Below are 72089 nucleotides of genomic sequence, written 5' to 3' on the forward strand. Positions count from 1 at the left end.
AACTATCCCATTCATTTACACGTATGATATTGACTTAGGTGCCAATGGTGCTATTTTAATAATGTTGATGGCTAGTTGTTTCACTGTTCATCAAAGCCTATGAGCAAGTAGAAAGTATATTATGAAGATCTGCAGCATTTTTCTGCAGTGGAAGAGGATGTGAAGGACTGGGGTAGAGAGGAGTGAAGTGGGGCAGCAGGCCTTTAATATCTCATGATGAGACTAAAGGAGGCAGCACCTGATTGGTTTAATTTTCCTTAAAGGGGACTTATCTTTCAAAAGTATAGGAAAAACTGGCATAGGGAAAAGGCAGAAAGCTGACATAGATAGCTCTAAACCTTGTCTCCTGTTATCCTACCAGCAGCCTCCCAACGTAGAGGACATTCTGGAGATATATTAATGCACAAATGGAAGTTGCTGGAGCAACTTGTGCTCCAGAAATCCTGGGCTGACAGAATGACCTCTAGGGAGCCATTGCAGATGGCATAGGTTAGAGCAACCCCAAGACTGTTCTAATTTATGTCAGGCCTTGAACAAGAAATCAGCTGCCTCCAACGTTAAAAAAATCACAAAAGTAGCATAAATCACCTTTGTCTCCATCCATCAAGGTCTGCACTGAGAAGTATTTGGCCAGACCTAAAGATCTGGTCCTATAGTTTTCTTAGACTCCAGATAGTGAGGAAAACATTTGTGGGCCAGATAGCAGTTGTGGAACTAAACTGTTTGTGTTCTGAGACTTGTGTGCAGTTACTTTAAAGGGGCGTCACCAATTTAGGTTTAAAACTTTGGCTACGTAAATATAAATTGTTAACCAAAGCAAACATCAGTAGACAAGCTTCCTTTTAAAAATGTCAGTAGACTCAATTTATTTTTTAAACAGCACTTCCATGTAGAAAGCAAATACTGAAACTGAAACATTCTCCTCGGCAAGCGACTGAGAAAGTGACACTGATGAGCCTATTTTCATTGTCCTTTTTGAATGAAGCACAAAAAGGGAAACCAACAGTGTAAAATGGAAAATTAAATTTACTTGGCAAATTAAAAAATGATAGTTGGGAGTGGGTAAAAGGAGGCAGATCTAAACAAAAATAGGAAATTAACCTGACGTGCTTAACTCTACCATTCAGGCACACTGATTACTGTTGCCTTCCATCCCCTTACATGTACTGTATTCTCTTTGGGGCAGGCACCTTGTATTCTTTTCTGTATATAATGCACCTAACACAATGTTGACACTAGGCAAATAATAATGATACTATGTTGCCTAGGAATGAGAGACAGCAAACAGCAAAGAGAGAGAGAGAGAGAGTGACAGGGACAGATTAGTCCCTAAAAAGTGACTGAAGATCACTTTATTATGCATTGTTATGGCCTGTGCCTATATCATTGTTCTTGAAAAGCTGAGGTGGCTAGTCCAATGATTCAGCCTCTTGAAGGATTTGTTGGGAATGAGGAAGCTGTCATGCAGTAGCAATCCAACAGCAAATGTAAGAAAACAGACCTCACAATTCCTATAATAATTATATTAGTAGGCAGGAGGCTAAACAGGCTAATCAATAGGGTTTCTGTGAAACGGCTGCTTAGATTACTTGCCTGGGGGAACATGAAATGCAGAACAGATTGCATTAGCTGGAGACAGCAATTCTTTTGCCAAGGTATGTAGGGACGTGAGTACAGCTTTATGAAATGTTTGTAAAAATCACCTGAGTCTGGGCCTCCTTACAGACTCAAAACCCAGCCTAGGTTTAGTAAAAAGTTCATAAACCTTTCAGATGAACCTGGACTAATTTATAGATAGGCCTGAGTGTGATGCTGTATGACTGAATATGAGCATTTACCACTGTTACACAATTGCAACAATTCTTATATGAAGTATATCATGTACGGTCTCAATAGAAAAGTTATGAATTGCTAAGTATGATTATTCTGTTTATATGCATGTATCAATCATCTTTGTAGCTGAAGTTATGAATATTAGCTGTGTACTGGTTTCTTACATACATGTTGTAGTCCTGAATAACACCCTCCCCCTCAATAGAATTTACATTAGAGCCAGAGAGCTGTATATTGATGGCCTATTATGGACATTCAGATAACAATGGGCCATTGAAGAAATTCATCCTGGCCAGTAAGCCTTTCCTGTGGACACCTCTGAAAGAATATAGGCATAGACTGCCTCTGTGAGTCACCAAACCATGTAAGGATATGTGATATGCTCATGGGACCCCGGACTCCATCTTGAGCCACTAATTTTCCATACACCTGGCCTGTGGGCTTTGTCTGAGACAGTAACATTCCATGCAAATGACAGAGGCTATAAAAAGGCACCTGAGACATCTGTTTTTTCTTCATTTCCTGCTTCATTTCTCTGAACTAGATTGCTAACAAGGAAACTTTGAACAAGGACTGATGGACCCCAATCTCTTTGGGTAATTTCAGAGAGACTTTTGCAGTCTAGCAATTTATTCCATCACCGCTTCAAACCTAATATTTGTATGTCCATGATCTATTAACTATTAATAAATCTCTTATTCTTTTCTTTTATTATTAAACCTTTAGTTTTTAGTTACTAAAGGACTGGTATCAGCATGATTATTGGGTAAGATCTGACTTATATATTGCTCTGGTTAAGTGGCAGGTCCCTTGGGATTAGGTGGACCCTATAACTGATTAAACTGTTTTTCAGTAACCGCTCGTCATAAAGTCCAGTGTCTGAGTGGAGAACCAAGGGCTGGAATGCCTTTTTGACTTCTTAACCAGTGTGGTGAGACAGTTCACTTTTGTTAGTGGGTTGATATAATCTAATGATAGAATAATCATCAGTTTGAGGTGAGGCTTCCCTATTTGTCAGCAGTCTGTCTTGAATCCTCAGCTGTCACCTGCTGAGGGCTGGCGGCACCGAGTTGTAAAGCTAGTACCTATATCTGTTTCCAATGTTCCCTATGGTTTATGGTTCAGATCAGGCATTGTAGTCTGAATGAAAATGACATGATAAGTGTGGATGGTTTCCAATGGGTTTGATGCAAAGCCAAATGAAACTTGGCCATTTGGACTGAATTTTGCCTAGAGACTTTCAACTCAGAACTCAGAGTGAAACTTAGGTGGAAACAAATAGTGACTTAAAGATTTATAGCCTCATGATATGACACTATCAAGGTTTGCACACTCAGTCATTAGTGTGCCTTAGGAGTGAAATTCACGCCCTCCACTGCATGAGGTTTTATACATGGAACATCACAGGAGTGGTTGGGAATAGAAATCAACTCCTAACCTATGAGCAAGTCCTGGAGCTGCAATGGCACCATGGCACTATGTCAGCCTGTGCTCATTGCAAGCCTCTCTGAACCTGGAGGCTGTGCTCTGCTTTCTAGAACTCATGCTTCTGGTCTTGACCTAGCCCAAAGCCTCATCTATGCCAGTCTATTCAAAGCTATTACAGACTCAGGCTACATGATGGCAAATAAGGGGCGTAAGATCCCCCGCATGCACCCTCTCCATCTGCACTCCCTCCCCTTGCAGCCTCACCTCTTGGATTAAATCTCTCATATACTGTTGGCCATATATATTGAATTTCACTCGCAATGCCTATATTTTAAACATTCAGGAAATAAAGCAGAGTTTACCACTATTCTTCTTCTTAGCAATGTCTGATCATATTGAATTTTGTAATTCATGGACATGTGCCTCATGGTGCATTTTATAAACTGGAAGAATAAACAACCTTACTGCTTTGATACTTCCAATCTGTTTAGCAAAATTCAATCTTTAGTTAGCTAGTGGCAGAACAAGTTTGACTATTGTTAGTTGTAAATGGTGCTAAGGAAAAGAATAAATGTTGTTTTACTGCAGTGCAGGTGATGTAGTTAATTTACTCCAAGCACAGCAGATGGCATGAATAAACTGTTCTTTGAACTCGATGGGGATATTCACCTGCAGACATTTACTTAAGTGGAAGAAATATTTGCTTGATTAGGGTTAACCAGGCCCTGCTCCTGACCCCAGCGCACCAAGCGCGTGCTTGGGGCGGCATGCCGCGGGGGGCCCTCTGCCTGTTGCCGGGAGGGTGGCAGGCGGCTCCGGTGGATCTGTGCCCTGGGGTTAATAATAAGGAATATGCTCTCACTTGTCAAGCTGTCTTTTCTAGACTTTCATTCTGCTGTTCTATACCATAGCATTCAGATTAACTCTCCCCGTTTTCCCCATTTTTTTTATTTTGAACACTTTTTAAAAATGTATAGGTCTCTTTTTTGGCTATTGTGTTTCTTGCATGATGTTAGTTGCATTAATTGATTCTACCATGTTATTTTTTTAAGGATAAGATTCAAATCTTTTTTGGATTTTTGTGCAGATATGTCTTGCAGTCATTTTTACCTGTGCTGTTATCATTTCAGAGCTCTTAAATTAAGCAGGATGGGTGGGGTCCATAGCTGGATTGCAAACTGCTTGAAATGTTATTGGTTGGTGAAGACAGTGGTGCTCTATCCTCTGGACCAGTGCTGAACCAATGTCTTAGGAAGGGACAGTTTTCAGCTAGTATGTAACTCCTAGGTCCAGATATTTATGGCATTAAAGATCTTATGATGTTTCTCATAAGAGTATGAGCATTAACCCCATTTTCCTAATCAAATTTCAGCTCAGATAATTATATTCTACCTACCTAAAGTTCCCCTGCAATTTTAGCTAGGAAAAGACACAGTGTTGTTATTATTGGTTGCATTCAGTACATAATGTCCAGGTGATGTTGTTAATTTAATTTTAATGTAAGGGATGACTTAAATAATACTTAGCTTCATTTTTGTCCTAAAAATATCCCAGAGTCAGCCAAAACACAGCCAGGATGAAGATGATCCTTACTTATTCCTTTCCCTCCTCACTTAGTTTGTTAATGCTTGTAAGTACTCTAGCACTGCACATTATTAGTAATACTAAAAGGTTTTGTTGTTGTTCTTTTTACAGTCCAGGTCTCCAGCCTGCTCCCACTGAAACCAATGGCAAAAATTCACCTGACTTTGATAGGAGTAGGAGCAAACACTAAATGCAGAGGGGAAAACACTGGATGTTACCAGATTGGCTTGGTGGATATACACTCAGAACCAGCCTGACCCAGATGCTGTCATTATGAATACACCCGCTAAATGAAAGTGTATCTAACTGAACTCCCCAAGTTCCTTCAAAGTTTTATTTTTAAACTTCTGGATCCTTCTGTCACATCTGGGCATGAAGCATGAGGAAATACTTTGGAGTTAGAGACAGACAGTAAGCAAATAGCTAGACTTTTTAAAAAGCCTGTCCAGTGGAGAATTTCCCTCTACACCCCAGAATAAAGGAGCAGCTTGGGGCATGGCTAATGGCAGGAGTGAGTATAGCCAGAATGGATCAATCCTGCTGGTATAATTTAGAGCAGCCATTAGGCTCTAACTTGCTCCAGGGTTGGTCCCAGGATCAGAGGAGCAGTAAGGTGACACAGAGCACAGCTCACCTGGATTATATTGCAAATCAGGTTTCTGCATGCTGCGTCAGAGCCAAAAGTCTGCCTGGGGATCTGGTCCACAATTCAGAAGCTTGATTTGCACCATTATATGAGTTATAGTGTCTTCATTTATTGCTACCTTTGTTCACTGGTGTTCGTGTTTGTCTCATCTAAGGCACTGTTTATACTCCCAGTGAAGTCAGTGGGAATTTTGAAATTGACTACAGTGGGAGTTGGATGGGGTCCTAGACTGAAAGTACTTCTGTAAACCGCCATGCACAATTATGATACTACTGGAGTAGTCAATATTTATAATAAAGCTAAAACAACTGGACACTTGTGAAACTACAGACATGCAAAGTAAAATTCATCCTCGTGTAGAGGACCAGCAACAAAGCCTGTGCTGCCTGTAACTCTTCAAAATAGGGCTTACATGAGAAGTGAGGGCTGCAGAAGTCTTGTACTGGCTCTTGGCACAGGAGTGAATTTCATCTGCTGTGGGAGAACAGTTTACTCCTACTGTAACCATGTGAGGTTGATGAGGCTTGTATCTATATTTGTATTGATGCAATCAAACTCAGCAACACTTACTGGCAAATCCTTAGGCCCAATATAATCCCAAAAAATGAAGAGGAAAAACATGCATAGACAAACACATCTAGTTACATAACTTATCTACAACTTTCATTACAATAGCTGGGAGCTGCCCTACTGAAAAGAACAAATGTATGTTATAATTCTTGTACACTCTTGCCAGCAATGACAAAAATGGAGAAATCTGCTCACACTGATGCTATTTTAATTCCGAAGTTTATTGCACTTTCTATTGGAACTATTAAGATAGGAGCTGTGAGTAATCACATGGATACATTCCTTTACTATCTAATCTACTGACTTATATTGCCTCCATCCCCACAGTATTTGAGAACCTACTGCACATTCTACAGATGTAAGTAGGCCTTGTGCATGGGCATCTCTCTGCTGACTTCACTACAATTACTGATGAGTGAAATTTCCTGAACCCACATAGAGCCTAAGAATTCAAGCTTTATGCAGCTGGAGTACAGGTCAATTGGGGCTATAGACTCCACACCCGTGCCTCTCAAAGGCAGAGCCAGTGGGCTATTCATGATCTGGAGCAGCCATTGCACGAGGGGGTCACAATCATGCAAGATGATGTAGAGCACTCTGATGCTTTACTCTGCAAGGAATGTGGATCCTGTGTGTGTGTGCACATACATGATGTAAGGTAGCAATAACCATCTGATAAATTGCAGAACCAGATGACAAAGGAAATAATAAATCCTAGTCCCCTAGTACTGCTACTGACTCATTTAATTTGCCCTGGTAGGACTGTCAAGAAGATCCTTGAGGAAGCCTGCCTGCCATGCCCAACATTATAGTGCCTGAAGTGGTACTTGTTCTGGATGTGGAACTTCCTTTGAAATCAATGGAAGTTTTCATGTGAAAAGATGGCAGGATCAGGCTCCAGTTTCTTTTTCAACTCTGAGTAACAAAAGAAGTCATATGAAATACCTAGACATCCTAGTCCTGCCTTGTGCAGGAAGCCCACAACATAAAGTGAATGCTTGTTATTTTTTGAATGGTTGGTGCATGCGTGCACATGGCTCTGTGTGTCTGTATATGTGGTGTCTGTGTCTTACTATGTAAGTTTGTGTGAGAGAGAGTCAATATTCATGGAGGGCAAAAATACTAAAAAAAAAAGGTGGGGGGTGTAATGAACAAGTGTGGATTTCCCAGTGGATTTCTGCCCTTCACATTTCCAATTGTATTGCACATAATGTTCATTACAGCCACTTCCAAATTACCACTGTGTGTATTGCTTTGATTTCCCAGTTCTGCTTTGGGGGGTCTCTACTTCTACTTAAATGGAATCAGACAAGTGTGAAAGAACATGCATATTTTTTTAATCAGTAAAAATCTTTCAAGTATTTTCTGATAATCCTCCAAGAAGCCTAAGAAATGTCTTTATTTCTTCCAAGCAATTTCCTAGCTGGTTCATTTTGCTGTTAGTAACAGTAAATACAGTAAAACAGTAAATATATGCAGATACTCTTCCCCTTTTACACAGAAAGACTTCATGGGACAAATTTTATTAGGTTCAATAAATCATATCCTTCCTGTGTTGTTGTTATTCCACAGTGGACTAATGTAAAGTTGTTACAACTGAGTAACTCAGGGCAAGGTTCTCAAACAAACCCTGCTTGAGCTCCAGCATTTATAATAGTGCTAAATATAAAAAAGTTTTTTTTAATGGGGGGGGGGTCGCACTCAGAGGCTTGCTGTGTGAAAGGGGTCACCAATACAAAAGTTTGAGAACCACTGGAGTAACTAATGAATTTGGCCTCCTACTGCTAAATCAGATTAAGAACAAAACGAATACGCTTCATTGCATGTTGTTTTATAACTTGTTTGATGATGACAATGGGACAGCAGTGCCCTTCTGATGCAAAACTTACCAAACTAACAGGGCATTAAAAAAGTTTCTATCGGGTCCTTTCTTGCAAACCCATATGCAAACAGTTACTTTACACACACAAGTAGTATCACAGCCTTCGGGTACAATGGGGCCACTCCCATGAAGTTAACTCTTCATTTCTGAAAGGGTTTGCAGGACTGGGTCCCTCAAGCCCAGCAATTAACTACTGTGGGGCTGGGCAATGTAAAAACACCCAAGCCATGTATTATTTTCTACTACTTTAGGTTTATTTTCACATGCTCATTGGATTGGTTCACCAGTCCTGCGCTGTTAGTTTCGGCTGGTAATTTATTCACCCCGAGTATATACCAAATGTTAATTGTCAAATGTGAACATGGAGATGTTGTAAATGTAAACAGTGCAGCCCCACTTCAGGGGAAGTCACGCAGTCCACCATTCTCTGGATGTGATCACAGAAACACACCATGAAATACTAGTGACTAATGTCCCTACTCAGGCGGGCCCATCCCCCTCCCTTCTTCAGTGTTACAATTGTTTCCCTCTAATAAATTGGTTGAGACTATTATAAATCCCCCCTCCAAATCCCCAGTAATTGCTTTCAAATGTTGGCACCTCTGGAAAACTCTGACAGGATTAAACGTCTCTTGCCAGAAATAAACGCCCGGATTGCAGCACCTTATCCCTCGGCTCCCGACAGGGAGCAGCAGCAACTTAACTATCTCCCCCACAGCAGCTTTCCCCAGGCAGCGGCTGCCGCTCCAGCTCCACACACCCGCCCTGCTGCAGCAGAGCTCGCCCCGCGCGCACGTCCCAAGGTCACCGCAGGGCCCGCGCCGAGGCGAGGGAAGCAGGCAGGGCCGCGTGCGCACCCGCGCTGCAGGTGAGGGGCCGGCCCGGTGCTCTCGGGGAGGGCGGGCGCGGCGGGAGTCGCTCCCGTTCGCATCCCCAGGGCAGGTGAGGACAGCGCTGGCTCGCGCATCCCGGCCGCCCCGCGGGGGTCCCGGCCAGCAGGGGGATCGGCTGCGGCTCTGCCGGTCCCGGGCTGCGCTGCGGCAGCGGCACGGGGGATGGCTGCAGCCGGTTATAAAGGGCTTGCTGCCTCTCCCCGCCCCCTGCGCGGGCTGAGCTGGAGCAGGAGTCGCCCTCCTCCCCCCGCCGGCCTCAGACGGGGGCATGGAGTTGGCAGGAGCCTATAAAAGCCCCTGACGGCGAGCCGGGGCCACCGTCCTGCAGGAGCCGGCGGGGGCAGGAGAGCGAGACCATGTCCCATCACTGGGGTTACGCCAGCCACAACGGTGAGCGAGCGGCGCCGGAGGCTGCAGCGCGCCGGACTCCATCCCCCTAGGGTCCCCGGCCGGCTCCTGGCTGCTCCGCAGGCACCTGCCGCAGCCACCCGCTGCTCTTTGCCCCGCTGTCCGGGGTATGCCCTGCCTGGAGCCGGGCGGTGCTGCGGCTGGCACAGGGATCGCATTGCCTCTGGCACCGGGGGGAGCCGGCTAGGGGCGCTGCGGAGGTGGGACCGGCCCCAGCGCAATCTACCCCGCTGAAGCCCATGGGAGCGCCTCCGGATTTACCCCGGGGGCGAGTGGGGAGAGCGAGATAGGAAGCCGGCTCCTAGGAGCCCCGATTGCTCTAGCTGGAGGGGGGAGGGGTCTGATGACGTGCAATCACTGTCCCCCTGGAAATGCAGTTCCCGGCAGAGGCTTTGCCACGCAGGTGCGCGGTCCCGGGGCGATCTTCATTTTTCCAGCCCCACGAGCTATTTCCTCAAACCGCTGGACAGTTCAGCCGGCTGACTCTCATTTGTGATGAAGTTTCTCTAACAGATCTGGGCTAGTGGGGGAGGCTGGAGCATCTTCTGGTTTCTACGTTCTTATAAAACTCGTGATAGCAATATAATGTAGCTCTTCAAACCAGATGTTGGCGGGGGGAGAGTTCCGACCTCTGTCCCCTGCACATCCCAAACCCTGCTAAATGCCGTGAGGGGCTGGGCGGGCAGTCAGTGCAGGATCGGGCCCGCCTGCATCCGAGTCTCCTGAGTTCTCTCATTTAATGCGCTTGAGACCAGCGCCTCCCTAACGCGAATGGCCAGTTCTCGGGATCTATGGGTTTATGTGGCAAGGACCGGAGCTGGCGAAGACAAGTGCGTCCTTAAATATTAACGCAAGAGTTAAACCCTCAAATGAACTCCTCTATTGCATTTGTTATAAATTATCTCCACCCTCTGTGCCTTGCCTGCATCTTTTTCACACTGGATCTGTGTGTGCTTTCTCCTGCAGGACCTGCTCATTGGCATGAGAATTTCCCCATTGCCAACGGAAAGCGTCAGTCCCCTATTGATATTAACACCGAGTCCGCTCAGTACGACTCTTCTCTGAAGCCTCTGCATTTCAGTTATGACCCCTCCACTGCCAGAAACATCGTCAACAATGGGCATTCTTTCAATGTGGAGTTTGACGACTCTGCTGACAAATCAGGTGAGTCCTCCCTTCCAGGGGCTCCAGTAAGGGATTGAAATTGGACAGATTGGGAAGAGAAGAGAGGATTTTAACACTTTTCTCTTACTAAAACTATGTGGTGAAATCCTTCTCCCACTGAAGTCAATGGGAGTTTTTATCTCATGGGGTCAGGATTCAACCCATGAAGATTAATTCAGTTCATTTAGGCATCCTTTGCTCTAAGTAAAAGAAAGTTGATGTTTTCTGACTTGTCTTGACCTACCCTGATCCAAAACCCACTGAAGTCAAAGGGAATCTTTTCAGTGAATTCAGTGGGATTTGGATCATGCCTCAAATGCACAATAGACAGAAGTAAGGTAATTAATCAGGGATGACAAAGTGTATTTCTCCACCTAAAAAATACTAGCTTTGAGTGATACCGGCCAAATGGTTACAGTAAACTGCAGGATGCACTGCAGGAATAAAGGGACAACAGAATAGCAAAACAACTAAAATTAGCAGCTTGAAATGATTTGGAAATAGCTTCTTCAGTTTTATATTTTTGCTGCCAACAATTGTAAAGCAGAAAAATAGGGCATCTCTCCAGATCAGTACTGGAACAGTCAAGAAATGAGTTTGATATTCTCTAATTTAAATCAGCATCAGCCCTGGCATTCCCTGACTCTGGGCTTTCTAGATAAAGATGGCAATACATGTAGCATGTTCCCAGACAGTTCACTGAGAGCTAGCTATTCTGTGGTATTTCAGGAGCCTGTTCATTGTATTGTACTGACAAGGGCCTGATCCTGCAAATCTCTATCCACATGATCAGTCCTTACTCACAGAAGTAGTCCCATTGAAGTGGATGAGAGTATTTGCATGAATCTGGGCTACTTATATGAGCAAGGGTTTTGCAGGCTTGCTCCCTAACTATAATTTCTCAGCTGGCGGGCTTTGCAGAAATCACCACCCTTGTACAATGAATGTACCTCTATTTTTAATTTAGAAAGAGGAAAACAATCCCTCTGTAGAGACAGTAGCTGCCTTCTCTAGATATTGCCTGATTTGACTTGCTTGAGCAAGTGCCCTATTTTTCCTAAGCAGTTTCTTGGCAATGTCATTTAGGGGATGGTGCTGAAAACAAATTATCAGTGCCTGCATCTTTTTTGTGCGTGTGTGAGAGAGAAGCTAGGCAGTATTGTAGCTGTTCAAAACTGTAATGAAAACTCAACAACATATGTTCCTACCTGCCTTTACAGTAAATGGGACTAAATGGATAGCTAAATGTTTCACAAATGTATAGGCAAGGATATACAATGCAGTCAGAGCATCCACTGTAGCATGAATATCTGTTTTGTTTCAAAAGGTAATTCTGACTCACAGTTTTCTAGTGCCCAATTTTGTGCCGAGAACTCTTTAAGTCCTGTTAAAGTTAATTGGAATTGACATTGCTCAGCACCATGCAGGTTCAAATCTTTAGTGAATTTTAACTATGTCATGAGAAGTGGGAAAGATGACGATAAATTGCAAAAAGCAGATTTGCTTTCTGATGGTTTACTAAGGCCCCATCCTTCTCCCTTTGCACGTGTGTGTGTGTGTATGTGTGTGAAGATGTTGTGAAACTTCACTTAATTCAGTAACTCAGAAACAGAAAACTGCCAGGATACATAAAAGTTTTCATAAATATACTTTGGAAGAACTGTTCCTAATGAAAAAAAAAAGCACAGAAATTGAACATCTCTATTCTGTGAGAATGATTCACGCACAGCTACAGCGTGCAGGGAGTGGGAGGAGGAGGGGATGAAAGTGAAAAATACAGTAGCTCTACAACTCATCAAGCACTGGACTGGAAAAAAAAAGAAGAAAACATTATACAGATATCTATATAAATTCACCTGACGGTTGATTCTGCAATCTCTGATAGTCTTTTGAAAATCACCGTACATAAAATCTAGCTGGGTGCACACTTAGTTGATTTATTTGCATGCATTTAACTAGTTAGCCTAGTTTTACTAGCCTAGTTTTACAATACAACAAAAGCTGCTTATGACTTGGTTACATTTCATGCACTTCCTATATACGACATTCTGATGCTGAGCAGGATTATTTCTTTACCAAGTTGCTGCTTAAACATAATGTAGCAAGCACAAGGAGAAATTTTAAGAATTTATTTTATCTGCTATCCCTTTTTACATTAAAAATTATGGACCTGATCCTGCAAATACTTACTGAAGGACGTAGTGCTCACTCCCATGAGAAGTCCCATTTATGCTTGTGGGACTATTTAATGTCGTAAGCACACCATGTAGTAATAAGTAAAGCCCTGATTTGTGACTAATTTTACACACAAGTAATTTTATGCAAAGAAGTAGTCCCATTGGTCCAGATCCTACAAGCACTTAAGCATGTGCATAGCTTTACTCGTGTGACTAATCCCATTAAAGTCAACAGCACTACTCTTGTGACTAAGGTTATGCATGTACTTATGAGTTTGCAGGATCAGGGCCTTATCGTTTACAGAACCAGGCCGTGTCCCAGAAATTACAGGCACAGGGTCTAATGTCTCAGTAAAAATAGGTGCAAGAGCAAAAAGCATGTTTTTGGATAAAATCTTTTGGAATTGCATCATTGTGACCATGATACAGTTCTCTGATTCAGACAATATTTAATGTGGTCATTATTAATAAAATCATTAAAATAAATAGAAATTAGAGATCAGAATATCTAGATACTTGACATAAAGCATAGCCCCTAGAAAAGAAAAGGTTCCATATATATTTGTTATATAATGCATTGCATGCGTCTTCTGCATGACTAGTTGAGTTCTTAAACACTAATACCAAAAAAATTACTTAAAAATCATCCCTCTCCCTTGCTGAGGCACCCAGTTATTGGTCAGTGTAATAAAAGTGCAAAATAAATGTTTAAATCTCTTTAAAATAAAACCAATTCCGTGTGTCTTACAAATACTCTACTGTCATAGGGAAAAAAAGTCTTTAGTCTGCTCTTTTAGAAAATTTGCTCTTTACTAATAACAGGAGCTTATATGTGCATAATTCTTGATTCAGTTTCTATTTTCATTATTCCAATATCCCAAGCATGTTCAATATTCTAAAAAACTCCTTTGTATAGTAATGTTTTAAGATGGCTAAACTAATCATGATAGAAAAGATTTGTGATAGCTTTAGAAATTTCAATTTTTAGAAACCACTAAGTTGAGAGTAACCTTTTTTGAAAAATGTTTTATAAAAGCTTTCAGCCCAATCCTGCAGCTCTTTCTCACAAGTGTAGTTCTTCTGAAGTTCTTGGGACTACCGGTATGAATTAGATGGGCAGGATTAGACCCTGGGCTTTTTAAAGTGTGTCCTTAATATTTTACGGTTACTAGTTCAGCCTTAGAAATGCCGTAAGTAATGAAATGCCCACAAATCAATAGTGACATTTATTTGACTTAAGTGTTTTTCTATTTTGAAAGGCCATGATTTTCCCTTAGTATGGACATTTTATGTATTTTGTTTTGTTTGCAATTTTACGGAAAGCTTTCTGAGACTGTTTGTACCAAGCAGGATACAAACTCCTCCTTCAGTTATTTTTATCTTCTCATCATCCACTTTAATTCTTGTGGTTGAACTTTTCATTTGGCTTCTCCAAGTCTGCACATCATTTTGGAGGAAGCAGGAGTGAACTTCCCAGCCTGGGTCAACAGACTTCTGTCCACGGGGCTCACGCTAGCACTCTAAAAATAGCTGTGTAGACCCTGTTTGAAGTTAAGGCTTGGACTAGGAGCTCAGGCTCAGAAGCTCACTCCACCCTTCCCTAGGCATCAAACCTCGGGCTGCAACTTCAGAGCGCTGTCCATACAGCTATATAGAGAGTGCTAATGTGAGCTCTGCTAACCCGAGTACATCGTCCCGGGCTGGGAGGCTTGCTCTCAGGGCCGGCTCCAGGCACCAGCTTATCAAGCAGGTGCTTGAGGCAGCAACTCCAGAGAGGGGCAGCACTTTCACGTATTCAGCAGCAATTCGGCGGAGGGTCCCTCACTCGCCCTTGGAGTGAAGGACCTCCTGCTGAATTGCCGCAGATCGCGATCGTGGCTTTTGAGGGAAGTGGGGGGTTGCTTGGGGCGGCCAAACCCCTGGAGCCGGCCCTGCTTGCTCTCACTTGCTCCAAAGACCTGTGTAGACATTCTCTGTGGTCTTTTAGTAATAGTGAAAGTGTGAGTATTTCCTCGCAATGGCATTTAAAATGTCTGATACTTTAAATAAGGGCAAATAGTCTCTTTGCTACAAATACCGTAGGGACTGAATCAAAGACTACAGTGTATCCATTCTGATATCTCAGAAATGCAACTACATCAATGGAACTGCTCATGGTAGTAAGCATTACAATCAGTATTTAGTGTTTGCAGGATCAGACCCAAAAATATCATAATAAGTGCACCTTATTCTTGGGATTTGTCTCTACTGCATTTGTAGCAAAGAAGATATTTGCACCTATTTAAAGTTACAGGCACTTTGAATCCTGTTGTGAGGAAGTAGTTACACTTTCACTATTGCTAAATGATAGCAAGAAACAGCGACTAACCAAAGTTGACAACTGACTTGCGTCAGGACAGCTAAAAGTATCAAGAAAACCTTAACCTGCTTATAACCTGATTTATATACAATTTCTCAGAAATGTTTTCACAATACACACAAGGCCTTAATTTCAGTGACACTGCTCACAGTAGTGAGCACTATGCCTTATAGCAGATCTCATGCTTACAGAAGCAAAGAATCCTGTCACTAATGAATTTGTTTATAATCATAATATAAACTGATCTATATTTTAGCTATAAAGATGATACAGTATAATTGGAAAGTCTGATTTAAAGCTCTACAGCTAATACTAAAAAGCCTGGTAATTTCTCCTTATGGCCAACTCTTTATTAGTCGTTTCTTTTCTTCTTTTTTTATAATTGCTTTTAAGATAGAGAAACTATTCTAAGTCAAGCTACAAACTCATGTAAATTAGACATTTTTATGGAAATACAATCACAATAAAACCTTAAAGTTACTCTGCCATTCCTAGGAGGTCAAAATATAGGGCCAACTTTGACACTAATACTGCGTGGAAGACTCTCCTCAATAATTTTAAGCAAGTATATATTTTTTCAAGTGATTCTTTCTATAATGGAAAAGAATGGAGGTGTCTTGGGGGCCATTCACACACATTTCTTTAATTATGACTCAGTGTAAACAGACCAAGGAATGTTTGTTATCCTAGGAGAGAGCGTGTGGGCACTGCTTGGTTTGCAGTGTTACACTGAAAGTTGTGTTGCTGTTGGATTTTTCCATTTCCTACTACTGATCAATTTATGGAGGAAACATATAGGTCTGCAGTCTTCAAGATAAGACATTCTGAACACAGCCTTTGACACGGGAGGTCTATTTTTAGGCCCACAAACACTGATGGTATAACATTAGCTATTTGCCCAATGTTACATGTATATGTCCAGAATTCTAAATCGTTACATTACTGTATGTCTAAACCAATATTTTGAATCATGAGGGGAACTGACTGTATAGAACTCCTGTGGCTAAAGAAATGGAGAAGCTAACCTCTGTGCTTCAGGACATACCTGTGCGAGTCAGAACTTTCTCACTGTTATCATAGTCCAAGGCAGCCGTTGTATTATGCCTTTCAGTTATGTTTAAAACTATAAATCTTCTGGCCATAAATCAATTTTGGAATTGGCACACAGAATGCAAGGAAATTCTCCTCACTTCATTCCACTCCCTCCTTAAGAGTCGCTTCTACTGTGACAATGGAAGAAATTAATCAACTAATCACAGCTAAGTTGACCAGCACTTATTTTTAAAATATACAGCTAACGAGATGTGTGCCAATCATCCCCATATTCTGTTGGTGAGAGAGACAAGCTTTTGAACTTAAGCAGAGCTCTTCTTCTTCTTCTTCTTTGTGTAAGCTTGAAAGTTTGTCTCTCTCACCAGCAGAAGTTGGTCTTGTAAAAGATATTACGTCACCCACCTTGTCTATCTAATATCCTGGGACCAACGCAGCTACAACACTGCATACAGTCATCTCTGTCTTTTCTGTTTGTCTGATGTATCACTTTCCTCAGCCTCTTTCATTTGTTCATTTATTGGCAGGTGTAAAAGACTTGTAAGCTCTTTGGGGCAAGGGACCCTTCCTTCCTATGTCTCAGTTCATCATTCATCAGATGGCAAGGAAAATGAGCACCTGTTGGTACTATTGTAATATTTTGCAATACACAATACACTTTTTTAGTAACAGTTTCTAGGATTGTTCCATAGATACAGCTGTCAGGATAGAAAGTGACATATTGTTACCGCAATATAATTTAAAATCATTTTCATTCTTACAATATGTCAATTATCAATCTAAGGACAGCTCATACAGGATGAAATTCACCCAGTGCAAAGGGTGCACACAGGATCTGACCATTTAAAACCCATAGAAATTTCTTGCTAAGGAATAATGTAGGACTTAAGTGTTGCAGTGGGCCTTGTGCCCTGGTGAATTTCAGCCATAGAGGTTTGGTGTTCCTGATCTGTTCCCCTCCTATGTTAACAGCAATGCACTTTACTCACATTTTTATTCATGATTAATAGGGATTTCTAACATACATTATGTTTAATATGCATAAGTTGTATCTGCAAATGGTTTCACTATAGGGAAATTTGTTTAACTGTACCCATTGAAAACAACCTTTTCTGACTCTGTTAGAAGTAGGATTGCCAATTTTGGTTGGATGTATTCCTGGAGGTTTCATCACATGATATAATCTTTAATTAAATTTTAATTTTTAATTCCTGGAGACTCCAGGGCAATCCTGGAGGCTTGGCAACCCTAGTTAGAAGCCATTTGGGGAGCCTGATAGAGTAGAAAGTGTGTTTTTGGGAGATAAGATAAACGAAATGAAACACTTCTCGTTATGTGCCATATTTGCACATACTATATATATATATTGGCAGCTTGACAATGCCTGTGACTCACCCGGACTGAATTTTTCAGTATGGCCTGTGTGTTAACTAGGGACAGCCCACCCCTACTTAAGGACTCAAGACTATTGGGTGAAAATGTTCTTCAGATTTTTCCTTATGCCATGAGTCCACTGTGCATCTGTAGGGAGGTATCTGTGTACCTGTATAAGCATGGGTGTATGTATGTACTTACGTATGCGCACACGCACACACACACATATATATAATACCATTACGTAGTTAACACAATTATAGTTTTATATATGTTTTATATATAAATATAAAAATATAATTGCATTAACTACTAATGGCAGGAAGAGTACTCTGGTCAGCATGCGCGGGGAATAACCTTATATCCTGAAACAGGGCAAGCTATCCTTAGCTGACACTCTGGCCGTATCAGGGTGAGTCACGGTCACTGTCACACTGCCAACGTACAGTTTGTGCAAATATGGCACATATTGGGAGTGTTTAATTCCTTTATGTTATCTCCTCAAAACACCTTTTACCCTCTCAGTCTTCCCAAATGGCTTCTGTTAGAGTCAGATGAGGTTGTTTATCAGCAGTAACTGTCACATAGTTTTCTTTTGGTGAAACTTACTGCAGAGGTTTCCCACAACTTACTGCATCACAAGGTGAACTCATCCATTCAGAACCATTGGTCCTGCCTTACTCTCTTACTCTCTGCTTATTTTGATATATTCTCCTAGTAGGGATGCTTGGGAGAGATAAAATAAAAGGGGAACATCTCCCCAAAAGTGACATTCTGTCCTGTGTATTGGCAGCCTTACAGAAAGTATGACTTACCCTGGCTGAACTCTTCAGTATATCAGCTGGAGAAGCCCACCCCTTACATAAGTACTCAGAATCCCTGAGCATGTTCTTTAGTGTACTCCCCATCCATTAACAGTACAGTGTGTTCAAGTATGGCATGTTTTGAGTAATTTTATTTATTTTATCTCAGCCTTTTTTCTATCATATACATTTGTCTATATGGCAGTGCTTATCATATATATATACTGTACATATATTTACATATTATACACACAATGTATATCTCTTCTATATCCACATTCTATAAAATCATTGTTTTCAAAAGGGAAAGGCAGGTTGTATGGGGGAAGGTTATCATGAAAGGCTAAAAATTGGTGTTCTGTGAATGCTGGGGTTTTTATTTGAGAGGACTCTGAATTAGTACTAAATTCCATAGATTTTGAGCAGTGAACTTCCATCTTGCTTGGATGACTCTATTTTTTCAGCTATAGGAAAATGTCCCATTTTTACTCATTTCCATTTGAGGAGTATTTCCTTAGTCTGCATTTATTCAGATTAACAAGCTTTAGAATAGTTTATTTCCTACCAATTTGATTTGTGTAAGTGGAAGATTTCATTCAATGTCTGAATTATTTCATGAAGGAATCTTGCAGTTTAGCCATTTGGATTCTTTCCAAGAAAAGCCCTTCCCTGAATAAGATAAATTAGGGCTTGCTCTTTATAGTGAGTACATCCCATCAGTGTTTGGAATCCCAGCAGTAATGCCACAGTATTCCTGCAAAGTTTAACATAAAGGACCCGACTCATCTCTAAATAACATCCATGCTACCCACACAGTTTAGGTCTAAATTACTAATGCTCTGAAATAAATGGGAGAGGTAACTGCTCAGTAAAACTTCTTTTACGGTGGAATGGCCTGGCCCATGTAACCAGATACCTTTGACTGTGTAGATATCTCTTAATCAACAAAATATCCTTTTAGTTCTACACACTCTACAATCTCACCAGGAAATGTTAGGGCCAAATCCAGTTTAATCTATTCATGCAAGGAATCCCAGTGACATCAATGGGATTTTTCACATGGGTAAGGTGAGTAGGATTTGATCATTAAACTTTCCCACAGGTCAAAGCACATTTAGCGCCTTTGTAAAGTGTTTTGAGATCTTCTGATGCTAACTTCTATGTAACTGCTTGGGGTATTCATCATCATCAGAAAAAAAATCACATTTGTAGCCCATCATCTGTCACATGAGCCTTAGCCACAGAATAAGAGTTACTGCTGTATAGAACATACTGCTTTGAGAAAGGAACATATGACAGAGATTGGCTGGTTCCTTTTTCATCCCACACTCAGCTAGCAATTTTTTTCTGCTCACATTTACTTGTGCTTGTGTTGTGCACCCATGGAAGGGCTGCAGGTTGGTATGCAATGGGGAGGTAATATTCCTGCACAGTCACTCTTCCCTTCTGTGTGCCACAGCTACTTCTTGTAATTTTGGAAACATATATGCCTGGATATTTTGCAGATAGATTTAAAATAAATCAGTTTCAAGAAGAAATGGGTTAAAGCCAGGAAATTCAGAACTAGATTTAAACTTCCCTAGCATTCAGGAAATGAGTCAAGAAGGTTGGACTTAAGTGTTTTTAGTTGCAAGTGAAATAGATGAAGCAAGTAAGAGAGATAGTTCACAGTATAAATGCTCTTGCAGTTCTTCAGGCAGCTATTAAATTGTGGGAATGGTGACAGCTGATAACATTAAGGAATAAAAAAGGTCTTGCTGGATAAAAATGAATTTCTAACATGTATGTTTTGCATGTCAGATTTATTTTAAACTTCAGTTCTTTGGCATCACTGATAAGTGGTAACAAAAATTAATAACTGCTTAATATGCACAAGAGGGCTGTTTTTTAATTAAGCCTGCTGAACTGATGTTTGTTCACACTAATCGAATTATTATTTTTGTTGAATGATCTGCTCCTGTCTTTTGAATCCTGTGACTCAGAATAAGCTAGCACTGGATTTGAGGACCACAGAACAAGAAAAAGTAAATAAAAACTTTCAGCAGATTTTTGTCCACCTTGTGAGTTTTATAAAATCCTAACAAGATTCCTAAAGAAACCACACAGCAGGCAGATTTAAGAATAATGTATGGTTCTGCTTCTCAGCACACCTTCCATTGATTAATAGCAGCAGGTCAGCCTGCCACAACTATGTTAAGTGTTATATGAGATTCAAGAATGGAGGAAATATTAGTCCTTTTATATCTGTAATGAGCTGCTACTCTGTTAGCCAAAGAAAAAGCAAGTATGGTATTGAGATGTGTTTCTATAACTTAGAGCAGTTCCCTCTTCCTTAAAATGAATCTTGGCAATAATATGGACTAATTGGTTTTAGCAATATTTTTAAAAAGCAAACAGTTATTTCATTTAGAAAAGAAACACATTCAGAACAACTATTTTTACTTGAAATGTCCTAACTTATAGTGCTCTGCTTGAAACAACCATCCTTCATAATTTGATGGCTTTTAAAAATATCTATTTAGTATAAAATCTATATATGGCTAGCTACCATAGGCAGAGATCCACTTTTCTTCACACATTATATACACTCACCTTGTAGTTTGGTAATAGGTAGAAAGATGCATGATCTGTTCAGCATTGACTAATATGTTTGAAAATACAATGACCAAAATAGACTATTGAATCACAAAGAGAAATGTATGGCGGGAGTTCTGTGGTTTGAATTTAGTTCCCAAAGGAGGAATATCAGGCTAGATTCCTAAAGCAACTTAGTTGTGGTGATGCTCAGTGTGTCCTTGTCTAATTTCAGGTGCCTAGAAAATCACTGGAAATCACAAAGCCTGAGTTAGAGCTTACTATACAATGAATGAAGGGAGACAGATGCCTAAAAATGGGATTCACAAAAGCCAGCTCCCTGCCTAAGCTAGCCAATGGGAAATGGCCAAGCAAGGATAGTAATCATACGCCCAGTTTCTCTCAGGGAATTTGGCACATAAGACCAGGCTACAGGATAGCACCACCCTTGGCTTGGGGTTCTCAGCTGTAAACCCTTTCCCAGAGTTAGACAGCTATGCTGTTTGGCAAGGATCTCGGAGGGGGACAGGAGAGGGAGAGGATGAGGACGGAAGGGAAAGATGAAAAGGACTCCCTCATAACTCACATAGGATGTAGAAGACTTCTCAGTTCACGTCTCCCCTCTCTACTATGGGGGAAAGAAAGGATGTGAACAGGAATCTACCACCTCTCAGATGAGTTCCCTATCCACTGGGCTATGGGATATTCTGATATGGGATACCTTAAGTCTCTCCTGTTGAAGCTGTTCCACAGTGGCTAAATAATTAAATATTCATTGGGCGAGAGATAGAGAGCATGAGCAAGTGTGAGAATGACTCTATATCATGATGGTTAGAGCACTCACATGGGACACCCAGATGCCAATGCCCCTTTAATTATTTGAACAGTGGAACAGCTTTAACAGGAGAGAATGAGGGTGCCTCCCCATATCAGAATGTCCCATAGCCCCAGTGGTTAGGCCATGTGCCTAAGAAGTAATAGATCCCTCTTCTCATCCTGTCTCCTCCTAGTTCAAAGGGGGCTTAAACTGGCTGTCTTCTACAGCCCAGCTGAGTACTCTAAGCTAAAAGTTATGAAGGATCTCTCACAGCTTTTTTGTGTGAGCTCCCATCTGGGGCCCAATCAGTAATTAGCCTCTGACCACATTTACTAGATTGGGCCCCGCAGGTGAGTTAGGCAGAGGAATGCCTATCTTCCCCTGGTTTGTGCATCACATGAAGGCTTAGGCATCCAGACTTCTAGAGTAGAGCAGTACTGCATTTGTCTAGAGGCATAAAATTTGGTGCCAAGCCAGTTTAAGCACCTACAGGTTCAGTGGCAGTGGAGTGGGGCTTTTATGATTGCCAGTGGGGCCTGATTTGGGGATGTAGGCACCTAACTGCCACTGTAGGTACCTAACTCCTTTTGTGACTCTAGCCCAAAGGGTATATTATGCATATTGCACTTAAGTTTTTCAAATCTTATATTATCCTACAAAACTGTAGACTTGACAATGGAAGCTAAGGTTGTTGTGTATATCTTAAATTGCATTTTCTTGTGACTGAAGTCTTGAGTCGTTCTCTTCACACCACTGTAATTTCCCCTCTCCTCAGTTGTCAATGGCTATTTTAGTCTGTACTTGCATATAGTCAAAGTTAGCCAAAACTGAACAGATAGTGGCCTATTGTAATCGGTACTCAATTTACATACTCTCACACATGCACACACTGGAACAGTTATATGTATGGACTGTTTGCAAACAGAGAAAAGCATCTTTATTCCATTGACCTATTTTGTTCGTGATGCATAATCCAGGCACTTTTACGGTAACATATAGCACTTTTCTGTCACTTTGCAAGTACAAAATTGGATTTTAGGGTCTATATCATCTTAAATTTTATTCCTAAAATACCTTTGCTTTTCAGATAATGCCAGCTTAAACAAACAATTAGATTGTGAGACCTAAATGCTCTGCAGAAGAACAATTTTGCTTAAACCTTTCTCTGTTGACCCACACGATTTGCTCCATTGACTTCAGTAGGATTACTTATTACCTGTTTTGGGCTTGGTGCTGCACATGAAGACATAGTTTACCTGCCCTGAGCATTTTCTAGGCTCAGGGCTTGATCCTGCATCTCACAAGGGTGGGCTGTTCGGAATATAAACACAAGCTAAAAATTAATGAGCAGGACAGGGAATTCAGGGAGCCCAATCCTGCATAACTGAGAATGCTACTGAGTGCTCTGGTTACACTAGGAGCTAGTTACTGTAGTAGCAAGAGTAATACCAAATAGGTACCTCACTTCCAAACCTGTGTTTCCTCAGACCCGACTCACATTCCACTCCCTATTTTACCAATATTTTGGGGGGATCAAGGGAGAGGCTTGAGATTTACCTCACTTTCGTGAGGAAGGCTATGCCTAGAATTTAACCTCACCTGTGCCTGTGGCTGGGCTTTACTCATACTTACACTGAAGCACAGCAACCTTGGGCTCCCTGCTATGCACCATGAGGGTTGTAGGATTAAGGCCTAAACAGGTGACATAAAATGAAAGGGCAATTTGCATGAGTAAAGCAAACAGGTTTAGGTGTTTAAGAGCACTTTGTTGGAACATTTCTATATGGCCCTAGAATTCTGGCTATTCATCTTTCTAGAATTTTTTATTTATATCGTGACAGAAAAGTTTCTCACAAACCTTTCCTAAATCCAAATCACCTTGTATTATTAGCATGGCTGGTTAATTGCTGACGAATCTCATACATGAAAGGCATTTAAGTTTTTAGATGTCTGCTGTAGACTAGGGCTAGTATTAGCATTGTATTGTAAAAAGTAATCCAGAGTAGCATGGTAGTATGCAGAGCAACAAAATGCAGTCTCACTTAGGCTAGGTCTACAGTACACACTTACTTTATAATACCTATGTTGCTCTTGGGTTTGAAAAATCAACGTAGCTACTCTCCCATCAGCTTAGAGCATCTTCATCAGAAGTGCTACAGCGGCGCAGCTGCATGAAGACATGTAGCTGTGCCAATACAAGTTTGTAGTGTAGACCTGCCCTTAGAAGCCCTGAGTTCAGTGTTCTGTTTTAGAATAAGGCTCCATAACAAAGGAGGTGAGGCAAATCCTAATGGAGACTGTTTGGTTTGCAGTGCTGAGAGGCGGAGCGCTTGAGGGAACCTACAGACTGATTCAGTTTCATATTCACTGGGGCTCCTGTGAAGGCCAAGGTTCTGAGCACACTGTGGATGGAGTGCAATATGATGCTGAGGTAGGACTGGCTTTTTTTCTTATGGGGACTGTACACATTAGGCACTTTTTTTTAAAATTTCCTATCAGTGCAACTTCCCCAGTGGCAGCAATGCTGGGAGTTCTAGCTGGTAAGAAAACATGGTGGTTCAAATGTCGGCTGCTGGTCTACAATAGTTCTCCCAACTACAAAAGCGGCGACCCCAGTTTGAGAAACACTGATTTAGAGAATCGTTTTAAAAAAACAGAATACTTAGATTTAAAATAATTAGGCCAAACCCTGCAGTTGTTGCTTCAGCAAAATTTCCGCTGAAGTCAACTGGAGTTTTACCAGAATAAGGACTGCAAGATATGGCCCATACTTGGCATTTAGAAATGTTTTTGAAAATCAGTATGAGAAGCACTTCTTATAATTATAAATATTTATTGCACAAATTTCCACAAGAGACATAAAAGCAAATCAATGATGCAACAGTTTCATAGCTGTATGCAAAACTTTGCAAGTTTCAGCAGTAAAACATCATCTGTGTTAATGTTTAGTAAATGGTCATCTATTGGTTGAGATGCTCTGGTAGATGGAAGGTGCTGTTTATAAACATCTCTTGTCTCCTTGATCCTAGCTTCACTTGGTTCACTGGAACACAAAATATGGTAGATTTGGTGAAGCTGTGAAGCATCCTGATGGCTTGGCTGTGGTAGGCGTTTTTCTGCAGGTTAGTTGAACAATCACCTTGTTATTATTGTAATGTATTGTTTGTATTGCAGTAGTGCCTAGGTGCTCCATCATAGTAGGTCCTGTACAAACACAGAACTAAAACATTGCCCCACCCCAACAAGATTACAATCTAAGGCAGTGATCCCCAACCTTTTTGTGGCCAGTAGCACATTCATGTTTTCAGAAGAGTTTGGCGGGCGCCAACAATTACTCACATACAGGGCCGGCTCCAGGTACCAGTGGAGCAAGCATGTGCCTGGGGCAGCACATGCTACAGGGCGGCATTCCGTCCATTCTGCACAGTCAGTGGTTTGGTTTTTTTTGTTTTGTTTTTGGGTTTTGGGTTTTTTTGGCGCCAGTTCTGGGCAGTGCAGAGAGAAGCCGGGAGGACAGAGAACACCGGCACCCGCAGTCTGCGGCCCTGGAGTGCTCTGTCCCCAGCAGGCGTGATGCCACTGCTTCTCTCCCCTGCTGGGCACTAGGGGGGCGCACATAAATGCCCTGGCGGGCGCCAAATTACCCACAAGCACCACATTGGGGACCACTGATCTAAGGCCTTATCTACACCCAGAAGTTGTACTGCTTTAGAAATACCATAGAGTTAAAGAAGTATGTCTCCCAGAGTTACAGTGGTATAAAGGTGTTTATACTCAATTAGTCCTTCTGTATGGGAAGAGCAGTAATATTTATTGATCTATGGCTGTTCATACCAATATAATTGTGTCCACACTAGGATTGGTATTGATATAACTATGCCATTAAAAAAAAATCACACGGTATAAAAACTATGTGTAAACCAGGCATAAATAACGTCTATTGTCCCTTTCCTTTGTCACTCCTCAATGGCAGGATGTTTTGTGCTAGATTAATTTGCTTTGCTTTGCTTTGCTTAATATAAAGGTTGAGAAATACACAACCAGCTAAAGAAGATGATTTGTCTCTATTGTTCTCCCTCTATTCTGGTCATTTTGGGAGTTTAAATTTGACTTCTGAGAAATGAACAGTTAAAGTTCAATAATACATCCACATATTTTAAAAAGAAAATCATTTTATTCTGTCCCACAATTCTTGACTTCTGAAGATTAGTCAGCACAAGCCATTTGTGCTGACTGGCAAACTTCATATGCTTACAATGTGAGGGAACAGCCACTTTCATCATTCAGCATTATGAGAAATCTCTATGAAACTAATTGGTGCTGTGATGATATAATTTAAAATGTGTCTTCAGTCAATTATAGTGGTAAATCTGAGCCACCACATGTACACCTACTTACTTTCTTTTCATATGGTTTGCATTACAGGTAGGAAGTGACAGGCCTGGGATACAGAAAATTATTGATGCACTGAACTCCATTCAAACCAAGGTAGTATATGATCTCTATATCAACTAACAACAAGCACAGCTGTTTTCTATAGTCGTCATCTTCAAAAGTGCAAAATTTAAGTTCCCTGCTTCTGCTTTCTATATGCAAGTACTAGAGTAGAACAGCTCTCCATGTCATCAGCACTGATGCCTTTGTAATCTCTACCCTGATGAGAGCTCAAATATTTTTTTTTTAAATTAGGCTAATAGAAGATATGCAGCATTGTAGGTCATCCAGCAATTGGAAAGAATTTCTGTAAATAATGATTTCAGACCATTATGATTGTGTGCTTCTGGCTTTCAGTTGCAGTGGAGTCCATAGTTGTTATACTGGGCCAGGTTCATCCCTGGTGTAAATCAGATGTGTTATACTAATGACTGAAGTCAATGAGAGTTTGGCCATTAATGTCACGTAGCAGAACCAGACCCACAAATGTTTATATTTGCGGTGTCTCTTTTGCCATCTGTATATGGGATATAGATTGTAGATGTTTGTGGAGCAAGAGGCAGTAACTTTAGACATTTGAAACAAGGATTGAGGGCTTGATCCTGGAAGGTGCTGAGCAACTTTAACCCTAACAGACTTCAGCAAATCGTAGGAGGGTCTCAGTACTGTGCAGAATTAGCATCCCTCTCTCTCTCTCTCTCTAAAGCAGGGGACGCACTTGGCCAGAAATATCAAACCTCCCTTAACTAGCTCCACTAATGCAAGCAAGGTGTATTTTCCAACTAGTCTTGCACCACAGTTTTAACAGGCTGTTCTATCTTTATAGGGCAAGCAAGCTTCCTTCACAAACTTTGATCCCAAGAATCTGCTTCCCACATCCCTGGATTACTGGACTTACCAAGGTTCGCTGACCACTCCCCCTCTACTTGAATGCGTTATCTGGCATGTTCTGAGAGAACCCATCAATGTCAGTTCAGAACAGGTAAATCTTCAGTAGCTAAAGGTCATTTTTCTATATGAAAATACTCTCAGTCGCCTTGGTTTAGACTTCTGTGGGATCTTCTGCTGAAGCTGCAGTTTACATTACTGGAACAGAATAGAGTCTGATAGCAAAACTTTGTGAAAGAGAAGATTGCATCATGAATCACTGGTGCAATACGCATATCTGAAATGGTTATTTCCTCCCCCTCTGGTAACTGTGTTCATATGTGTGTTGAAGTGGATTTTGCTTCTACTCAGGACAGGAGTCAAGTAGAAATGCTATTGCTTGGAATGCAGAAAATTTGCAGCTTCCAGAAGTTTGCATTTTATCTCAAGAAACTGTTATATTGTGCAGCTTGATGGCACTGGCAAATGCTCTAGCAGAGTAGAGCACTGACAAGTTGCGTGTCTCTGGGCATTAGTTCTGTGCACCATTCCTTAATGAAATTATGTAGATGCAAATTTCGTCCTCAGGTCTGCAGTGGTTTAGCTAAGAAGATAAAAATAGGACCTTTGAGTCTATAAATATAAGCCATATCTGAAGGGCTTTAGTTTACCCTCAAAGGCTTAAATCAATTTTACCAATGGCTATTGCTCTAACAATAATAAAATAATTGTGTTCCTTTATTGAGTTGAGATGAAAAGAAGCTGTGATCTGGTGCTGGGCATAATTTAATAAAAGTGCAGGAGAAAGGAAGGGGATGAACTATTGGAAATGTTCATTAAACTACAGTATCTATTACTACTACTAAGATGCTTTAGAGTGAGTCTTAAGCTTGACATCTTTGTTTAAAGCCACAAGAACTATTACTGATGATCAGGGGGACATGAATGTAGCCTTACAACATGGGAGAGAGGGGAGGGGAAATACTCAGAATAAATGAGTGTTTTTCCCTTAGGAAAGCCATCACCCATCTTTTCCCATTACAAATCCGTTTATCACATTGCGCCTTTCTAAACCAACTACTCAAGACCAAAGCTGCACAGATCATGTATTTTGTCATTCCTAAATGCTGAACAAATCAAGAAATGATAAAACAGTTTGAAGAAAAAGGAAATCCTAAAATTTAGCATCTGTTGGGAATGTTTTCATTGGACTTCAATTCACAGTTGACAACTGCTTTTCTAAAGATAGGTAGTTTTTAAATATTTGTCAGGAGGGGAGGAGGAAGTTTAGGATTGCAAATCCATAAGAAGTGCTATACTGAATTACTGATTATTGGAACACGTAGGGTTGCAGCATTCTGAGCCATGTACCATGTTTCTCACTGAAGTTAAAGGCCTCTCGTAAGGCAGCTCTTTGTCAATCAGAGTGTTGCAGGATTTTGTGTCACAGAACCATTCTGCGTGTTACAAAATGCTGCAGCCCCTTGCATACTTCTGTCAGCAATTTCTATTGCTGTGTGTTCTCAGACATGGTATCCCAAATCAGTTAACTAAAATGAGGACTATTTCTAACCTGCTGGTCACTTGCATTGAATTATATTTGTCTGACCTGTGTCATGAGAAAGCAGCATGAATAGCTGAGTGCCTGTGACAAATCCACATAGTGTCCTGGAGTGCTGGGTTTTGCAATTAGTTCTGAATTAGCTAAAGTATGTGTTTAAAATCACACATAGGCAGATAGCTCCCTATGGACCACTTCTAAAGAGTCTCTTGTGTGTTGATTATTCTAGCAGGTACCTCAGAGGTGTCACAGCGAGACTTGTTTTTAATGGAAGTACATGAATAAACACTGTATAGGGTCAATGTCCTTCTGCTTAAGAAACTGCACATTTACTTCAACTATTTCAGGGCCTGGCTGTCCCAAGGCACCTTTGGAACAGAAGAGTATTATGGCACAATTAAACACAAATATGGTTCTATTTTAGAGGGCTATGGAATTGCAGATCATGCTTTAGAATAGACCTTCAACTTCTTACTGTACTTTCCAATGGAAATTGAAACCTGTTCGCCCCTCACACCAGTTTAACCCCAGGATAGCTTCACTGACTTCTGTTGAAGTAATTGCTGAATTACACCAGTATGAGAAAGGGTTCAAGTAAATGTTATTTAAAAATCAAACTGTCAAAAGAGTTTCAGCTTTCAAAATAGTCAACTGTTCAATTAACCTATAGACCTGGAACAAATATAGAGCCAGCTCTGGCCCACTTTGTGAGGTTCCTGTGATTCAAAAGGTCCAGAAAACTGCCCCTAGATGGATTTATACCACTCTTTCCCAGCTCTACCAGCACAGAGGGCACGTCAAGGGCCGAAAAGGATGTGTCAGGGGCAGGAGAGGGTTTGGGTAAAACACCTTGCACTGAGTTCCTTGGCCAGCAAAACAACAAGGAGGGTGATCATTTAGAGATGTCTTTAAGTCACCTTTCCCCATGCCCTAAGATTTGCACTGTCTCTGGCTCACAGTATATACCACAAATAGATTTCTGGAGGCATGAGGATGCATCTGAAGATTAATGTTGATCCTTTCTTTTTTCTTCAGCTGTGCAAACTCCGTGGCCTTTGCTTCAGTGCTGAGAATGAGCCCCCGTACCATATGATGGACAACTGGCGTCCATGCCAGCCTCTGAAGGGCAGAGAAGTTAGAGCTTCATTCCAATAAGCTAAGCACTGAGCTCATAAGAAATTGCTGTGTTTGTGAGGGAGGAGTCCCTTCTGCTAAGCACAAATCAAACCTTTGCCAGCTGTGCACTGGCAACATTTTTTCTCCTAGATTTCTCACTTCTTCCATTCAGCATCTGAAATTCTGGCTAATGAAATGTGAAAGACACTAGACCAAGAGAAAAAGGGTCCTAATGTGTGGGGAAAGAGAAAATCTGTGTGATGTTTGATGATAATTGCTGTGACTGACATTTTGGCTGTTTGGCAAAGCACATAATAACAGCAAAATAAGCCATTTTAAGTAACCTCATCTACAGGTGAAGCTGTACTCAGTAATGTGAAGCTTTTTTGGAAGCACAGGAATACAGAATAATTTGAACATTTTAAATGTGATTTAAGAGATAGTTATGTCAACATAGACAGTGAAAAGCAGATTAATATTGATGATTAAATGTCTTAGATTTTAAGAAACTGAAGTGTAAATATTTTTTAAATTGTTTTACATTTTTAGCCATGGTATTATCGACCTCCATTATGTCTTAATGTTAGTGTGTTGGTTTTTTAAACTACAAAATGTCTTAAATTAAATAGCTATAAAACTTATTACCATAGATATAATACAGAGTATCTTTCCATTAAAATAATATATGTCAATTTAAAAAAGAAATGAATATTGTATTTTAGATAAATTCTCTAATAAAAAGCATCTCTATAATTATAGTCCTGTTTCCAGACTCTTATTCAATCCAGGAAAATGGGACAGGGAGTTTTCTGCATTCGTGTGTGTGTGTGTATATATATATATATATACACACATACATATCATTAGACACATAGTACATTAATAATTAATTAGAAACATATAATACACAGGGACCTGTCTCACAGGTTTTGTGGCAGAGTTTAAGAAAACAGAAGCTGAAATGTGGACCAGTTTTGGTAAGAGGGTGATTGCCTTATACAGTCTCTGGTAGCAAAAAGAAGGCAACTATCTTTAACATACAGTATTAGCCCTAAGCAACCACCCCTGAGGATTAGCAAAACTATTAGCATAATAGAGCTGCTGCTTATCAGAAAGGAGAACAAAATCATACTGAAGACCAAGTTAGGTTCCTAGAGCCTTAGGAAGATCTGTCTAAATGGCTTGATTTTCAGGCATGCTGAGCACCCAGCAGCTTCCACTGACTGCCCTAAACCTACATCAGCTGACCCCTGGTGTTCTCATTAAAACATGTGCAACAGATTCAAAGATAATGATGCTGAAGCCAGGCGTTTTGTAACAATGTACATAGTGGGGGTGCTGAGGACCACTGAAATCCTGTCTGTGATGAAAACCACTTCAAGCCAGAGGTTGCAGCAGCACCCCTAGTTCCAGCACCTGTGTTTGAAGCTGAATGTGAAGACAACACACAGGCTCAATCAGGTACAGAAGGTGACTGCCTGCCTTCTCCATGGCTCAGGCTGCCTGTGCTCAAGTCCTTCTCCTGACTCCCAGTCAGCTTCTGAGACCAGTTTAAATCTCTAGTGCTAATTTGTAAAGTCTCAGCTATATTAGATACCAAATTTTGACCACTGAATCACTGCAACAGTTGTGGTCCTATGGGTCAATGCAAAGCTGAAAGCCTAGAGTGAAATGTGTGTAAGCTGTGGATAACGCACCCTCAGGTGAGGAGATCCAGCTATGGAAGGGACTTTCAGAGGAGATTAGGAGAATTCAGAATATGGCGATTTTGGGAAACCCTGCAAAACCTTCCTTTTCAAAAAGTCTTGCCACATATGAATGACAATCTCTTCTTCCCAAATCATTGGGAATTAGGTGTCTAATCTGTTCAGCAGCTTTTTTGAAAATCCAACTAGGTGCTTATCTGCATCTTTAGGCACCTAAATACCTTTTGAAAATCTGGCTTTTAGGCACTTTGGAGCCTAATACCCTAAATGGAACTTATGTTCCTAAATCACTGGCACTTGTAAAAATTTTACCCAACATATAAGAAAATACAAACTCTATCCTAAGTAGAACACTTACCTCAAAAAGAGATGTGCCATAGATACCATGAAATTCTCTAGGGACTCCTCTATAACTGGATTTTATAGAACCATAGAAATGTAGGGCTTGGAAGGGACCTTGAGAGGTCATCAAGTCCACTGAGTCAAGTAAACGGAGACCAGCCCTGATGGGTGTTTTCCTATCCTGTTCTAAAACTGCAGTGAAGAGGAATCCAGAAGCTCCTGTGGAAGCTTATTCCAGAGTTTAGCTACCTTTACAGTGAGAAAGCTTTTCCTAATATGTAACCTAAATCTCCCTTGATGCACATCAAGCCCATCACTTCTGGTCCTACCTTCAGCGGAAACAGAGAACAATTGATCACCATCCTCATTGTAACAGACCATAACATATTTGGAAACTCTTATCAGGTCTCCCTTCAGTCTTCTTTTCTCAAGACTAAACATGCCCACTTTTTTTAATCTTTCCACATAGGATCAGGTTTTCTAAAGCTTTTATATTTTTTGTTGTTCTCCTCTAGATTCTCTCCAATTTGTCCAAGGTTTTCTTAAAGTGTGGTGCCCATTATTGGACACAGTACTCCAGATGAGGCCTCCTGAGTGTTGAGTAGACTGGGACAATTACCTCTCATTTCTTATATACAACACTTCTGTTAATACACCCAGAAAGATATTAGCCTTTAGTTTTTCCTACCTAAGTCTGTATTAAATTTCATCTTGTTGCATTCAAACCAATTCTCTAATTTGTTAAGATAGGATTAGAATTCAAAACAATCCTCCAAAATGCTTGCAACCCCTCCCAGACTGTTGTCATCTGTAAATTTTATAAAGCATACTCTCCACTCCGTTAGCCAACTAATTAATGAAAATATCAACTCATACTGGATCTAGGACTGACCCCTGCCAAATTCCACTAGATATGCCCTCACAGTTTGACAGAAAGCTGTTGATAACTACTCTGAGTATGGTCTGTCAACCAGTTCTGCACCTGGAGCTGTCCCTTGGGTACAGCGAATCCAGGCACCACCCCGGGCCCTGCACTTTAGGGGGCCCCACAGGCAGGGAAGTGAGGCAGGAGGTGGGTGGGTAAGTGGAGTGAGGAGGTGAATGGGGAGGTGAGTGGCAAGTGGGCAGGTGAACGGGGAGGTGAGGAGGAGCCCCACTACCAGAACCTCTTCCTCCCCCCAGCGCCTCCTGCCCACTGGCAGGCCCCACTGATCAGTACCTCCCCCTCCCTCCCAGCTCCTACCACTTGTTGTGGGTCCGATATTTCGCAGTGTCAGGAGGCGCTGTGGGGGAGGGGGAAGGAGTGAGGGAGCAGTGCAGGTGGGGGAGGGGGTGGAACTGAGTGGGGAAGAGGCAGGGCAGGGGTGGAGACTTGGGGGAAGAGGTGGAGGGGGGCAGAGCCTGGGCGATGCTGGTGGGGAGAACCCCCCCCTGCAGACAGGCGCCAAGTTTCTAATGTCCTGGGGTCCGCTCCCTGCCTAGGGACGGCCCTGTCTGCACCCACCTCTATAGTCATTTCATCAAGACCACATTTCCCTTGTTTGCTCATGACAATGCAATGGGGGAACTGCCAAAAACTGTTACTAAACTCAAAATATATCATGTCTACTGCTTCCCCTTTATTCACTAGGCCAATAACCATGTTAAAGATAAAGATGGGTGCTCAGAAACTACAGTGATGGGTGACAGTATAAAGTCCTAAGCTAGAAACTTACATTTCTGGGTTAAACTATCCAGCAAAGCACACACTCTGTATTAATCATATTCAGGACATGTGTGGTTGGGGTGACCCATATGAAACTCTGATGAAGTGATGGGGAATATAAGAGGATGTAACAGCCAGAAAAACAAGACAGTGACTGAAATGTGCCACTGGTGTAAACTGGCCAGGTGACATGCCTGAATGAGGTATGGCTGATGCCACAAAGAATAGCTGATGCAAAGCCTGCTTTAAGGATTGTAATGCAGGCACTAAGGTTGGAGGTGGAGCCTCATTCTGGAAGCGTGTGTTAATAATAATTAATCATTTAAAAAGTTACATTGAGCAATCAGGATGTACACATGCTGTACAGAGTAACTGCATGGCCTGAGTGCTGCAACCCCCATCCTAACCCTTCCCTATTGTTTGTTACTCCCACACATTGCATTGTTTCTAAAGTTGGGGTAGAGACTATGTCTTTCTACTTACTCTATGGAACACTTAGTGCATTTTTGGATATTCAGTAAACAATAAACCCCAATTAGTAAAGAAATCCAACATCACCCATATATTTACATTTCTGTTTGTGTGAGCATGTACATTGCCAATGCCACATCTTTGCCCTCATCAAATATACAGAGGATTGTCTACACAGCCTCGCAGTGAGAGAGAGTTCAGTGATGGTTGGTATTAACAGACTGGCAACAGTTTCCAGTATGGAACTGTTGTAGCCCACCCAGGAGCATTGCCACTGGTTGGTTATTTACAGTCAAAGTTCTTCAGACTGTCTTGCTTTCCCGTAACTGAGGACAAACTAAAACAGAAAGAAGAATTCACAGCATAAACCAACATGCTGGTTCCCCCTATGAGTGTACTGTATAGCTTAACTATTTCACAACTACAGCCATTTTAAGGAAGATATTTGTGCTGAGGCCAATTCAAAAAGACAAACATAAAATAAATGATTTTCCTGGTATTCATAGACTGTATTGGCAATGGTAATTTTGTTGGCGATGAAAGTGAGTGGAACAGTAGGGCTCTGCTTCATGACCTCTGTTCTCCTTCCTTGTTGATTTATGTAACGAGGTTATAATTATATTTCACAAGTCTCTTCCAGCAGAGGGAAAAGCAATGCCTACATGTATCACAACGTGACTCAGTATGACCAGGACAATTGGTTTCTGATATCTGTTAGATCAGGGGTTCTCAAACTTCTTTGCACCGCGACCCACTTCTGACAGCAAAAGTTACTATATGACCCCAGGATGGGGGACCAAAGCCTGAACCTGCCCGAGCCCTACCACTCAGAGGTGGCAAAGCCCAAGGGCTTCAGTCCCAAGCTCCAAGCCCCACTGCCCAGAGCTGTAGCAGTCAGGCTTTGGCTTTGGCCCTGTGCAGTGGGACTCAAGCTTTCAACAAGTTTAATGTCAGCCCTGGTGACCCCTTTAAAATGGGGTGGGGGTCATGACCCACTTTGTTTTAGACTAAAGATATCTGGCTGCCCAAAAGAGAACATTTCATGCAGTGTAAAACGTGTGCGTCATTACTGCCAAGTATGCAACTTCAGTACTAGTGAAATGAATTAGCTGTTGCTGATAGACAAATATTCATCTGTGATCTGTCCTTTTTGCACAGCTTGATATCCTGTCTCAACTGGCCCTTCAGGCCCAGGTATTGGAACGTTTTGTGATTTCTCCTTAGTTTCCAAGCACAGGATTTGTACTGAAATGCTATGAATGGGTAGAATGTGATCAGAGATAGTCCTCGTCAGACTGGATTATCCATTAGTGCCCGATATGAAGTCAGAGACTGGAGACTTTGTAGCAGGGGATTGACACTCAAGAAATTGAGAGGAGTAGGATTTTCTGTCACTTCAAAATGACTCAAAATGTGACCAACATCTTCACAGAGATATTTTCCTGGATTATCGTCCCAGCCACTCACAATCACATGGACCACTTTCTTTCCTCAAAATACAACCAGTCAGACAATCAGACGTTTCCTGGCAATTGCTGTAATGAAAAACTAACATTAGGAAAGTGTTAGATGTAGTTCTAGCCCATTTTACTGCAATATAATAATCAGATGGCAGCATGCTCCAGTCATGTCTCTTTCCTCCCTCAGCACACAGAGGGTGGCTGGGAGTGCAGTTATACTGGCTCCCTCTTAATGGGAGAATCCACTTTAAGAAAACCTGACTCCTTTGTTCCACCAAAATGGGGCAAAGGCAGCATAATGGGGGTCAGAAGCTCCATGGTGATAAATTTTTGCCTGGTTTTCCAGATTACACTATTATTACTTATTTGTATTACAGTAGCGCTGGGGGAGGGACTAAGTAACCAAGGCCATGTCTACATTGCAGGGACAGTATCAGTACAGCTAGGTGCCATAAGAATGGCAGAATAATCATATAATTAAGACACGGCCTAAACCAATGGAAAGGTGTATTTTTTCATTGATGTTGGAACACCCCTTCCCCGAGCGACAGTAGATGGGTCAACAGAAGTTTTCCTCCATCGACCAAGCAGCATCTACACCACAGTTAGGTCAGCGTAGCTACAGCTCTGAGGGGTGTGTAAAATTCACACCCACTTCATCCTGAGTGCTGTACTATGTTGATCTAAATTTTAAGTGTAGACCAGGCCTATTTGCTTTGAGAGAAGCAGACTCATTGGTTTTCTGAGTCAATTAAGCACTTATGAAAATTCCACCCTAGAAGCTTGAACTGGGACTAGAGTAGCACCCTTGTTGTACTAAGCATCAACAAACACATGGTAAGACACAGTCACCTTATTATCTCAATAGAGAAGGAAGGGCTACAATACACAAACACAGTGATCAGAACAGATGGCTGGCAAAAGTCATGTTGATTCCATGCTTTGCTTGTTTGGGATGGGGCTTTAATGAGTCTGATGACATCACCAGCATCCAGAGACTGTAAAACTCTGCTGTGGGGGTAAGTCCACTTGGGTTTGGTGCATGGGGAAGGATTTGGTCCTTGTGATGGGATCATAATCAAATGTTGCCTGCATTTGGTAATGCTCTGGTGAGTGTTGCAATTTGGATGACGCTTCTCGTCACCACTTTGGTAATAGTATTCAATCGAAATAACATTTTAAACAATACATGTGATTTCCTCTTAGAACAGCTAGGTGCCTCCTCCTGAAAATCAGAGAGAAAAGGTGAGTGAGGTAATATTGGACCAACCTCTGTTGGTGAAAGAGACAAGTTTGAACTACTGTGTTGGTCCAATAAAAGATATTACCTCACCCTCCTTGTGTCTCTAATATCTTGGGACCAACACAGCTATAACACTGCATACAACAGTGGAAAATATTGAATTTTTCCTCCTGCAAATGCCTCATTTTACCATGGTCAGTAAGCACCAAGAACACAGGAGGAATAAGAAAACCAGACCAGCATTGTGCAGACAACAGAAAAATGAGGCATGAATGAAGACATATAAACATGGTTTTTGTGATCCTGGAACAGATTTGAAAGCAGAGCATCTTGCTGTTCAACCTTAAGGAGCATGAAATATGTCATTTCCTTCTACTCTTTCTGGAACTATAATGCATTAAGTACTGAACAACTGGGAACGGAAATCATTGCAAACTACATATTTGAATTCAAAGTACTTTAAATGGTTTTCAAAAAACACAGTAAAATCAGACAATCATTCAGCAAATTGTAAAACCAACAGATGTACCAAACTGATGCTATAATCCCAGAATGAATACAACTGCCCCCGCTGTGCCTCCTTCTTAAATATCATGTTCGACTTGCTGCATTTCCTAATCTAACCAAACCTTATGTCTGTCTCTGGAGACAGCGTTGTGGGGGAAGAAATATATAAAATTGGGGCCTGATCCTGCAAAGATTTATGGCTGTGAGTAATCACTCATATGAGTAATTCCATTAATTAATTTAAATGGGCTGGATTTTCCACCCCCTAGGTCTTCCCTCTAATCTACACATGGATTTGTCCACTTCCATGCAGGGTGGAATGGAGAGATAATTACCATTGTAGCACTGTCCCCACCACCCTCAAACACACACAGCTCCCATAAGGGAGCTGCACAGGTTTATAGATTCAGCTAGGGGGAAGGAGCAATGATTCTCTGAACCAGCACAGCCCCACCCACCCTATCTTTATCATGAAGCCAGTGCAGAGGCACAGAGCCTCTATGGGGAAGATCCCGACTGCCAAAAGATCCTCCATGTTTGGGGGCCAGCCCCACAACCTATGCAGAGGCATAGGGGCTATGGTTAGCCCTAACTCCAGTAGAACAATCAGGGAGAAACTGCATTAAGAGCTCTCTACAGATAATTTCCTCTCCAGAGTCTGCTCCTGTGAGTGCCATCACAGGAGGGAATGATCTGAGCTGATGGAGCTACACATTTGAATAAAGTTACTCATGCTTATTAAATGTCTGAGGGATCCAGCTCCTAGTTTCCATGGATTTCACCTTGTTTCCATACAGTGACCCAGTTCATGGAAAATCCCCAGAGAGCTAGGAAGGACAGCTCATTCCCACTTGAAAATTCATTCCTATTTCACTAGGGATTGTACTAGGACCAAATAATTATCTACATTACAGCCAGGAAGAAAGTAGTTATGAAAAGTTCTTTGCCTTTAAGGCCTGGTCTACACTATGCGTTTATATCGAATTTAGCAGCTTTAAACCAAATTAACCCTGCTCTCGACCACACAACGAAGCCCTTTATAGCCATATAAAGGGCTCTTAATACCGGTATCTGTAATCCTCCCTGATGAGGGGAGTAGCTCGGAAATCGGTATTGCCATTTTGGATTAGGGTTAGGGTGGCTGCAATTTCAATATCACAGTATGTCTCCTGGATGCTGCTGATAGACGCGGTGTTGCAGTGCTGAACAGCAGCATCCCTCCCCCCGCCCCGCCTGATGGCAAATGGTGCAATAGGCTTGGTAATCATCCTCATCATCCCGTGAGTGCTCCTGGCTGGCCTCAGTGAGGTTGGCTGGGCAAAAATGGGAATGATTCCCCGTCATTCCCTTCTTTAAGCTTTGTCTCCTGGAGATTCAGTCCTGCCTGGAATATCATAGTAGCTGGAAGCTCCGCTCCTCTCCCACCCCCCTTTAATGTCTAATGGAGATTCTTTCTTGCCTGGACTATCATAGCAGCTGGAGGCTGCCTCCCCCTCATTTTATCTCACTAAAAAGTCAGTGTTTCTTATTCATGCATTCTTTATTACTTCATCACACAAATGGGGGGATAATTGCCACGGTAGCCCAGGAGGGGTGGGGGAAGTGGGAAGCAGTGGCTGGGGTTGTTGCAGGGGCACCCCCTAGAACAGCATGCAGCTCATTATTTCTGCTGGACGTCTAGAGCTTTGACCCGGAGCGGCTGTTCTCTGTGGTTCTTTAGTAGGCTTGTCCCATATTCGAGGCAGGACTAACTCTACTTTGAGACAAAACATAAAGAAGGAAATGACTGGGGAGTCATTTCCATTTTTGTCCATGCGCCCCCGGCTGACCTCAGCGAGGCCAGCCAAGAGAACCCATGACAGCAGCAGACAGTGCAATAGGGCTCATAACTGTCTCTGCTACCTTGCAAAGGCAAATGAATACTGCTGTGTAGCACTGCAGTACCGCGTTTGTCAGCAGCATCCAGTACACATATGGTGAGAGTGAAAAAAGGCTAAATGGGCTCCATGGTTACCATGCTATGGCGTCTGCCAGGGCAATCCAGGGGAAAAAGGCGCACAATGATTGTCTGCCGTTGGTTTCATGGAGGAAGGATTGAGTGACGACATTTACCCAGAATCACCCGCGACACTGTTTTTGCCCCATCATGCATTGTGATCTCAACCCAGAATTCCAATGGGTGGGGGAGACTGCAGGAACTATGGGATAGCTACCCACAGTGCAACGCTCCGGAAATTGACGCTAGCCTCGGTACATGGACGCACACCGCCAAATTAATGTGCTTAGTGTGGCCGTGTGCACTCAACTTTATATAATCTGTTTCCAAATACCGGTTTCTGTAAAATCGGAATAATCCCGTAGTGTAGACATACTCTAAGAGAAATAGCATAGCGGGCAAAATTCCTAAGACTGTGGGATGTAAGGGTGATTTTTTATACTAAGAAATTATCATCTCTATGTAATAACTCCCTGCTTTGTAAAGCACCTAAAGTAATAAAATAATATAATAAATTAATAAAGTTTGACTAGATTTTTGTCTCACACCTGTCTGCCTGGACTAATATCTGTCAGCCCTGATCTGGCATGCCTGTTCTGCCACTTCCTATTCATCTGACTTACTCAAACGTGATATATTAGCTTGTCTGTTTTTTTAACCCTGTCCTTCTACATGCTATGCTTTCTGATATAATCATTGTGTCTTAAACATGTCGATGTTCTTATCATGTAACTATTATTTAGCTTAGACATAGAGGAAAAAGCCAATATACCTTAAGACCGTAAAAATTAATAATCCATAGGAAGTCAAGAGATATGTAACATTTTCGTCAAGCAGTAGTTGTGCTTATTCTAACCTTGTAGTAGACATTTCGCACTTTGACCAAAAGTGCCCTCCACAATTTTAATTTTTAATAGCAAAGACAAAATATGAATGTAAGTCACAATTCTGAGTGCTCCAACAAGATATTGTGCATTTCAGAAAATATAAACTTGTCTCTGGTTCTTTACAGGAAACATAGCTGCTTACCATGGCACAAAAATCTTATTCTGAGGGCTCAGCTGAAGCTGTTTGCACAGGAAAGATAATGGGCTAAGTCAGAAGTAGTGCTGTAGTAGCTGACAGCCATCACTCCTACTCAGTGCATTACCAATGATTGCAGATCTAATGAAACGAGACCCTCAGAAAGTTCAGAGACTGAAAATTTGATTAGGATTTGACAGTATGTCTCAGCTGAAGTCTATGAAGCAGGCAGGCTGTCTGAGTCTGAATGTAAGATAGCAGTGCATAGGTGGAAAATGGCACATATATTTAGGATTTTATAAAAACAAGGTTTTATAAGGCATGAGATCGCGAAAGAGAAAACAGCTAGGAACTGATTAGACACAAAGTGAAATTCACCCAGACTCCAGTTTTATAATGTGATATACACAGACCCTTAGGCCTGCATGGAGTCCAGCTGACTTCAAAGGGTCTCCAGAGAGACACTGGGGTCTGCCCACACATTCCACATTGCAGGATCGGGGCCTGAGTTGTTTACAGTATCCAAACTGAGTGAAGTGAAAAAAAAGTAATACGCCAATAAAAGGAAATAAAAAAACAGCACAAATAATTGAAAGTGAATTAGATGTTTAAGGGTTTCTTATTAATATGTGATGTTGCCCAAATATAGAACCTTTCTGGCAGGTGGTGTCAGCAGCAAGAAGAGCAGGGTTCAATACTTGGGGGTTCCTCTTAACATTACAAAACATATCCGGCTCTAGCCCCACCCAAACACTTCTCTGAGTGCCTCTGACAAGCAATACTTCCCCACGCACAAACACTGAGTCTGGTATAACTAAAATAAAAGTTTTATAACCGGGGGGGGGTAACAACATTAATTTGAGAAAACACCACCACAATGACTCAAACGTATGCAAACAATAAATAAAATGCCCAGCCCACAGTTTCTGGGACAGTGTCCTTTGCCTCAATTTCCCTTGCAGAGTGAAATTCCAATGACCCTTTCACACACCACTGGCTATTTCCCTCTGCTGCAGCCAATTCATGATTTATAGGCCAAGGTCAGTGAAATTCCATAATCCAAGGATGTGTTCAAGTGAGTTCAGCTTCAGCCCCGATGGACAGAGGTAGTGATGCCTCCACCACCATCTCAGCTAGCTCATTGTGGCATCTCACCTCAGTTGCTTTTTACCACTTTTCTGCTGTGTTAATTCGGTCCACTGCACCACAACTACCTAACCCAGCCAGCAGTAACCTCAGCTCTAAGATTTGCTGGATAGGGAGCACCTTGGCAGCTCTCAGCATGCTGCCTTCGGCTATGATGCCATATTCTGGGTTACATCCTCTAGCCCAGATGATTTCAGCTCTTGTGGTTTCACTGAGTAGTGGGGAACCTTACTGTTCCTGCTTTCTCTGCAATGTCCTTCAAGGCAACACTCTTACCATATCACATCTAAAACTCAGCCCCCTTAGACCAACTTATCAGTGATTTCAGCCCTTGTGATCACTAAAAAGAGACAAGCATGCTGAATTAAAAGTATCTAGCTCTGGCTTTAAACAGAGAGAGGGGTCAAACAGCATCTAGGGCTCACCACCAGGTCACTCTCCTCTGATTTTCACTTGGAGTTGGCATCACCACCTGCCACTTAGCAAGTGAGGTTTAAGTCATGGCGATACATCAGTTACGGCATATTAAATACATATTAAGTGCCTTTTAGTCCTCCAATGAAGATAACATTTCATTACTTCTGCAACCAAGACATAAGCAAAATTCAATCTAAAATAGCCAAAATTGATTACCTTGACAAAGTCTATGCTCATGAGGTCTTTTTCTTCAGCTCATCAGTAGATAGTAGGAAACAGCTCATTCTGACCACTGGCTGTGATTTCTCAACTGAAATTTACTCCTGAATGTTTGCAGGCCATAGAACAGCATTTGAGAGGCTGCATTGACAGCTACAACCATAATGCACAATAATGCTGCCAAAGCATGGATTATTCCTGAAGTTTAATAAGCGTCCTGTATCTTCCTTGCTATTTGGTGAGTGAACTGGCCTAGTTAATGCTGACTGATGTCTAGATTCTCGGCGGAGGAAAGGAGGTTTGGTGAGATGGACAGTTACCACCCACTTAAGCCTGGCCTCTCTCAATACCCTGGCCTGTCCCCACGATGCAAAATTCACACAAGCAGCACCAATAGCCAAAGAAAGTTACATTTGGACAGCTAAGCTGTGGTCCCTAGGGGAGACACAATGGCTGCTTGTTTACAGCATGCATCTCAGCTCTCTGAGCTAAGAGGTGAAAACATTATCTGAAAGTTGTATCTGATTCCCACACAAATATTAACTTTAACTAACCAACGCTCTTGTAGGAGGTAAGCATTAGCCCCATTTTACAGATGAGGAAACTGAAGCAGACACATATTAGTGACTTGCTGAAAGTCACACAGGAATGTCTGTGACAGAGCCAATACTAAAATCCAGATTTCTGGAGGCCAAGTCCTATGTGCTAGCCATGAGACCAACCTTAGTCCCAAACTGAAGGATGAGCCACTGATTGAAAGAGGAATAGAGGCTCCTGATAGAACGCTGACTCTTGGCCTTTTTAAACAGTATCAGGGGAGTCAGGATTACAGCCAGTCAGTGGCACATCTTGTCCAGCCTCACAGCAAAGCAGTCAGTTTTACAGTGTAGGGTCTTTCACCATGTGTGCGTAAAGCTGTGTACATCATCAGATATATGAGTCAATGTCTCCACAGACTTAAGGGGCTGAAAATATCAGCAGCCTCGACACCTTAAAATGTCTTGGAGTAGCTGAAGATGGAAGTGAAACCTGATGCAGCAAGTCCAGCGGGAGAAGGGCATGCAGAGGAAGCACAGTGAGCTACAGTTAAGTATCTGCCAATGTTTCCACTATCAACCCTTAATTCCAGTGGTTTGTAACTCCTCCATAAATACTTAGTCCCAAGGGAAGCTAAGCAGATAAAAGTCTGGCCTGCTGGCAGTTCTCTTTATTTATTTCCTTTTGCCTTTTAGCAAATCTGAATACATGACACACCTTGAGAATGTGAAATATCTAAGATTTCGGTGCCTTGAGAGATTTTCATTTCAAAGTTTAATAAAAAGATATTAGAAGAAAGAAGAATGAAAGAAGCAATTTCTATTATTGTGCTTAGAACAAATAAAGAAGCCTAAGGCCCTTCAAAGCACACAAACACTTACTCATATGTGACAATGGGACAACTGCTGTGCAGAAAGTAACTCACAGGTGTCTGTAGGATCAGGGCCCACATCAGTACTTGAAAGATGCCTTTTTAAATGATGTTTCTGCTGTATATCTGCTGAAGAAGGTTGGCAGGTGGATTTGTTGCTACACATACCGATCAGCCCCACATCATCCCTCCTCCGAATGCTCTGCCCCATCAAACTCCATTCTGCACCCCAGGACAGAGACTGCACTCTATCATATATAGCAATGTGCACACCCACAATCAATATTTCTGCTTTCAGCACCTTACCCCCTAAGGGTTCTCTGCGTGGGGTCAACCTTATCATAAATATGATACAAAACCTCTTATGGCCCTCTTATGATTCAAAACCACAGGAGGGAGGCTCTGAGGAGGTAATATCCAAACAATCCCCTCATGGAGATCCACCTATACTGTCTTGTCAGTGGGCATGGTTTGAAAAGACTGTCAGAGGCACCCCCAGATCTTGCAGATACCCAGAGAGCCATAAGAGGCCTGTGCCTCTGTGGTAGTTCTAACTCCTGGTAGAAGTTGTGCTGTCAAGGCTGATTCCTAACTATGAATGTCCCGAGACTCTGTATTCCACCTCAGCTCCACAGAATCAGAGAACAAACTGTGAGTGCTTCTCCCACAGTCTCACTCACCCCATATGATCTACCTTTCCATTCTTCTACTCAGCCCACCCAGTCTACAATCCCTCTCCAGTGTAGATACCTGACCCACACAGACCAACACAGCCTTCTTCATCTGGAGGAGCTGGGGTGATACTGCAAAGATGTCTGAACCTCTCTTCCCAAGTGGGAGGCAAGGAAATGCAGTCACAGAGAGTCTCCTCTATGTGCAGAGATCATGGAGTGATTTTGTGTGGAATGATCCAGGCTTCTGCTCTTAGTTACTCTAGTTAGAGTAAATTTAAAATAACTTCACTGAAGTCAATATAGTTATTACAGATTTACTCTGACTGGTGGTAAATGCAAAAATAATTTGGTCCATTGTATGGCACTTAGACCTGCTTCTCAAGGACAAGAAGAAAGTAGACTTTATCATCATTTGTTCCAAGTAAAGTAGACTATGTTGCTGAAATAAAATTGGGGTTTATTTGTCTTAGATAACAATTCACATTTTTGCAAAGATACCCATTGCTCTGGTGACTGGACAAAGAATGGTATGCCACAGATAGGAAAGTAGTTCTTCATTCTGCATACATTTTTGATATAGAATGCCATACACTGGTACATTACACGTGAGGTGGCTCCCTGTATACTGAGAAAGTTAAGTTCAGGCGGCTAATGTAAAGTGTTCATTTTTTTCAGCAATGCTGTAACTCCTAATTAACAGAATTGTCTGTGATTTATCACTTCACATTTGTTTATGAATTTAGCAGGAATGTGTATTAACAACTGAGATTATTTTAAAAATTTTATCCTATTAGTTCTGCCTTATGCTAAAATATTGTAAATGTTCCTCTAAGCAGTTTGGACAACAGGGTGGAAAATGTTATAAATTTTAGGGGAGATTGTCAAGTATTTGTATCCTAATTTTAAACTTCACATTCTGTTATAAATATCACCTTATAATAAAGGATTTGCCATGCTATATAAGCCCATGTTAAGTTGTCTCTGCCTGTGGCTGTGGCCAGGTTCATCAATAAGAAGCAAATAGAGAATATTTTCATTTATGTTGAACTAATAAATATACCAGAAACCTGATTCTAAGCATTGCAGTCGGAACAAAAAACAATAGCATATGTGTGACCCACGGAGTTCCTCACTGCCAACTGGCAGAGGGAACATTATATCATAACTCACATCAGGCCTAACAAACTTTTCCCAACGCTGTCATACTCTATCTAAAATGTGTCACGGAAGGCATCATATGCAAACCAGGAACTAGCTAATCATTAAGATTATTGTGGGAGGTATGTATAGGTGGTGTATAAAGAATTATAGAGGTATGCTGGAAATCTGTTCTTAAAATTGAGTTTTGCAAGTAGTGCATAAGCTTAGCCTATCCTAAACAAAGGCATGTTATTTTGCCTGTTTACCTATATCTCCAATGTAAATTGAGCCAGGTAATACCTCTGACGACAATTACAGTACATTTACATATAAGGTAAACAAAGTCATCAAGCTAAATGTGTGAGGGAAGACTGTTTTAATTATCATGATAGGGGATGGAGCCTACATCCCCAGGAAGACTTCCTGGCTTTTGAAACAGACACAATAGACCTTGAGAACTATAAGCAGAAACAGAAAGCCATTTTGGCATCCATCCCCCAGGAGACAAAGAGAGAGCAGTGCCCTTTGGGATCATGAAAAGTGGATCCTCTTGACCTGAAAACCAAGTGGGACTGTGACTGTAGGTGGGAAACCTGCTTAGACAAAGATTGTAATTTGTTGAAGTTAAGTTAGTCACTAGAAAATGTGTTTTGTTTTACAAGTCACCATATCTGTCTTCTATGCTTACTTATTATCACTTAAATATCTTTTCTTTGTTAATAAACTTATTTTTGTTTTATTACAAAACCATTTCAATGCAGTGTATTAAACTGAAGGGTGAAGTCCCCAGCTAAACTAACAGGCTGGTGTGTGCTCTGTCTCTTTGGAGGCATTAAACTTAATAACTTGTGAGTATCCAGTGAGAGGGACTGGACACCACAGGTGAAATGGTTTTGGGGGAAGGGCTGTCGCCTTGCAAGGAGTAAACCAGGCTAGTGGAATCCAGGCTGAGACCATTGTGCTGTGAGCAGGTGGCTGGTGTCACGGGTCTGAGCCAAAGCAGCACAGCACCTAATTACCCAAGGTTACAGAGCAGGCAGTGACAGAACCCCTTACTGGTCTGGGTAAAACCTCAAAGCATCACATTGGCGTAGTCAAACAGGATTTACATATAGCTTGCTATTTGACTTTGGTTCACACTACAAAGCAGCATAATGGGAGCTATCATAGAAATGTAGGGTTGGAAGGGACCTCAAAAAGTCATCAAGTGCAGCCCCCTGTGCTGAGGCAGGGCCAAGTAAATCTAGACCATCTCTGACAGGTGTTTGTCCACACTGTTCTTAAAGAACTCCAGTGATGGGAATTGCACAGCTTCCCCTGGAAGACTATTCCAGAGGTTAACTGCAGTTACAATTGGATTTACCCTAATAACTAACCTAAATCTTCTTTGCTGCATAGTAAGCCCATTATTTCTTGTCCTGCTTTCAGTGGGCATGTAGAAAAATTGATCACTATCCTCTTAACAGGCTTTAACATATTTGAAGACTTATCAGGTCCTCCCCACCCAAATATTCTTTTCTGAAGACTAAACATTCGTTTTTTTAAATCTTTTCTCATAGGTCAGGTTTTCTAAACCTTTTATCGTGTTTGCTGCTCTTCTCTGGAGTCCCTCCAGTTTGTTCACATGTTTCCTAAAGTGCTGTGCCCAGAAATGGACACAGTATCCAAGCTGAAGCCTCATCAGTGCCAAGTAGAGCAGGACAACTACCTCCAGTGTCTTACATGCAATACTGCTGTTAATACACCCCAGAACGAAGATGATCTTTTTTTGCAACTGCATCACATTGTGGACACAAGTTCAATTTGTGATCTACGATAACTGATCCTTTTCAGCAGTACTAACACTTAGCCAATTATTCCTCATTTTGTAGATGTGCATTTGATTTTTCCTTCCTAAGTGTAGTACTTTGCGCTTGTCTTTATTGAACTTCACCTAGCTGAATTCAGACAAACTGGAGAATTGATCAAGGTCATTTGGAATTCTGATGCTTGCAAGTCCTCCTAGCTCTGAAAATTTTATAAGCATACTCACCACACCATTATTCAAATTTTTAATGAAACTACTGTTTAGTGCTAGACCCTGGACTGACACCTTCTGGACCCTACAAGATACACCTTTCCAGTCTGACAGCAAACCATTGATAACTACTCTGAGTACAGTCTTTCAGCCAGCTGTGCACCCATCTTATAGTAATTTCATCAAGATCACATTCCCCTATCTCAGAAACCTTACTAAAATCAGTATACATCATATCTACTTTTTCCCACCATTCACTAGGCCAGTAATCCTGTTGAAGAAGGAAATTAGGTTGGTTGGGCAGGATTTGTTTTTAACAAATCCATTCAGGCTATTTTGTATCACCCTGTTACCCTCTAGTTGCTTACAAATTTATTGTTTAATAACTTGTTCCAGTATCTTTCCAGGTACTGAAGTTACACTGACTAGGCTATAAGACCCTGGGTCCTTTTTGTTTCATTTTTTAAAGCTAAGTACTATGTTTGCCCTTCTCCAGCACTCTGGGGCTTCACCCATTCTTCATGAGTTCTCAAAGATAATTGGAAACAGTTCCAAGTTTGCTTCAGCTAGTTCCTTAATTCTATGATGAATTTCTTCAGGCCCCACCTGCTGCCCTGTGTGTCCAGTCAGAATTAACCCACAATATTTGAATTTCAGATACTGAATCTTTACATGATGAATACATAGTTTGAGAATTACTTGCAGAAATTGTGCTGCAGATAATTTCAGAGATAACCTTTCTGCCAGGTGGAGCCAGCAGCAATCAGGGCCAGGTTCAATATCTAGGGGTTCCTTTCCATTGATCAACACTGAACTGGTTTGAGCCCCCACCCAGTAACCTGGGAAATTTACACACCACCCCAGATACCTCTGAGAAGCAATACTTCCCCACTCACAAGCACAGCGTCTGAGCGGAGAAAATAAACTTTTAATTAAAGGAAGGAAGTAACTCGGCATTAATTTGGGAAACCACTGCAAACAGGGTTCATAAACATAAACCATGAGTAAAAGACTGACTCCCAAGTAAGTTGGACAGTGTCGTTTTCCCCTCAGGTTCTTAAGTCCAGCAACCCAAAAGTCCCTTTCACATGCCCAACCCTCCTCTGCACCTCACTCACAGTTGCTGTCCTTGATCAGTGCAGACCCAGAGTTCAGAGGTTCATCTGCAGAGTTCACCTCCCCCACAAGGTGGGGTAAAGAGGTATCTTACTTGCGCCACTTGCTTGCTGCCCCTCTCTGCCAACCACCCTGCTGGCCATTCACTGGCTGCTCCTACTGGCTACCTGCTCACTGCTCTTGCTGCACCTCTCCACCAGCCACCCTGCTAGCTGCTCATTGCACCTCTTTGCCACACCAGCCACTTGTTCACCAGCTAGCTGTCAGTCTCCTTCTGCTACCACCTACCTCTCTGCTCTAAGTTCTACACATCAGGTTTTTTATAATTTTCAGCTCTTTGCAGGTAAGGCAGAAACACAGTTCTACCACAACTGATTTCAGCACTAAGTAGACTTTTAACATAGCAAAAAGACTCTTAATGAAGCCTCTTCAGCTCTATTCTTTGAGCAGTAGCAATGAACAGGTTAAACCAGACAATTCTAATTCTTCAAAAAAAAAAAACACATACCCATTCCCTCACTTTCACAGGGCTCTGACCTTCAAGGCCCTGCTTAGTGAGGTTCTTTCAACTGAGGGTGCCTCCTCTTCCCCCTCACTTGGGACAGGTTAAGCATAGTCCTGCTTTCCTGTTATCCTACAATAATTACAACACTAGTAACCATATTTCACTACCCCTGCATTCAATATTATGGTCATTTGTACCCAACACCAGCCAAAATTGATCCTTTGACACAGCTGTAAATTATGAATATGTAAACAGAGCAGGAACAAACTGTATTTACATAAACACACCCATAGTCTCTTCTCCTCCCAGCTAGCAATCAGGGAAGCATTAATACAGACCCTGCTTACACACATATGAAAATATTTGTGAAAATCATAAGTGGTTTTCAGATACCCCAGTAATTCACAAATCAGAAAAGAGACTGCAGTCATCAGATAAATTATTTCTTTTGAATTATTTGCTGAGGTCTATGCAAAACCAACTATACACCCCAGGTGGAAAATGTAATTTATATGCAAATAGTCTACATTAGCCAGAATTCTATTCACCTCATGGTTCTTTGGGGGCTTACATGAAATGAAGTAGTGAACTTAATCCTAGTGGACAAGCAGGGCTGGCTTTAGGGAAAATAGCACCTTGGGCAAACTTGTATTTTGACACTCCTGGCCCCAGCAGCCTTCCTAGGCTTTCCACCCCACCCTGTCATCCTGGCCCCTGCAGTCTCTCCCCCCTCCCTCCATTACCCCAAACTCCTGTCCATGACCTCACACTCCAGGTCCACTCTGCTTCTTGCTTCTTAACCAGAGCACCCCTCTGACCACATCACCCACCCGTAGGGCCGGTCTTGCCCTGCAGTGACTCACATCTGGATGTCACGGTGGTGGGCATTATAGGGAACCCCATAGCAGTCACTTTGACTCCCCCAGCCAGTGCTACAGGAAACCCTCATCTGCTCATTGAGCAGGACAGCCAAAATAATGTAGCAAGCAGTCTGCTGCAATCTGACAGGGTGAGTAGGCTCTGGGGCAGAAGTACCTCTCCTGCACCTCCCTCCTCAGCATGGCATCCAGATCCTCTGCCAGAGGCCCAGAGGGTCAGTAGCCCCAGGGGAGGCGCAATGACAGGAGGGCACCAGAGGGCTCTGGTGGCAGGAGCGCATGGTGATCTGAGAGTCCCAGAAACGGGGGAGGGAACCAGAGATATATAGATAGAATCATATTGGTGTGAGGATACCAGGGGCGGGAGAGGGAGGATGGTGATATGGGGGCTCTAGAAGGGTAGATCTCTCCCCACCCTAATACTAAGCATTCCCAGTATTCAAGTGCCCCCCCCACAGTCCCAGGGAACGTGGATTATTGGGGGTGGAAGAGGTTAAAATGCTCCAGCGCACTGAAAGTAGCTAGGGTGAGTGGTGATGGTGGAAGGTTCACTTCCAAAATATCCCCAACTCCTCCTACACTAATACCTCCCCTTGAGATGAGTAAAACGAGGGGGAGGTCCTGAGATCTGGGGAACATGGGGAATTGTGGAGTCAGAGTGTGGTATTCAGGAGGGGGACCTCAAAGAACAGAGGAGAATGGGAACGGAGAACTGGGACCTGTGGGGCAGAAGGAGGGGCCTCTTGGGAGCTGTGGGGGGCTGGCATTTGGGGCATGGGATCAGGACCCCCTCAGACTTACTGGTCTCTTCTTTGCCCCGCAGTTTTAGTTCTCAGTCCCTTTCCTTCCCGCTCCTAACCTGGTCTTGGAGGAGGCTGGCAACTTCCAGCTCCCACTGGCTGGCTGAGATGCCACACTCACCTTCCATAGGTGGCAGGGCTTTCATTCAGGCCTCTCATAGAAATGGCAGGTCTGGGACAGTCGGTGGCAGGGGAAGGAGGAGAGCCAGTTTGCAGTCGCAGAGTGTGGAGGCGGGACTAGGATCCAGGCTGGGAGGGACACCATGTGGAGTGATGAGCTGGGAGCCTCTGCTCTCAGGAGCAGGGAAGTAGATGTTCCTGCCACATCAAGCTGCACCCTGCAAGCAGCAAGGGGAAGCCCGGGGTGCCCCCTGGCTACGGTGCCCTGAGCAAGGACCCAGTCTGCTCTGCGCTAAGGCCAGCCCTGTGGACAAATTTCCACCATCTCATTTAACAGTGGCTGATAACTTTGCTGGCAACTCCGCAATAAGAACAAAAGTAGAGGTTCTCATCCAAAGCCCATTGAAGTCAAAAATGTCTTTCATTGACATCAATGGACTTTGGACCAGGTCCTGAATGAGTATGGAGGCCAAACTATACCCTTCCAGAGATGGCCAACCAGGACAGAACTGAGGTACAATGACCTTTTCCCTGAGACTTGCATTGCTAGTGGAATCTTTCTGGAGATATCCAGAAGACTTCATTCTGATATCTTTTCACTAACCCTACACTGGCTTAACATTAACATTCAAATTTTGTTTTAAATGTATCAGCAGGCTGTGGTGGGGAGTCAGTTACTTTCTGTGCAGTTGAGCATGGTTGGAGAGTGTGTGAAGAAAGCTCTTTTATGGGAGCCTTGCATCCTTTCAGTCATCTTCAAACTTACCCCACTGTTTGGTTAAGGGTACAAGAAATTGTTCTTTAAAAAGGTCTTTTACAAACTGTCTGATATTGTTACTGATTCAGCCACTTGTTTGCAGAGCCAGTTTTACTGTATACATACCACATAATCTCTGAAAAAGTTTTAATTCAATAAAACCCAAGTCCTGAGCTGGAATTCCAAGTCTTAGAACTACACTGATGCAGAGGTTTTCAAAAGTGTCTATTGCAGGCCTGCACAACATATGGCCTGCGGTCTGCATGCAGATCGCGGAGGCTCACTGTGTGGCCCACAGCGGGATTCAAAAGGCTCTGAGCTGCCCGCAGCGGCGGGGAACCCAGAGCCCTTTAAATCTCAGCCGCAGCCGGGATTCATAGGGCTCTGGGCTGCCGGCAGCTGCGAGGTGCCAAGAGCCCTTTAAATCCCAGCCGCCAGGGCCGGCTTTAGGCCAGTTCAACCAATTCCCCTCAATCAGCCCACTCCTAAGAGGGCCCTACCCCCAAGCCCCAGTGCGGTGTACCGGCAAAAGCCAGTACACTGTACAGGGATGGCCCAGCTTCCCCAGGGGGCAATTTAAAAGGCCTGGGGCTCCCAGCAGGGGCTGGAGCCCCAGGCCCTTTAAATTGCCACCAGAGCACCACTGCTGGAGCCCTGGGGTTGAGCTGTGGGGCTCTGGGGGCTATTTAAAAAGTCTGGGGTTCCCGTCGCTTCTACCGCCCTGGCCCTTTAAATAGCCACCTGAGCCCCACCACTTCCCCAGGGTTCCCATGGCTATTTAAAGGACTAGAGCGGTAGAAGAAGGGGAGCCCCGGGCTTTTTAAATAGCCCCCAGAGCCCTGGGGTAGCAGGGGTGGGGGAGTGTCTCCAGCTGCCTCTGCTGCCCTGGTCCTTTAAATAGCCCCCGGAGCCCCACCACTTCCCCAGGGCTCCCGCGGCTATTTACAGGGTTGGGGCAGTGGAAGCAGGGGAGTCCCAGGCCCTTTAAATAGCCTCTGAGCCCCGGGCTGCTGCTGCTGCTGCTACCCTGGTGGGGGAGGCGAGGAGGGGGCACTCACCATACAGGATGGGCTTTACCTGCACAAGCTGCCCACAGCCAACCCCTTCTGCAACCCCTGCTGAGCCCCCTGCCCGCACCAGCCCCGTACCTCCTGCCCTGCCTGCACCAGTTCCTGTCTGTAGCCAGCCCTGCACCCGCTGCCCGCAGCCAGCCCGTCTGCAGCCAGCCCTGCACCCGCTTCCCTGTCTCTAGCCAACCCCTGCTGCACTCCCCTGCCTGAAGCCAGCCAGTCCCGCACTCCTTTGTCTCCAGCCCTGCCAACCCATGCCGCACTCGCCCTGTGGCCCTGCCTGAAGCCAGCCAGCCCACCCCATACCCCGTCTCCAGCCTGCCTCACACCCCTTGCCCAGCCTGCAGACAGACCTTACCTCCAGCCCCCTCCCCCACCACCTCCAGCCAACTCCATGTCCACTGGTGCTCTGCAGTTCCCAGGGAAGTAATCCTGCACACCTGCTTCAATGAGGTGGGCAGGGAGCAGCTAGGACCCACACATGTGCACCCTAGCACACCCTCAGGGAGTGGCGGAGCTCATTTCTAGTTCAGACCCATCTTTTTAAAAAAGAACTTTAGGTAGAGTTAACATACATCTGTATTTTCCTGGACATGTCAGGCTTTTTGGTTCTTAAATCGCCATCTGGGAGGAAAATACGGACGTATGGTAACCCTATTGGTACAAAAAATACACTCTGTGGCAGAACTTTTTATAGGGAACCGGTTGCTAAGAAATGAAAGGCTTTTTTTTACGTTTTTTTTTTCCAGTCATCCCTGCTGGGGCCCTGCCAAAAATGTTCGAATTGGGCTTCGCACTTCCTAAAGCTGGCCCTGCCAGCCACAGATGGGAATCAAAGGGCTCTGGGCTGCCCGCAGAGATTCCTGGCCGTGGCTAGGATTTAAAAGGCTCAGGGCTCCCCGCTGCCACAGGCAGTCCAGAGCCCTTTGTATCCCGGTGGCGGCTCCAGCGGATGGGCTGGGGCTGGGATTTAAAGGGGTCGGGCTCCCCTCAGCTGCAGGAGCTCTGGGCCCTTTAAATCCCTGCCTCAGCCCGGCAAAGCCCTGGGTTCCCTCAGCCACTGGAGCCCCGGGCCCTTTAATTTGACCCTGAGGGCTCCCAGCCACCTCTTCAGCTGGGAGCCCCTGGTTGATTTAAAATCACGTATCACCTCCCCACCCCCAACCTTCCTTTTTGGCCCACAACTTTTTTGGTGGGGCGGTGCTGGGGAAGGAGGGTTTGTTTCTGCAGGGCTGGGCGGTGCTGGGGCGGGGTGTTTCCGCTGGGCCGGGAGGTCCTGGGGGGTGGAGAGGGCAGGTGTTTCCACTGGGCCTGGAGGTCCTGTGGGGGCAGGGCATTTCTGTGGGGCTGGGGGGTTTTGGCCCTCAGCTGTTTTCTTTGGAGTAATGTGGCCCTCGCTGCTTTACGAGTTGTGCAGGCCTGGTCTATTGTGTTGGCACAGATTGGTTTAACTGATACTTTGTTGCAAAAGGACAAAAATAGGCACCTAAAGTTCTGTGCTTGCCATTAATGAGGTAATTATCATGAGAACAAACTGCTAGAACCAGTTCTACCTTTTACAAAATACTCTACCATTAGGTTAAGATCACACCACCACTAGCAGAGGTGCTAGTGCAATTATTTTAGATTACTTGCTATATTGACTGATCTACAGCCAGCAGATTTCAAAAGAAATAAACTTGGAGGTAGCACAGATGTCTGCATTTCTTCTCAGTCACAAGAGTAATAATAGTCCCAGTGTTTAGATTGGGCTTCATCCCCAGATTTGCACCTTGTGCCTCTTTTGCTTTAATGTGAGATATCTGTTAGATGGATTAGGACACCTAGACATGGGTACAACATCGATGCTTAAGACAGAGCTAGAAACAGGTGATTTGGGACATATGGAACCAATCTGTGGCATAAACAAATTTGCTTCCCAGTGATTTCAAAGAGTTTCACCTTCTTATACCAGAGCTGCATTTTATCCATGGAGAGAATTTTGTCAAGCATGAGACTATTCTTGCAGTGATTACTGGTCAGATAATGCTAATGTTTTGTTCTTCTTGCCCATTAAAGAGACCAGGCCTGCAGTATTTTCTCAGGCAAATTTGTCACTGAAGCCACTAGGCCTGAGTTGGGTCTGGAGATTAGGCACTGAGTTATTTGTTCAAACCTGCATCAGAACACACTTACTTCTGCCAGCCAGAAGAGAGAGAGAGAGGACCCTTGTTTTTAATTATGCCATTTTTATCTGAGTTTAAAATGAAACAGGAATTCTTTTGTAATTTCAAGGAGAATCATGCCTACAGAATTGTATCAGTTTCAAAACTGGCAATTATTAGACAGCTACATTTCTCCACTATTTAAGTCTACTTCATAAATATATTGTCAATGCAAATCTTCTTCTGTGAGCTGGCACATAATAGAAAGTTATTCATGTGCATGCTGCCGATAGTACCTTAACATATAATTACAAGCACTAAGTAAATCTGCAGGCAATATGTACTCCTAGCAATGGAATAAGCATAGAATGAAAGCAAGTATACTGCAGCTTTCAGCTTTGAAAAATAAAGGGTAGGTGAAATGATTGCAAATCTTTATGATGATTACCATTTTGTAAGCCCTAGGCAAGAGCAAGTGAGGGCCCCTCCCCAGTCCTTCCATTTGCAGTCTCCCTGTCCCCCATTCTCCTGCTGGGGAAATGGGGTCAGAGTATGGGGGCTTGTCCTGCTCCGCTCAGCCAGTGATCCTGCCCAGTGGTCTCCCCTACTTCCTGACAGGAGCACCGGGTGGGTGGAGCAGGGCAAGATCCTGTGCCCTGACCCTGCTCCCTGGCAGGAGTGCCGGGCAGGCAGAGCAGGTCAGGGTGTGGGGATGTCCATTTTTCCAGGGTCCCCCAGTTGGCTGGGAACCCTAGGCATGGCCCCTTTGGCCAAGAGGCTAATCCGCAGCTAAATGTAGTTCATTTTATTTTGCCCTGGAATTTCTAGTATGTTGGCATTCCCATAAATAGGCCCTAGACGTTTTAAAACAGTCTTCTGTCCTCTTTACAGTTTGACTTGTACTTTCAGACTTCTGGAGCTTCAATACATTTGTTAATTGTCACCAGTTTATGAAGTGTGTTTTCTAAATTAAGCGACTTCTTTACAAGGGTCATCTTCACATTAAATCAAATTAATATCTTTTTCACATATTGCAATCTAAAGCAATCATGCACAAGAGACAGAGTTATCACCCTAACATTATGTCATCTGGCAGAATGTAGACCCTGTAAATCCATTGTCTTTGGAAGGTGGGAGTGGGCGGGTGGAGAGAAACCTTTCTATTCTGTAGGAATTCCTCTTATCTCACTTGTCCTGAGCTTTCCACATCCATGCTATAGGCCACACCTTGCCATGGATTTTAAAGTAGAATGCCCCACATACAAAAAACAAAACCACCAATAACATAGGGTGTTCTGCTTCAACACTGATAGCACAATATGACAAAGTAATTTCTAGTCCTGACTTTGGACTAATTTTGAATTCACTACTAAGTTCTTATGCAGGCAAAACTCACTAACATTGGCTGTTGTCCATGGGTCCAAACTCTATTTGCCACAGATCCAAAAGGGCTAGGAGTGTTCAGGTTGGCTACTTACCACCTTTGTACTCCCCTAACACCATGTTTCATCCACAGCATAAGTTAGAGCAGCCTGAAAGCTGCTGTAATATTCACAAGTAGGTAACACCCTCAGGGACCATTATGCCAAAGATCAGGAGAGCACAGCAGTGCTTCAACCATGCTCCCTCCTCTGGGCATGACCCAATGTGTCTGCTACCTCGGGGGTAGGCTCGGCTTGGATGGCATATAGATGACTATGCTGGCTCAATGCCAGCCAGGGACAGGTGGCTCTAGACATTTTGCCGCCCCAAGCACGGAGGGCCCACTGGTCCTGTGGCTTCTGCGGACCTCCTGCAGGCATCCACCGAAGCTGTGGGACCAGCGGACCCTCCGCAGGCAAGCCGCCGAAGGCACTCTGCCTGCCACCTTAGTGGCGACCGGCAGAGCGTCCCCCCACGGCTTGCCTCCCCAGGCACACGCTTGGAGCGCTGGTGCCTGAAGCCGCCCCTAGCCAGGGATTACTCATGCCATCTAGTTTGTGTGCTGGCTGTCTCCTTAAAAATCTGTGATTGCCTAATATCTTATGTAAGAGACAAAGAAAGCTTCTTCTTTGAGGACATAAAATATTTATAGAAATCTTCATTAATTAGATCTTTTTATTATGCCACCCACAGGGTGACACATATTGCAGATCTTAGTGCCGGGTTGACCTTGACTACCTAATGAGATATGTAATGATGACACTGCTGCAGAAGCAAATGCAAACAGGCACTGCACAAAGATCAGATCTCTTGCTTTCTGCAAATTAAGCTCTAGGAAAAAGGAAAAGCCAGATGTGGGAGACACACTGATAAAAGGCTGGTGACACCATACACTGAACACTAAAAGAGGGACTAATAGTATTTGCTGACCTACATTCCATTAGAATTCTTTTGCTAGTGTAGGTCTGCTCTGGAATGTAACCTAGAACTCACACACATTAAGATAATACACTCTGATGGCAACTATTGACACGAATATCAGCATTGGCCAAAATAAGCACACTAGGCTGGATTTTGCAGAGTGAGTGTAACATACACAGGAAAAACAACCAGTCTGATCTGGGGGTGTTTTGCAACCATTTCACTGAGATATTAGTGACTACACTAGGAACCAGGCAGTGAAGAAGAGGGCCTGTTATATTATTTATACTACAATAGGGTTCCATTCCACCAAAGAGCTTAGCGTTTAAGAGCTAGACTGTACCTTTGTGCACAGCCCTGAGTAACGGGCAATGTATCAGAATGCTGCTCTGGGGGAGCTACTGTGCCTCAGAGACACCAGACAGAAGTACAGTTCCTCTCAGCACTCCTGTGTTGTACTTGGGGCCTAATTTGCAGTGTGCCTGTGATGGGTGAGAGGATGGTCCTGTGGGTCTTTAGCCCCTGCCACATCCTGTCCACTTGCCCCCTAGGAGAAGCATCTGGCACAGCCCCTGCCCTCCCCTCAGCACTCAGAACTAGACCGTGCATAGCTTTAACACAGCCACACATGGGGGGAATTCTTGTTCCCTTCCCCATGCCCTCCTTTGGCTGCATTTGAGCTAGTCACAGTCTAAAGCCCAGGAGGACAAGCAGCATAGGCTGGGTGGGGGAGTGGCTATAGCCCAAACCTGTATCATTTGTATATACACTGCAGATCTTGCTTTTAATACCATCAAAATAAGCACATCTGAATAAGCACAAATTGTCCTGTAGGAGCTGGCGTGTTTCAGAGTGGAGTCCTGGAAGGAGGAGTGTGAAGGAAGAGAGGGGAGTCACTTTATGGGTCAGCTCAGAGAAAGCAGTTATGGCTGGGGGAGGGAGGAACAGTGTTGAAGAAGGCTCAGCGAGTGCTGTGAGAGAAGGAAACAACTCCCCCACTCCCCCAAACATCCTCCATCCCGTGGTCAACTAGTTACATGCAGTGTTGTCAATCCCCCCCGACCCCGTAAATTCGAACACTCCCCTCTAATTTCAGTTCCTGGGGAAATCACTAAGCACGCTGACAGAGCAGTGAAGGGAGGAGGGGAGCACAGAGAAGTGGTAACTATAGATTTCTAAGACCAAAGCTAACACTTCTTTTCCAAGTGAAAAGCTCAGTTACTGTTTTTTTTAAAAAACATTGATTTATTCATCCATCTAGATTGTTATGGTTCTGGGCTGTACCACACCTTTGGCCACTGTCTTGGTCTCTCCCATCAGCACCCTTTCCAAGTGACAGATCTAGAACTGCACTCCTTTCAGGGCAGAACCTGGGGGGGTCACCCTACTTTTAGACTGAGTCCCAGTATCCCCTGCTTCGCCAGCCATGTTACCTCAGCCTTCCCTGCTCCAAGGAGGGAGTCAATACCTGACCAAGTGTAGAAACTATGCTCACAAGTGCATTGGAGGGGGTATTTTTGGAGATCCACTTCCTAACTCTCCCCACCCTCCTGGTCAGGTAGGGGATATAGCAATCCAGCAGAGCTGATTTCCTACCTGGGGTTTACCTGTGACCTGAGTAGTCAGCACAAAGGACTAAGAGGGTGCTTTATACCCTCTTATTTCTTTGTGCAGCCATGCCAACCAAAGCCCCTATCATTGGACCGTAGCTCCCCTGCTCCAGGATCAGAAATAAAATTACTCCCTGAAATACAGTTAGCAACCTGAGTTGATTTTCTCATGGGAATAACACTGCACTGCAATCACATCTGACACTGGCAGATCAGAACACTAACAAATGCATAGCTGGAAATCTGTCTTGCTTTCCTGTGTGTTCCTACTATTAAACTAAATTTAAATTAGAGTCATAAGCTTATGTTTAGACTTTCTGGAATGCTGATAGGATGCGGCATGTATTAATCCTATTTCTAATATCTGTATCTCATGTTATAAGGTAATGTTTGATTGCCCTGCAACTATAAAAATATTTGTTAAGGCTTGCAAATTCCCTACAATCAGGGGAGAAACATTACCAAGTGTGAAATGCTAGTTTACCACAAAAGGTATTGTTATCTTTTCCCCAACAAGAGAAGGTTATAGCAGAGGTTGTCAAACTGGGGGTCAGGACCCGTCAGGGGGTCGTGAGGTTATTGCATGGGGGGGGTCACGAGCTGACAAACTCCACCCCAAACCCCGCTTTACCTCCAGCATTTATAATGGTGTTAAATATATAAAAAAGTATTTTTAGTTTATAAGGGGTGGGGGTTGCACTGAGAGGCTTGCTATGTGAAAGGGGTCACTAGTACAAAAGTTTGAGAGCCACTAGTCTACAGACATCAGACAAGCCATTGTGGATGAATAACTTTGTTGATTGCTTCCTCCATGCCTCTGAAGAGCGTACATGCACAAGCCTGTGTCCCATCATAGCGTGAATGCTATGGGAAGGGAATAAAAATGCCTATTAAAGACAAATTGGCATCTCTATGCTGTCTGGACTCTGAGGGGCAAAGCTAAACATAAGCAAGAGATACCCAAGCTGCTTGTCTTGGGTTAGCCCTAAAGCACACAAAAGATTATTATAGAACTTCTATTACCTTTTGAAGCTAGGATTGTACCTCATTTGTGTGTGTATGATCATCTGCTTTAACCTTGTAAATAGCTCATTTCTTTTTCCTAGTTAATAAGCCTTTAGTTACTTGTTACAGGATTGGCTACAAGCGTTGTCTTTAGTTTGAGATCCAAGTACAAGTGACCTGGGGTAAGTGACTGTCCTTTGGGACTGGGAGTAATCTGAATATTTTAGGGATTTTTGCTGTAAAGTGACCATCTATCACAAAGTCCAGCTTGCTGGGTGGCCAGGTAGACTGGAATGCCAAAGGGGACTGTCTGTGACTCCCTATTAAGGCTGCTATAGTGTTTTAGGAGCTCACACTTGTTACTGGGTTGGTGAAATCTAAGTATAGAACACACAGTCACTTTGGGGTTCATGTCCTGTTTCTTGACAGTCTTCCCTGTGGTTGGCACTCACAGTCGTGAGCTATTCCAGCCAGCATGACAACATAGTCATGTAATTTTTCAATATTTTGATCCACAAAAGATATATTTGTTCCCACTTTGTACATCTCCAGAGGCTTTTTTAAAACATTTGTGGTACTTTTGTTATTCAGTGGCCCTTGGGTATTTAAAGTTTGGCTTTTTGTTAGCTTCAGTGTGTTACAAAGTAGTTTTTAAGCTCTGTGTTTTTCCTCAGTATAAAATCAAGGGAATCAAGCAGTAAACTAGGGTAAAACCAAGTGGACTTGAGCTCCAGTGTAGATCTCTTTCAGGAAGCAGTTGATAAATGGGAGGATTTACTGAATGACACATTTCATTGCAGGTGCCAAGAACTAAATGGACAACTGCATTAAAATGAACTTCTCTAGGTTAAAGTGTCTTCTGCCCAGCCTACGTGAGAATTCCCAGACCATTGTTTGTTGGCAGCACTCGAAGATTTTCCCTGATTATTTAATGCCCATGAGGGTGATGCTTATCATCCTCCCGGGAATTTTTTCTCTGTCACTGAGTAAATACTCAGTAAGGCACAGTGATCTCCCTGGGTAAGACCACTAATTAAAAAACAGTGATTTGCCTACTGTATTACCAGCTGGAAGACTCAAATTTTAGACACGGAACAGTACATTTATTTATCTAGGCCAAAATTTTCAAAATAGGCCACCAACTCTGGGTATCTTCATGTTTGGATGCTTCGCTCTGAGAGACTTTGGTTTTGACTTGAAGTGCTGATCACCTTCCTCCTAGTGTATTCAGTGGGAGCTATGGGTGCCTCACTCCTAGATAAAAACAGGCCAGTTTAAGGTGCCTCAAAAGGGGCATGGAAAAATGGAGACATTGAAAAGCTGGAGCAATGTTTGGAGACTTTGGCCTCTCTCAAACCATGTAGTGTTCCAAAGGAAAAAAACAGTTCACTGGTAAAGCAGGATTAAAAGCGGATTTCATGTTTTCACACTGCTTTGAAAACATGCATTTGAAAATGTTACAAAAGATAAAGAGTAGTGAAACTTTTGAGTGGATAGTGGAGGAGCTACAACCCCACCTTTCAGCTGCCAGTGTAGGAGGGAGAGCTCAAGGGATTTCCCTGTTCCCTATGCATGCACCATGTGCACGAGTCAGAAATATTTCCTGTCTCTGTGTTTGAGGGAGCATGAGGATTGTTAACTCCATGCATCTCCAAGAGTGAGAGTCACTACAAAGAGGAATGGAGTGTGGTGAAGGTCAGACGATGGCTCCCATAGCAGAATGCAGGGACATGTATATCTGCCCCAGAAGCAGTGCACTGTTATAGCCCTACATCCATTCTGCACCAGACTGTACAGCTGGTGAGCTGCAGGGAGTGGGTCAATGATACAGTGGGTGTACTCTCCCCCATCCCCTCCCCCCCTGCCCCATGTACAGCACAGTGCTAGGGAGACTATCTCTCCAAAGACAGCGATACCTGGAATGGTTTGGCTTCACTCAGGGCTGTGGCTACCAGGAAATGCCATGATCTAGCCCTTGCAAGGTAGTTTATACCCACTTGCTGATGCACAGCTTCTTACATCACCCGTGAATTTGACTTCAATTGCCCACACCCTTTGAACTTTTTCCAACAGATGTGTTAGACCCTTCCATAAAACTTAGGAAGGAAGGCTATTGGCTGACTCTTTCCCAGGCACACAAGTATCCTGTAACTCTCCCCCATAGTATTAAATGTATATTCAGACACTAGCCTGGGAATCATCCCTTTCTATCGTAGCCAGGACACTTTTTGCAGAAGAGCCAAATCCATCAGTTCTGAGCAGAAAGAAGCAACATGTTCATGGAAGTAGCAGCATGTATCATTTCATCCAGTCATTGGAGGGGAAAGCAGTACATAAACCAGCATGTTTCAGAGACTCCAGGCCTTTACCAGAGGCTTTGAGGAGAAACATTCAGTGTCTGTTGCTTTATATCACCTTTAGTCTGAAGACGCTTTTGCTTCAGCAAGGTTAAAGCCTGTCATATAGAAATGCACCTGAGGTTGGCACATATCAGTACACAGTATTTAACCCATTTCACATTGTCCTAACAGTGATAAAATGCACCAATTTCTACAATTACTGTCAACTTGTGCACCCCCCCTCTTCCCACGTCCCCCTCTATTTCTCCATTAATTCCCAATACTTCATGTTTCCTACAATCATGTAAACAGTTTGTTATAAACTAATTTTAATTTATTTGTCTTAATAGATGGTATATTTCATACTTCAAATCCCCCAGTGTGTTAATTTTTAGGATTGAAGAAGGTCCCTTAGATTTAAAAGGAAACAATGACAAAATAGTGCCCCTACAAGTGTATTAAGCTCTCTGTATTTACAATACTGGTTACAATATACATATTTAGTGTGTATCTTATCAGAAAACCAAAAGTTCTACATAAACTCTTCTGTTGACTAAAGTTTCTACCTCAGATACATTAAAAATACCAGTAGGTCAACAAAGACACTTGCCTGCATGTCTTCATTCACTGCACCTCCCACATCCCATCCCCAAAGGTTTTCCATATTTATCCAGTCTTATTTTGGAGGACTGCAGAATAAATTTATATGTTGCAGATGTGGCATTCCTTATTTTAGCTACAGCTCTCAATAGGGGTAAGAATAGTGACTACTTTGGGACAGAGTCCCAGGAGATAGTCATTTGCTGTTTTATAGCCAAAAACAGAGCTGTAAATAATGCAAGTGATTCACTCGAGTGAGGCTGAATAATTCACAAAGTCTAGGGATGAGTCTGAAAATGTCATTTTAGAACAGCTGATTTAAAATAATATCACCCTCAGACACCACATTTTCAAAACCAAATTACTCCTGGTACATTGCATGAGGAATTTAAGCATTGCCTTTCAGTTTAGAGCTAGATGCTTTTTTGTTTAAACTTTAACTAAAAAATAGTTTGTTTTTTTTTAAAAAGTGAAAATTTTCTTTTCTTTAAAATTCCATTGTTTCTTGACAACCACGTCCTATCCCCACCCCCTCCTGAAAACATCAATAAACAAAAATTACTTTGTTGCAAGGATAGGTTGCTGGTTTAGTGTTTTTGTTGTGTGGTTGCTGGTGAGTATTTGTTTCAGGTTGGGGGGGCTGAATAAATGGACACAAATCTGACATCAGGAATCATAACATTCAAAAACCAGTAGGAGAACACTTCAATCTCTCTGGTCACTCAGTAACAGACTTAAAGGCGATAATTTTGCAACAGAAAAGCTTCAAAAACAGACTCCAATGAGAAATTGCTGAACTTGAATTAATATGCAAAGTAGATACTATTAGCTTGGGTCTGAATAGAGACTGGGAGTGGCTGGGTCATTACGCTTATTGGATCTATTGCCCCATGTTAAGTATCCTCACACCTTCTTGTCAACTGTCTAAAATGGGACATCTTGATTATCACTACAAAAGTTTTTTTTTTCCTCCTGCTAATAATAGCTCATCTCAATTAATTAGCCTTTTACAGTTGGTTTGGCTACTTCCACATTTTCATGGTCTCTGTATGTGTGTGTGTGTATATATTTTCTTACTATATGTTCCATTTTATGCATCTGATGAAGTGGGCTGTAGCCCACAAAAGCTTGTGCCTATGATTGTGTTACAGGGGAGTCCTCTAAATCAGAGCCTCTCTTTTTGATCCCAAGGGAAGAGGTAGGGTGTCTGGCAGCAGAAATCTCTCTCATTCTGACAACAGGAGTAGAGGGAACAGAGGCTGCATCTGAGCTTTGGAGCTGGTACTGGACATCAAGGCTCCACGTGGCTGCTGGCTTTGCTTGTGCCTTACCCCAGCACTTCAAGCAAAAACACCTATCTTTTCAGCCGGCCCGTCAGTCTGCACCCACAAGATTTACAAGTACCTCCATTTTCCAGTTGTCTGGATTCCTTAGGTGATTACCAGTTATCTGCTTTGCACTTGGACCTGTGAGTTTTGTAGGTGCACCTATCTGTTCACTGCATGGAACCAGAGATGCTCCTGATTTTGCAAGTGCAGTTAAACAGAGGCAGTGAAAATTTGTCCCTAAAAAATTCAACAGTGGAAAAATTCTTTTAACAGAAAGGAAGTTCAAGGAGACCCCCCCCCCCCCATACCCATAGTATTATAAACACGAAGTTTATACAGCAGGAAAGAAGTTTATACAACAAGAAGTGTAACCGAAGTTCATCTGCCTATAAAGCCATTGAAATGCTATTCTTCAAGATAACTGAAGAAGAGTGTTTCTGAGCCTGGTCTTGTCTGAAAGCACTGATTATTGCGTCACTTAAATAGGAGCCAAATAGCCTATAAACACAACTGTAAGTCACTGAACTTTTCTGTTTTATTTACACAATGCACAGAGGTTGCTTGACCTGGCTTGTACCTGCCAGCTGCAGTATAAGGGCAACCAAAGAGGTTAACACTGTAAATCATGTATGAGTACATGGGAACTTTGTGAGGCCATGACCCACTGGAAAAGCTTCCAGAAGCTAACCAATAAATAAGAAATCATTCAAAGAATGGCATTGCTGTTTGCATGCTGAGCAGCCTGAGCACAAAAGCCTGCAGCCCATTCTGCAGCAGCAGAAATACCATATACACTGATGTATACCCTCAAAAGTATGGCCAAAAAGACGGGGGGGTGGAAGCGTATACAGGATCCAGTTTTTTAGGTTTATTTTTTTTCTAATAATTGCAAGTGTGCACATGAATATACAAAATGTAAATGTTTGGTCACATCCCTACCTCCATGCCCTTCAGATGACATTTTGTTCTTACAGTGTAAGCCTTTTGAGGCAGAGACTGTGTCTTCATGTGTATTTGTACAGTGCCTAGCACAAGTGGGAATCTGCCTATATCATGCCTACAAACTCAGCATCCAGAGAAGATCCAGGAAAGAAACCCAAGTCTTAAAATCTATTTCACAAAGTAAAACAGCACTCCAGCAATGCAGGTGGCTTTGTTTCAGCTCCCTGATGGAGACAACATTGTAGGCAGGATAACTAAATCAGAAAAATATTGCTTGCCACCATTGCTTCAAGTATTCTCTGTTCATAATTCACTCATCATACGCCAACAGGTCACTTAGGTCACATGGTATTTGTTCTGCTCTCTGATTGGATAATTTCCAAAGGCACAAAGAGCTTTCAAAATGGCCATACAAACATTTCCAGGACAAACACCAAGGCAAATACAGATTTCCAAAATCATTCATGACACATTTTGTCAAACACATTTGGAAACAAAAGTCTCAATCAAGGGCAAGCAGAAAACAAATAAAAGAAATTTCAGATACCATGGACACAAATTCAGGTTTTGATAACAGGAATGTTTAGATCTTTTATTAGAAGTCACCCAGTTCTGGCTATGGAAGCTGTGTGGCTGGCAAACTCACATGAACACAAGAGGGTTGGAAGCTCAGTAGACTATAAGTGTCAGCCTCTCCTACTTGTCTACAGTGACAATAGGGAAAAAGACAGCAAACAACTTAGCCAATGGATATTATCATTCAAAGTGCCTTAAAATGCAGAATACATGAAATGTTTCTGTATAATACATACAGAGGGTCTGGACTTTTACCTTTTTAATATCACACGCTATTGCCATATGTATGTAACAAGTAAAATAAGGTCCAGTACTATGTGACACAAAAGAACTAGAAACAGTATACAGCCTTCGTTTCCATCCCTAAACAAATATTATAGATACACAGAAGGGACCACTGTGATCATCTAGATCATCTAGATCATCTAGATCACCTGATCTGTAACACAGGTCCTAGAACTAACCCATAGAGCATATCTTTTAGAAAGAATTCCAATCTTGATTTAAACATTGTCAGTGATGGAAAATCCAGCATAATCCCTGGTAAATTGTTCCAGTGGTTAATTACTCTCACCATTAAAAATTTCCACTCTGAATGTGTCTACAATCAGCTTCCTGCCACTGGATCATGTATATCTTTCTCAGATAGATTAAACAGACCATTATTTAAATATTTGTTCCCCATGTGGCTACTTATACAGACTGTAATCAAGTCACCTCTTAAATTTCTCTTTGTTAAGCTGAATAGATTGATCTATTTTAGTCTATCACAATAAGGCATGTTTTCTAATCCTTCAATTGTTCTTGTGACTCTTCTCTGAATCCTCTCAAATTTATCAACATCCTTCATGAACTATTGACACCAGAACTGGACACGTTATTACAGCAGTAAATTATATCAGTGCCAATACAAAAGTAAAATAACTTCTCTTCTCCTACTCGAGATTCCTAGACTTTAAAACTGCAACATCACGTGTAGAAAAGCTACTGTAGGTTGTTTTTAGAGATTTTGAAAATGTAAAATATTCCTAAAATGATTTTCTGCAGAGTATGTGGCATGTACTGAATACACAATATATGGTGTGGCATAAAGATTTTATTGGAGTTCATTTGAAATATCCTTCTGAGATTATTTCCCCATGCAAAAGTAATGCAGCCATTCCAACTCATGCCAACAAAACCTTTATGCTGCACTAAGTACATCACTAGTACCTAAATACTACAGTGTTTGGTGCCCTATAAATACCTTAAGCTAGATTGATAAAATAAAGGTAAAAGATAAGCTGACTGACTCAAAATAAAACTATAGATCCAAACACCTGCAACCTCTGGTGATATTCTAGTCTGGATCATGTATATATTATGTATTCTTGCTTTCATATATATATATACATACACACACACACACATATATATGAGAGAGAGAATACATAATCTGTTTTTATTAGACAAAATGCACCCAAAGACTAGACATCAGAGTGCATATTTCTCGCTCTTATAGGGGCTGCTAGTTATAGAGAAACTATGTAGCTGCCTAGGGCAGCAAGTTCTGCTTAGCAGCAGCAGCACAGCACTGGCTGGCACAAACCTGAGTGGAGCTGAAACCTCATGTGTCCATGACCAAGATGTGGGCAGTCATGCCTAGAGCAGGAGTCAGGCCTAATTGTTAGAGCAGAAGTCAGTAGCCAGGAATTGGAGTCGAGGGTCATAGCCAGAGTCAGGACATGGAGCCATGGGTCAGACCTGGAGACAAAGGTCAGATGCTGGTGACAAGGGACAGAACCAAAGTCAGAAATTGGAGCCGGGGGTCAGAGCTGAGTTACTTGGAGCAAGGCAAAGCAGGAGCAGGGCTGGGAACAAGCAGACACTGGAGCTAACACACCCATGAGCAAATGGTTCGAGCAGCTGCTGGGTTTAAGAGCCAGTCTGCTGATTCTTTCAACCAATCAGGCACTGTAGTCAATCAGGCAGGCCAGCTGTTCTCGTTAAGTAGCCCAGAGACTGGCTTTGCAGGAGACCCTGCTTCCAAAGAGTGTGTGCCAGGTCACAATGTCACTCACTCAAATTTAGCACTGCTGCCCCTTGTCATGATGGAGAGGCAGCAGTGCCAAAACTGAGTAAGTCGCACTGCAATCTAATACTCCCCACACATTGAACCAGCAGAAGGCTCACCATACCCCTAGCACCACCACCACAACCACATCCCTCCCCATGGCTGAGAACCTCGGGGGGGGGCACAATTAAGTTTTGCCTTGGGTGGCAGACTGCCTTGAGCTGCCTCTGTACTCATACTCTCAATTACAACCAAAGGAATGCAAGATCGGGAAATAAGGATATTAGGCTTCGATTTTCCTGAGGATCTTTGATTTTTCACTCTTCTCCTTCTGTTCTGGGCTGGCATCTCTCCTTGTTTTTTTAAAAACACAATTCTTCCTATTCCTTGTGATATGGGGGCTTAATCTGCATGCATCTTACTAGCACAGCCCCTCCCCATAATCTTTCCCATTCACTTCCCAACAGGCAACATACAGAGTGTCACATTCTCCATCATGTAGGCATCGCTGCCCAGAGATTGGAGAACTGTGCAGTGTCTCTTTAAATAAAAGACTTATCTCTGAAATTCTTAATATACACAGAACTTCCTTTTACGTTAATGGGATTCCTGTGATGTGAGAACTGCAGGATTAGGGCCTAACTCTTCCCACCATAGCAAGTCTTACTACTGGGGCTGCTTTTCTGTGATAATTCTTAAGTGTGTGAAATCATTTCAATAGGATCTCTCAGTAAAGACTGTCCAGGGTGGAAAACAGGAGTTGATTTAGCTATGCAGATCCTTAATCTTTTTTTCTAAAGGCCTTTCTGTTTTCCTTTCCACAACTCCTCTGTGTGCTGGAAATGACCCAAGATAGAATGTTCTCAAGATTAGAGAAAGTAACATTATAGAACCATGAAATTTCTATTATAGCCATAAAACACTTTGATACTTGTGTTTTAAATACATCTGAATCTATTTAAAATAGTGATTTAATTTGCTGATATCAAAAGCATCAACCATCTCTTTATACTTTGGATAAATTTAAGAAAAGTGCTGTAATGCTCCGGAGATCATTAGCCACCTTCTCAAATGAAAACTTCTTAAGGAAAGAAGATCATCTTAAACCAGCTTAAGAGTTCATTAAGGCTCCACCCCTGCTCCCATTGAAGTGCATAATAGAATTTCCACTATCCTCAATGGTGCAGGATCAAGCCTTGAATCACCATGAAAGCTATTCACTAGACAATGATTGCATGAAAAACATCCAATAAATAAACTAATAAAAGTAAAGTATTTAGAAATAATGGAATATAATACTCATAAGATTTGTGCTACTTTTGCACATAGTTTTGAGAAGAAAGAATCATCATAACTATCACTATTTTAGCCCCATGAAACAGTAACACAGAAGTGTGGAAAAATGTTTCCTCACTGTTCCATCCTGAGGGAAAGCATTGATCCAACTCCTCTTGAAGTCAGTGTGAGTCTTTCCATTGTACTCAAAGGGCACTAGATCAGATCCACAAAAAAAAAGTTGCTAGTGGCAAAAGACAGAAGCTACTCTAAGGGCTGGTCTATACTACGGGGGGAAATCGATCTTAGATATGCAACTTCAGCTACGTGAATAACGTAGCTGAAGTCGAATATCTAAGATCGGATTACTCACCCGTCCTCACCGCGCGGGTTCGACGTCCACGGCTCTCCCTGTCGATTCCAGAACTCCGTTGGGGTTGGTGGAGTTCCGGAATCGATATAAGCGCTTTCAGGGATCGATATATCGTGTCTAGATGAGACGCGATATATCGATCCCCGTGCAATCGATTTTAACCCGCCGATACGGCAGGTAGTCTAGACGTAGTATAAGAGAGCAAGGAATTCTGAAGCATCTTCACTGGTGCTGTAAATTTGACAATTGTATATTAGTCCTCATGAGTACAGGGAAAAGAGAAGAATGTGCATGTCCTGGCAAAAGGAAGACAAAGAAAAAAAATAAATATTATTAAAGTGTGTTGTTGTAATATAAAAAGTTGTAAATCAGTGAAAATGTTACATTACCCTTTGATATCAATACATTATTTTCAATATGTGAAAGTTCCTACTACAAATCTTTCACTCTTCTGTTTGTGTTGGTTATAGCTTTGCTTTTGGCAGTCACGTCCAGCACACACAAAGGAATTCTGAGAATTAGAATGCTAAAATAGCACTAAATTTATATCTAATGCAAAAATCCCTGTTACATCAATGGCCTCATTTCTGATTTAGAAGACAGAAAGATATGAAATAAATGAGGTAGCCAATTTTCAGAATAGGTTACGTTCATTCTGAATTACCTATATTTTCTATGAGGAGGTGTACACAAACACGTCCTTGCTCGCTGTACAAATTAGCCGGAGGCCTCTTATTTTGCAACCAAGTGTCCTTTTATTTCCCAGTATTCATTCCCAGCACCATCTATATACAATTCTGTGTACAAGTCAATTGCAGTTAGGTAACCAGCCAGGGGACAGCTAGTACCTGTTGCTAGCTAGGAGCAGCAGTTCCTTACTCCTGTTTCCGTTTCCCTCTTCCCTCACCCCCGCTTTGCTCCTTCCTCTCAGCAGGCTCACAGATGATTGCTCTTAGGCTCCTTTAATGAGCCACACCCTGCCAGCTCCAATCAGTTCCCCTGTATGGGAGCTGCGCTTGCAGGTTCTAAGCTAACACAGGGGCTAGTTCAGTGCCTCTTAGGCCAGCACCCTGTTACAGGAGGCCAAAAAATAAAGGGGGTAGGGGAGAGAGAGGAAGAGAAAGAGAGAACAAAAGTAAAGCTGCCTTCAGCAGGACCAGCTCTAGCCATTTTGCTGCCCCAAGCACAGTGGCACACTGCCGGGGGCACTCTGCCACTCACCGGTCCCGCGGCTCTGGTGGACCTCCCGCAGGCCTGCGGGAGGTCCACCAGAGCCACCTGCTGCCCTCCCGGCAACCGGCAGAGCGCCCTTCGCGGCATGCCACCCCAAGCACGTGCTTGGCACGCTGGGGCCTGGAGCCGGCCCTGGCCTTGAGATAGCACAGTGCATGTGTGTGTCTTCTCTAATATTTTGCCCTGAAACAACATAAGATGGTTGCCTGTGCCTGCAGAAAGCAGAGTCCTTAGAGAGTTAGAGGTACAGTACATAAAAATCCAAAGAATAAGAGTGGCATAGCAATCCCCATCAGCAACCACATTCCAAAGGATAAGAGACCATCTTATAGACTAATCAGTTCACATATTGCATTTTTAAATCAAAGCCGCTATTTAGATCTAAAGCAGCACAGAAAGCTGACTCATTGTCATAGGTATTGCAAGATTCTCTAATATTAGTAGTTCTGACATTCTGTACTGTACAGCTCATCTAGATGCTATTATCCTAACATACTATTGTGTAGGTTTACAATAGGATTTCAGTCTCTCAGCATTTTGGTTTCTTTGTGGAGCTAATGTATTTTGTTATGATTTGATAAAAGTCACCTTGATATAATTTTGCTGCAGTTCCCCACTGTACAATAGCCATGTTATTACAATATCTCATCAGAACACAGAAATGGAAAATGTGTTTCTGTTGCCAGTGCGATTTGCCAGTTGAGGCTGCTTGGTATAACCCTATAAATCCTGTACATATGTATGAGCATGTGCCAAACTCAAAATGAATAAGACTTGTTTGCTGATAAACTTAATCCAGCATAAAAATGAAGCAGAAATTGTAATGAAAAAAAGAGTGATGTGTGAATCATGCAGGGTTCGGTTCATGAGGGATTAGCCACTTTTAGTTTACATCTCAAACTTCCAAGTGAACACCCCTTCTTCTTCTTCACCTCCTGAGTCTTCAGGGACTCAGACTACCTTCTCACTCCACCTTCAGAGGGACTTCCAAGCATAGTCATTGTTCCCTGCAAACTTCATCATTTTCTGGTAGTTGGGCCGGAAGCCATCAAAACCTCCTGCAGGGCAGAGAAAGAAGAAAACTCTTTTATTTCAGCCAGCTGTGCACAAAGCCTTCAGGGCAGATGGCCCTAATAAGGCCTGTCATGATAGCTAGAGAACTCTCAAGGATTCCTCAACAATTGCATATTAAGAACTATGGAGCTTCTCTCCCTTCTATATGATAGTTAGGGAAGCCCCAAAGGTTCCCCAGCTACTATACTAGGCCTTATAGTCTGTCCCTGGGATTAGTGCAGAGCTCACTACAACATGAGAGTGAATATTTGCCCCTCCTGCTGGCTGGACTGTGGGGAAAATAGGCCTCTTCCTGAGCTCTTCAGAACCATTTTAGTTCAGGCATTGGCCCTGCCTCATAATCCATTGCCTCTTGAAAAGTTAGAAGATGGGGCACATGAACTGATGGCACTTTTCTGTAATGCAGCAAAAATGGGGATGAGGCAATTGAGCCACTAATGATGGCAACAGCAGAAAAGGGGTGCTGTGATTTGATGTTAAAATAAAATGCAGACCAGCTATAGGAAGAAGGAAAGTTGGCCAGAGGCCAAGGAGAATATTTCCTAGCTGTACAAGATTTCTCTTATGAGATTTGCAAAATATTGCAACCTTAAATCCAAGCTCAATTTGAACCAAATTATAGCTCACTGCAAACATTTCCCATGTCTTACACAATGTGTGTTTTGTATAAGCAAAAGGAATTATACAACATCTTACAAGGCTAAGAATTGTAAGTATTATCTCCCTTGTTAAAAATTATAACAATAATAAGTAACATCTAATAGAAATTTGTGCAATTTGTCTAGAGAATATCCTGGCAATTACAAGCCAGTAAATTCATTAACAGGCAAATTGGTTGAAACTATAATAAAGAACAGAATTATCAGACACATAGGTGAACACAATATGTTGGGAAAGAGTCAACATAGCTTTTCTAAAGTGAAATCATGCTCAC

General features: G+C 42.7%; 1 protein-coding gene across 1 annotated transcript; it reads left to right on the forward strand.

Annotated features, from left to right (window-relative positions):
- Positions 1 to 8970: 8970 nt before the first annotated feature.
- Positions 8971 to 29870, forward strand: LOC116820642 (carbonic anhydrase 2). Its single transcript, XM_032773273.2, has 7 exons — positions 8971 to 9226; positions 10211 to 10408; positions 23875 to 23993; positions 24592 to 24684; positions 25988 to 26050; positions 26823 to 26978; positions 29460 to 29870. Exons 1-7 carry the CDS (start codon positions 9193 to 9195, stop codon positions 29577 to 29579), a joined length of 783 nt encoding a protein of 260 aa, XP_032629164.1. The 5' UTR covers positions 8971 to 9192; the 3' UTR covers positions 29580 to 29870.
- The last annotated feature ends 42219 nt before the right edge of the window (positions 29871 to 72089 follow it).

The sequence above is a fragment of the Chelonoidis abingdonii genome, chromosome 2 (assembly GCF_003597395.2).
Source record: "Chelonoidis abingdonii isolate Lonesome George chromosome 2, CheloAbing_2.0, whole genome shotgun sequence".
In the NCBI taxonomy this organism is placed as follows: Eukaryota; Metazoa; Chordata; order Testudines; family Testudinidae; genus Chelonoidis; species Chelonoidis abingdonii.

Coding starts and splice junctions, on each gene's coding strand:
- LOC116820642 (XM_032773273.2), top strand. CDS start 9,193: ATGTCCCATCACTGGGGTTACGCCAGCCACAACG. Junction 10,409..23,874: donor CGACTCTGCTGACAAATCAG/GTGAGTCCTCCC, acceptor TTTGGTTTGCAG/TGCTGAGAGGCGGAGCGCTT. Junction 23,994..24,591: donor GAGTGCAATATGATGCTGAG/GTAGGACTGGCT, acceptor CCTTGATCCTAG/CTTCACTTGGTTCACTGGAA.